The 60,948-nt window shown below is 51.9% G+C and overlaps 2 protein-coding genes across 7 annotated transcripts in view; both read right to left on the bottom strand.

Annotated features, from left to right (window-relative positions):
* C20H16orf95 (chromosome 20 C16orf95 homolog) overlaps window positions 1-4,733 on the bottom strand; it is a 20,300-nt gene extending 15,567 nt beyond the window's left edge. Inside the window, 2 exon segments of the mRNA XM_059999307.1 lie at window positions 3,788-3,928; window positions 4,683-4,733. Of these exon segments, the coding sequence (XP_059855290.1) occupies window positions 3,788-3,928 (141 nt within the window). The 5' untranslated portion in view covers window positions 4,683-4,733.
* A 7,537-nt stretch (window positions 4,734-12,270) lies between these two features.
* Window positions 12,271-57,820, bottom strand: FBXO31 (F-box protein 31). 6 transcript variants are annotated; one of them, XM_059999253.1, is made up of 10 exons: window positions 57,454-57,820; window positions 42,821-42,892; window positions 39,300-39,386; window positions 31,613-31,689; window positions 28,874-29,041; window positions 28,184-28,258; window positions 20,711-20,820; window positions 19,775-19,928; window positions 18,324-18,685; window positions 12,271-16,374 (listed from the first exon to the last, which is right to left on the bottom strand). In XM_059999253.1, the coding sequence occupies exons 1-10, from the start codon at window positions 57,800-57,802 to the stop codon at window positions 16,152-16,154; spliced, it is 1,677 nt and encodes a 558-aa protein (XP_059855236.1). In that variant the 5' UTR covers window positions 57,803-57,820; the 3' UTR covers window positions 12,271-16,151. The 6 variants fall into 6 exon arrangements, with proteins under 6 accessions (XP_059855236.1, XP_059855241.1, XP_059855238.1 ...); XM_059999258.1 differs by lacking the exon at window positions 57,454-57,820 and adding an exon at window positions 44,018-46,459; XM_059999255.1 differs by lacking the exon at window positions 57,454-57,820 and adding an exon at window positions 43,578-43,896.
* Between the last annotated feature and the right edge of the window lie 3,128 nt (window positions 57,821-60,948).

Consider the following 60,948-nt stretch of genomic DNA (forward strand, 5'->3'; position numbering starts at 1 on the left):
TGGAACAGGAGCCTGAGGAGCAAGCGGAAAGGGGACTGGATATCCAGGCAGGGGCAAGGTCAAGAAGGACCCCAAGAGTTGTGTCAGGGAGTTTGGTCCATATTCTGAGGGAAATGGGTCTCCACGGGGTAGTGACAGGACCAGATATATGGTTTTAAAAGCTCACCAGCTACAGATCAGAAAATGGACAGTCAGAGTTAGAAAGGATATAGGCAAGGAGACCAGCTGGGAGGCTGGGCAGTCACCCTGGTGAGATGTGCTGGGCACCTTGACTTCTATATTCCTTCCACCCTTACCCCTGACACCCAGCAACAAAACTCAGTGGGGAGAGTGCTGGAATCCGAGCCAGAGACCTAGATTCTAATCCCTGATCTGCTATGGACTGAGTGGGTGATCTTGGACAAGCCCCCGTCCCTCTCTGGACCTCAGTTTGCCCATCTGCTAAAGGGAGATGATAATACTTACTCTGCCCAACTTTCAAATGATACAATGACCAACAGGAGGGACTGAGGCTATCACCTCCGCCTAGAACAATATGACTTAGTCATCTTGATACACTGACCCCTTTGAGAGTCTATTAAAAAACAAGAAACGAGAGATTCCACATTCTACAATCACTACAGAGTCTACTGATATTAAAAGGGCAATAAGGAAATATTATGAACAACATTATGCCAATAAATTCAACAACACTGATATAATGGACAAAGTCCTTGAAAGGTATAAACTACTAAAGCTCACTCATGAAGAAACAGATAAACTAAATAGCTCTGTATCTACGACAGAAATTACATTTGTACTTGAAAACCTCCCCACAAGGGAAGCTATAGGCCCACGTGGCTTCACCAGCAAATTCTACCAAACACACAATGAAGAAATAATACCAATCCTACACAAAGTCTTCCTGAAAATGCAAGAATACTTCCCAACTGATTCTACGATGCCAGGATTAATACATCATAATTAAATGGGTTTGAAAGGTTGGTTTAACTTTTGAAAACCAATCAATGTAATTCATCACATTAACAAACCCTTAAAGGAAAACTATAAAACGACTTCAATAGACACAGGCAAAATCCAATGCTCATTTCTGTAAAAGCTCTCAGCAAACTAGCAATAGAAGGGACCTTCCTCAGCCTGATAAAGGGCATCCAAACCCACAGCTAACATCATACTTAATGGTGAAAACTCAAACGTATCCTCTAAGATCAGGGGAAAAAAAGGATGTCTGTCTTCCCCACTCCACTTCAATAGTTTACTAGAAGTTCTATCGTGTATCAGACAAGAAAAATAAATAAAAGGCATACAGATTGGAAAGGAAGAAATAAAACCATCTCAATCTGGAAATAACATAATCTTCCATGCAGAAAGTCTGATGGAATCTACAAAAACAGCTACCAGAATGAGTTTAACAATATTGTGGGATACAAGATCAAAATACAAAAATAAATGGTATTTCTAAATATTAGCAATGGGCAAACATAAACTGACTTTTAAGAACAATGTCATCAAAAATATGAAATACTTATAAATAAAACTGACAAAAGATGTGCAAGACCTGTACACTAAGAACTGCAGAATACTGCTGAGAAATATTAAAGAAACCTAAATAAATATAGAAATTACCATGTTCATGGATCAGAAGACTCAATATGGCTAAGAAGACAATTTCTTCAAACTGATCTACAGACAATCCCAATCAAAATCCCAGTAGGACATTTTTGTAAAAAATTGACAAACTGATTCTAAAATTCAAGTGGAAATGCCAAGAGCCTACAATAACCAACTGTGAAAAAGAAAAACAATGTTGGAGAGCTAACACTACCTGATTTCCAGACTTTTTATAATTATAAAGCCACAGTAATCAAGTTAGTGTAGTACTGGTATGAGGATAGACAATCAGATCAGCGAACAGAATACCGCAACAGAAACAGACCCACGTGTATATGGACAATTGGTTTTTGACAAAGGTGTAAAGGCAAGTCAGTGGAGAAAGGATGAGCTTTATGATACGTGGTATTAGAACAACTGGACATCCATGTACAAAAAATGAACTTCAGTCCATACCTCATGCCATATACAAAAACTGACTTAAAATGGACCACAGACCTAAATATAAACAGTAAACTATAAAAATTCGAGAAGAAGGCATAGAAGAAACCTTTCTGACCTTGGGTTGGCAAAGCTTTCTTAGAAATGCATAGAAAGCATGATCCATTGTTGTGCTGGGGACAGGCACACCTAAACAAGATCCAGGAAAGATTAAATTGATAAATTGGACTTCATCAAAATTTAAAACTTCTGCCCTTTGAAAGATAGTGATAAGAGGATTAAAAGACAAGCCAAAGACGTGGAAAAAACACTTGCAAATTAAATATCTGGTAAAGAACTTGTATTCAGATATATAAAAAACTCTCAAGGACTTCCCTGGTGGCGCAGTGGTTGAGAGTCTGCCTGCCGATGCAGGGGACACGGGTTCGTGCCCCGGTCTGGGAAGATCCCACATGCCGCGGAGCAGCTGGCCGCTGAGCCTGCACGTCCGGAGCCTGTGCTCCACAGCGGGAGAGGCCGCAACAGTGAGAGGCCCGCGTCCCGCAAAAAAAAAAAAAAACTCTCAAAACTCACTAATCTAAAAAAAGCAACCCAAGTTTTTTAAAGGGGCAAAAAAGACATATCAAGTAAGATATGCAGATGGCAAAATATATGACGAGATGCTCAACATCATGAGTCACTGTGGAAATACAAGTTAAAACCTCAGTGAGAGGGAATTCCCTGGTGGTCCAGTGGTGGGGACTCCGCGTTTTCACTGCCAAGGGTATGGGTTCAATCCCTGATCGGGGAACTGAGACCCCACAAGCTGTGCGGCCAAAAAAAAACACATACACACAATGAGATACACACCTATTAAGATGGCCAAAATTTAAGACTGACCAAACCAAGTGTTAGTGAAGATGTGAAGGAACCGGAACTTTATACATTGTTGGAGAGACTGTGAAATGGTACAACCACTTTGGAATACAGTTGACAGTTTCTTAAAAAGTTAAACAGATACCTACCATATGACGCAGCAATGCCTTTCCTAGGTACTTGCCCAAGAAAAATGAAGGCATGTTCTCACAAAGACTTGTACACAAATGTTCACAGCAGTTTTATTTGTTGGACAAAATAGAAAAAGCTGGAAATGATCCACACACCCTTCACTGGATGAATGGATAAACTGTGGTCTATCTGTATAACGATACTACTCAGCAGTAAAAAGTAATGAACTATCAATGCACACAACCACGTGGATGAATCTGAAAAATAATTATGCTGAGTAAAAGAAGCCAGACAAAAAGAGTACATACTAGATGATTCCATTTATATAGTGTGAGTTGGTGGACAGTGGTGAGCATAGCTGCCTTCCATTTATATAACATTCAAGGAAATGCAAATGAATCTCTAGTGACAGAAACAGACCCACGGTAGCCTGAGGACCGCGGGGCAGAGAGGATTGAGTGGAATTTCAAAAGGGCACAAGGAAACCTTTTAGGGTTGTGCACATGTACCTCACTACTCCATTTTATACAAGGGACTTGAGCACCCTGGATTTTGATATCCACAGGGGTCCTGGAACCAATCCCCTTTGAATGCCTAGAGATGACTGTACATCGTCACAATTGTAGTGGTGGTTTCACAGATGTGTGCATATGTCACGATTTATCAAACACTACATTTTACGTATGTGCCATTTATCATACGCCAATCATATCTCCATAAATCTGAACCCCTGATTCAAGTCACCTACCTGCTTTCGGGGTCTCAAGGACAGAGGGACCCAGTAAGGCAGCACTGCCTCAGCCCTGCGCACCGGCAGGCAGCCCCCAAATTTGGCCTGGCACTCACAGCAGATGGTCTCTCGGTGAACAGAGCTGGGGACAGGGCACATCTGAACAAGAGGCAGAAAAAAGAGAATTGAATGTGATGCTGCATTAGTGATGTGAGTCAAGGTACTCTCTGAAACAGTAAATCCATGCTCAGAGGGAGCAAGGTCAAGACAGGGCATCCAGGGGCAGGCGCAGGGACAGGAGCCTCAGCTCCCGAAGCTCACAAAGAGGCAGGCTATCTCGGCCTGCCCTGAGGCCCTCCAGAGTCACTTAGAGGGGGACCACCAGAGCCTGCAGACCAGGTATGCTGGGATGTGCGACCACTTACAGCCACATTACCATGAGCAAGTCTTGGATTTCCCCCCTAAAAATGGGGAAGTACAACCAACCCTAGCAGGGGTTGGGGGGGAATGATTGCTCTTTTTGTGGTAATCCGTGTCAATCTGCACACAGTGCTTTATGTTTGCAAAGGCTTCCACAACCATCCCATGTGACCCCACCACACCCACAGGCAGGGGCAGAGGAAAAGTCATCCTCTCCAGGGGCAGATGGAACTGATGCCCAGAGCAGATACTTTAAGGGGCAACATTGGTTCTCCCAGGCCTCCTGAATCCCTGTCATGAAGAATTGAGCGGTGGGGGAGGCAGTGGGTGACCCTACATAGAGATTTGGGGGCTTGCATGGTCCCTGAAACCACGGACTCCCTTGACATACCCTCTCGTGAGATGCTGCTTCTGGACCCACATTCTCTGCTCTCCCCACCCCACAGGGGCGTGTCAGAGTTGGGGCAAAGTAGTTGAGATTTGCTTTCCTTACCGAATGATCTATGGAACACACTTCTTCCCCAAAAGTTTGAAATGTACTTCTTTCCCTAGAAAAGAACAGGAAGGCTTAGAAAGTTCTGGGCTTTGTGTAAATTGGGAGCAGGAGTACTAGGGTGAGGGCCTGGGCCGGCTTGGCCCATACCATTAAACCCCAGGAGTGGAAGGGGTTATCATTCTGAGCCTAAGAGGGTGCAGGGGGTGACAATAGAAGCAGGTATGTGCACACTCACATGCTAAGGTCTGGGGGTTCCCAGACGTCAAGCTATTGTGGAATCCTACATCCCCAAACCTATGTGCTCCAGGCACACTAGAGCTAAACCCGTGCTAGGCCCTTTGGGAAAGACAGGAACATTCCAACCTGGTGAGAATTTTCCAGGACGTGGAGCTGCCCACCACAACACATATGATGCTTTAACAGACACCCTGAGCATACTTGGAATCCTGAAGGACAATATCGTCAAAGCTCTACATCTAAGGAAATTCCTTGCAGCATAAAAACCTGGGTGCTTTGTCTCTGGGACGACAAAGCATTTGGGGCTGCATAGACTCTGTTACTCTCCCCATTCTCCCCAAAACAAGTTGCTAGAATGTTGGCCACTGTATGGAGAGTGTCCAGTGGGCATAAAGCCAACACAAAGCAAAGACCAGCTTCCCTGAGAGCGATGTATAACATGGAAATGGTAAAAGTGAGACCATCATCGTAATCACCATTATTGCTATCTCACTACAGCAATAGCTTCAGGTCACTGAGCTCAACTGCCCCAGCTGATCCCTGACAACACAGGATGTGGGATGCTGCCCTGCACAGCACCCAAGCCCCCAAACGCTCATGACAGCATTGCTGTTTCCTTGCGGCGGGCCACAACCCCAGCCAAGAAGGTGAAGCCAGCTAGTTTCAGAGGCTGCCTCAGAATTGTATTATAACCCAAGTCAACCCAATGAAACCCATTCTGGGACTTCGTTAAAATTCCTGGGAAAGGGAATGTCCTTTTCTGTTGAGGCCGTAAGCCTCCGGACGTCTTGGTGGGCATTTTGCCTCCAGGAGGGGAAGAAAGCAAAGCCGAAGATGGAGACAAACAGTCCTTGACCACCGTCCCTGAGCATGTGGACACATCCATTCCTGACGACTTACTCCTGACAACCTCAGGTGAAACGCTGAATTGCCCTTCCGGGCTTACATGATGTAGGTATGGCGTCTGTCCTGCCTACCTGGTACAAGCTTCTATGGGACAGGGTGATTTCGGGGTGCTGGGGCTTCCCCGGGTGACTCGGGTGCCGGGTTCCCTCAGGTGACTCGGGGTCCGGGCTCCCTCAGGTGACTCGGGTGCCGGGTTCCCTCAGGTGACTCGGGGTCCGGGCTCCCTCAGGTGACTCGGGTGCCGGGTTCCCTCAGGTGACTCGGGGTCCGGCTTCCCCGGGTGACTCGGGGTCCGGCTTCCCTCAGGTGACTCGGGGTCCGGCTTCCCCGGGTGACTCGGGGTCCGGGTTCCCTCAGGTGACTCGGGGTCCGGCGTCCCCGGGTGACTCGGGGTCCGGCTTCCCCGGGTGACTCGGGGTCCGGGTTCCCTCAGGTGACTCGGGTGCCGGGTTCCCTCAGGTGACTCGGGGTCCGGCTTCCCCAGGTGACTCGGGGTCCGGCTTCCCCGGTGACTCGGGGTCCGGCTTCCCTCAGGTGACTCGGGGTCTGGTTTCCCTCAGGTGACTCGGGTGCCAGGTTCCCTCAGGTGACTCGGGGTCCGGCTTTCCCAGGTGACTCGGGGTTAGGCTTCCTCAGGTGACTCGGGGTCCGGGTTCCCTCAGGTGACTCGGGTGCCGGGCCCCCAGGTGTGGAGTGGTGGCCCAGAGTTTAGGACTGAGGGGTCACTTGCCTGTCATGACGCGCTCGGGGTGAGCGCGCGCTGACAGACCGAACGGACACCCGAGGGCTCCCGGAAGTGCCCGCCGCGACTCTAAGTCGTGGAGAGGGGGGTGACGAAGCTCATGATGACGGCGGTGACGAAAGCGGGGACTGGCCCAGGCGTGTCACTCCTCCCTCAGACCGCCCGCCTCTCTGCGCCCTGTCCCTCCCCGGGGCCTCCTCCGACCCCCAACGTCCCTCCTCTTCCGCCACCCCCGCCCCTCAGAGGCCAGGCTCTTCCGGCGACGGCCCTCTGCGCACGCCGCTGACTGGCCCTCATTCAGCCAATCAGACGCTACCTTCTAGGCACTTACTTGGCAGCTGATTGGGCCCTGGCGCCACGGGCCTCGGGGTCAGAGGGCGAGGTCGGCGGGGCGGGGCGGGGCGGGGTTCCTCTCGGGGACTGAGCGGAGGTCGGGCCGGCGCGGTTGACCGCGTGTCGGTTGTGGCCCCGGCCTGGCCTGGATGGGCGTCGGCCCCGGAAGAACCACCCCCTCACTCCCGGGAATGCCCACTCACCATTTCCGAAGGACGGGCCTGCGGGGCCGCGGGGCACACTAGCCGGGGTCTCTGTCCCCTGGAAGGAGAGAAAGAGGTGGGACCCGCCCCCCGAGGCCGCAGGGGCGCGGTGCCGGCCCAGGGCCTATTACGGATACCGGGGAGCATCTCGGTAGGAGTGTGTCCACGCAGGACCCGGGACGTACTTGTAGTTGAAGTCGTTGTTTTTCTGACACTCAGATTTAACCGGGCGCCCCGCAAGTCACTGGCTGAATCGGGCTCAAATTGTGACTTTAGAGAATGTGTGTTTCTTAAGCAACCTGGGGGTTCGAAGGCCGTGGAATTCAAAACAACTGACATCCAGAGATGCCGTGCGGTTCTGAACTCTCGGCCCGTTTCTCTACCCGTTGATCTCTCCTTCCTCCCCCTCGCACGTGTGCGCTCTGGGCAGTTTCCGAAATGAAGACACGATGCTTGTCTTCACATTTTAGTAAAATTGAATGTTTTCTGCCTCTCTGTGATCTTTATCACAAGATCAGATTTGTATTTCTTGGAAGCATGGGAGTTCCCTGCTGACCTAGTGGTTAGGATTCCGAGCTTTCAATGCCTTGGCCCGGCTATCGGGGAACTGAGATCCAGCGAGCCACACCGTGGGGCAAAAAAAAAAAAAAGTATTTCTTGGAAACAGACTTCTCAGTGTTTGTTTTGCTTTTTTTCTTTTTTTGGGGGGGGGGGGGGCACATCTCCACGTGCTGCGTTCTAGCCATGGACAAACAGGAGTTCCCGGGCACTGCTCAGGATTCTTGGCTCCTTTATTAACTGGTAAGTTCATGAAGTGTAAACAGGGCTGAGCTTCCAGCCAGTACCCCCACGCAGGCTCTCCGGGCCAACACCGATGCTGACTGGGCAGCACCCCACCATATTAGCTGCTAATTATTTCAGACACCACCACCCCCCCACCGCATGTGTGTCTATAAATAATGTCACCACTGGTCTCTTAATAGCTAATGACAAAATTATCCAGGAATCTCACCATTAGCCTAGCATTTTATTTATGGCTGTCTTGTCTCTGCCAGCCTTGGAGGGCCCTTGGCTTCCTTGCATTCTCCTCCTGAGCCCACTGGAACATCGTGGCAGCATAGAAGACAGGTTTGTGCCCCCCTAGAAAGTCTGGCCCTCACCCCTTGGACTTGCCATCTCATGTCAAGAGTGACTCATCACCGTCCCCATCCCCACCAAAAATAGTTAAAAGGACTTACGGTACCAAGTCTGTAGAGGATGTGGCAGCTGGAACCCTCATACATTACTCACAAAATGGATACAACCATATAGGCAAACTGTTGGGCAGTATTTACAAAGCCTAAACGTGTGAATACCCTATGGCCAAGCATTTCCCCGCCCCTCCCCCCCCGGGTATACACCCAAGAGAGTGAGAGCTTATGTCCACTAGAGGACACAGACAAAAACACACACACACAGTGCTGGCTCGTCCAGCAGCTGGAGGACAGCCACTTCCCACTCTCACACGTGTCTATATCTGTGTCTTCGAGAACGTTCCTTAAAAAGTATGTATTGGGGCTTCCCGGGTGGCGCAGTGGTTGAGAGTCCGCCTGCCAATGCAGAGGACACGGGTTCGTGCCCCGGTCCCGGGAGGATCCCACATGCCACGGAGCGGCTGGGCCCGTGAGCCATGGCTGCTGAGCCTGCGCGTCCGGAGCCTGTGCTCTGCAACGGGAGAGGCCACGACAGCGAGAGGCCCGCAAACCGCAAAAAAAAAAAAAGTACGTATTACTGGTAACCCAGAAAAGAACCAAAAAGTTGTGCTTTTGTTTTGAGGTTGGCTTATTTCAAGATAGCCTTGCCTAACTGACCTGTGACAGGCATAGGAGTTCCACAAACCTAAATCCTACGGATTAACTGAAATCATGATTTTCAAATAAAATCTAAATAGGAACCGTAATTCTTAAGTTCTCATGTCTCATAACTTTTTGGGTCTCTCTGACGTTGAGCGCTCAAGTGTCTTCCCAGCCCAAGCCGCACAGCGGTTTTGGTCAAGATCACACCAGGTGCCACTGTCGTCATGGCCCTGGACACAGGACTCACTTTTTACCTGGATGGGGGCCCTGCATGATGTGACAGGTTCCCACCGGTGGACAGCATGATGTCAACTCTGCTGCCCCAAACCTTACCCTTTCCTCGTAGGACCATAGGCTTCATCGTCACCCTCACTGACCGAGACACCTAGACTTCTCTCTTCGGTGGCTGTGACATCAGCGTCTCGGCTTCCCTTCCCTTCTTCCCTGCGAGCTCCTGCAATCTGCTGGGGGACACAGGACCACTGTCATCCTCCTCCTCACTGTTGTCAGAGCGCTATGAAACGGCACAGCCGAGCCAGGCCACCAGGCTAGGAGAGTCTGTTCGTTTTCAAGTGCCTCTGTCACTGTGTCACCCCCACCTCCGAGGTACCAAGAGCCCCGTCCTAGCGCCTTCCCCGAGATCACTGAAGTCCTCTAGGAGAGGCCTCGGCACCATGTTCCCTGCACCCATGGCGCCCCATGGGAGCTTGCCTTCCAATAGAACTGTGGAACGCTGGGAACAGGAGAGACATTCTATGGCAGTGGGGCCATCCACCTGGGCTCACACACGCACACAGACCCACACAAATGCATACAGTACATATAAACTGTATCTGTGGCGTTAAATTGTCATGGGGAGTATTAGGGGAAAAAAATGTCTAAAAAGGCTCCTTGGAGGGAGATGATAATGAATAAAAGGCTGAGAAACTGCTGATGAAAGAAACCAGACTAAAAAAGCTACATAATATGCAATTCAGTTTGACATTCTAAAAAGGCAAAACTAGGGATGGAGAAGGGATGAGTGGTTTCGGAGCAGGGCACTGGCTATGAAAGGGCAGCACCAGGGATTCTGAGGAAGATGGAACATTCTGGATCTCGACTGTGGTGCCTGTTCACAGCTCTATGTGTTGGTCAACTTAAAGAAATTTACTTACGCTAAAAATTGACATAATTTATAACTCAAAAAACCTAACCATGAAATTAAAAAGGACAGTCCAGTGATTCCCACTACAGTGCCAAGAACAGCTATGTGTTTAAAATCATGTTCCTTGAGGTATTTTCTCTGGAATCCTCTTCCCAAAAGATTTTGGAAAAGGAGATATTTGTGCAACATCAGAATCCTTTGGGGGGTTTGCAAAACTCGACTGCTCAACGCCTCTCCCCAGAGATCACAGTTCAGCATGCCAGGGCTGGGCAGGCATCTCCCTCCTGCTGAGGACCTGGTGGCGCTGAGCTTCACGCCTACCCACCCTTCGGGAAGCCAAGCCACCAGCTCGAGTGGCAGGCAGTGTTGCTGTTGCCACAACAGCCGTTGCCCACTCCTGCCCACCAGGAGCCGGGGAAATGTGCCGAGGACGGGGCCGGTACCAGGGAGGAGCCCACGGCTCTGGAGCTTTGCAGACACCCCGTTCCTGGGCCCCTGCTGAGGTTCTGGGAGTGACGTCCTCCTGGGTAGAGAGGGAGATAGGTGAGGACACAGCACCTCGCCCACCATCTGGGCCCTGCAGGCCAGGTACCACATGACCACCTGCACCAGCTTCCATCTCAGCCTTGACCCCTCATTGCACTGGAGACAGATCATCACCTGATACAGCACCCAAGAGTCAAGGGGAGGCTACCTGAGCCCATTTGGGGGATGTTCTGTTCTGTGACCTGTTCAGGACTGAGACCCTGCCACCCGTTCACTGCTGTGTCCCCAACACTTGGCACCCTGTTTGGGGCATGGAGGTGCAGGTACATACCCAGTGGTTCTCCACCAGGTGACAGTCCCCAGGGGACTATGGCCGCATCTGGAGACGTTTTTGGTTGTCATGATGGGGGAGGCCAGGGATGCAGCTCAGCCGCTACAGCAAGCCGGGTGGCCCAGCACAGAATCACCTGGCCCCAAACGTGGAGACCTCATGACTGGTGGAGAAGCCCCGCCCCAAGCAAGCAGCCGGGCTTGGGGACTGAGAAGCTCCAGGGGGCCTAGGCAGCAGCGGGGCTGGTTTCCCCTAAAAGATCTTGTGTCTGAGGCTCGGGCTAGGCTGAGGGTGCGTGTGCGTGCCACGAGAGCAGGACCGTCGGGTGGACCTCAGGTCTGCTTCTCAGGTCCGCCTCTAGGGCCCCTCGTGGGTGTCCTGGGTGACCGGCTGCCTCCTTCCAAGTCCGCTCCCGGAGAAGCACCTGTTCATCCCAGGGCGGGGCAGAGCTGCCAGCCCTCCCCTCCCCAAGTTTCCTGAAAGGCGGCCTTCCATCACTCATGGATTTTCAAGTCAAAGTGGGGGGAAAGGTCTGAAAACTTTACCCAAGTGGCGTATCTTCTTTCTTTGTTGTTTTCACCTTGCTGGCTGGGGTCACACAGCGTGCAGCGACTCTACGTGCCCACTAGAGGGCGGGCTACAAAGGGACCTGGTCACAGGGACGCCGAGCCGGAGGGGAGCACACTCCCCAGGGCCACCAATGCAGCCTCCTGCCGCGGGGAAGGGCGAGCACGGTGCCTGCAGGGATGGGGGTGATGCGACGCCCCGGATGGGGGAGGGGACCTAGCCCCAACCCTTCTCAGGGCTCCAGGCCCAGCTGGATGGGAACATGAGGTACTTTTACTTCCTACATAAAACATTTGAATTTTTCACAAGAATATTACTTTTGTAAACAGGTTAAAATAATACATAAATGAGCTCCTCAGCTGTATGCCCAGCCGCTGAGCACATGCCCTGCCCTATCTATCCTGCCCTTCTGTTCTCAGAAACAGCAACTTACTTAGACTTCAGACTAAGAAAACCCACTTGGGCCCTGCCCTCAGGGCTGCCTTGCTGGGGAGGGGGACACATGTCCGCTGGGTGAAAGGGAGGAATCCAGGGACCCACGGTTGTCTGGGTTCCCCGGGGGTCACTCACCACTCCGTTCCATAACTGGGAAAATCAAAATTTTGTCAAAATCAAGTGTGAAAAGCGCAGGCCCCTGGGGAGGCCCCCCCACCCATGCCCCAGTCCCCTCCCTCGACCCGCAGCCCCCTCCCACGATCGTCCCCTGTCCACATCCATAGGCCATGTTGCTTAGGGCTCCAGCCTCCATCTGAACCACATCCCGAAAGGAATAAATTACAAAGCACACAATAAGATTTCAGAAGCTGCTTTATGGAGAAACAACCCCGCATGGTTGTCGTGTCCGGGTCACAAGCCGGGGCCCAGGCTCGCGGCAGCTGCTTCCTCGGGTCCTGGCCCTGCCCCGGCCGCACCTGGCAAGCCCGAGCGGATGCCTGAGAGCGACCACAACTCTTTCCATCTCCACTCTTGTCTTTCTCACTCACGGGGTGGGGTTTCAAGATCACACAGGATGAAAGTTTTTCTTCTCCAAGCGGACTGTATGATCTCAAACAACCACCAAAAGTACTGAATTAAGCTAAAAAAGCAAAATGTTCTGATCCCTTCACGTGCTCTGGCTGGTCTCCCGGCGAGCACAGAAAGGACCCAGAAGAGGGGCTGCCTTTCTGTCCGAGCCTCCGGTGCCACTGCTGGTCACCTTGGCCCCATGGAAGGCTGGCCTGCAGGCCACCCAGCTGTAAACGACACCGCTCCGTATGGTTCCCATGCACGGCATCAGGCAAACTGACGGCATTGTGGCTTTCTTCTGTCTCTAAATTGTTCTGAGAACATACAAATTACACTTCAGATCTTCTCCCAAAAGTAAAGACAGAGAAGTTGGCCTACGTTAACACTGGGATGGACCATGAATCGGGTCATCTTATCCTCAAGGCAGGTGAGGGTTATATGAGAACATTCCCGTAGGCATTCTTGAAAGTATCCAAAAGAACATGGCTACTGAGTCACAGTCAGGTGCTCCCAGTCTACACTCGAGACACCGTGGTCACAAGGAGCTTAGGAAATTCCCCGAATGACAAAGGGCTGAGCAGGTTTCTGATCCTCTTCAGCTCAGCTCACAAGCACTGAAGTGTCCTCACAGCAGCAGCTGTGCAACCTGGGCAACCCGCACACTGCAACCAGCCCTGAAGGTGTCAGGCCGAGAGGGCAGCTGGCTAAGGGAGGGGTCTGGTCATCTGGAAACAACTCAGTTAGAAAGTCTGGCAGGACAACTGCACCCCTGCGCTTGTTCTGCAGGAAGCGGGAATGTAGCTAGTTAGACCGCTGTGCACTCTCCCGCCCTCCGCGTTGGCCAGGGACGCAGGCACCTGGCACTGAGCAGCCTGGTGTCGGGGCAGGAGGGGGCAAGGGGCGGAGCAGGGCGGCTGTGGCTGTGAGCACCAGCCAGTGAGCTGGACTGTATTGGAGGAGGGGCCAGGCCCACGGCCCACGGCCAAAAAATAAGGTCATTTCCTACAGCCTCACACCAAAAAACGCTCAGCCCCAACAGGGAAAATCGCCAGTGACCCGTGTCTGACATCTCCAATCACATCATTTCCAATCGACTAGCAGAGCGTGGAGCCCACCCAGGTACACAGAGGTGCACCTGAGCTTCCTTCCCCAACCTCACGGCAGCAAAGTGGCAGTGAAGGCGGTGCCAACCATGGGAAACATCTAAAGACCCTCCGAGGTCCACCCACCACCCCCAGATCAAGCCCCACGTGGACGCTGCCAGCCCCTAACCTGGGTCGAGTGCACCACTGGAACCTGCTTTTTCAAAAGCCCGGTTGCCTTTAGGCCTCGGACAACGACGTCAGCCTTTTTGAATCCTCGCCTACAAGTTAACTGGTTGGAAGTTCCCCTCCTGAGCTGGTTGACCATCTTCCAGGAAGGGGAGCGGCCAGTGCCGGCTTTGTGCACAGAACCGCCACTGTCCCTACACCTCACCTACTGACATCAAGAGCTGGCTGAGCACGGGTCAGACTGGGGGACCTCTGCATGACCGGCTGTGCGGATGACAAGCCCTCACCCTTCATTGCTGCTGACCTGCCTGGCGTCACCCCGGCCACTGCCAGCTAGACAGACCCCACCCACAGGCCCAGGGGCCCCGCCTGACACCAGACACAGAGGCCAATGTGAACGCGGCCAAGAGACCAGGGTTATTTTAGTCACTGTTAGTGGAAACCATGCGTAGGCCAGACACTAGAGGCAGAACAGCATTTGGTTTGAGACTGGTTTTTAATCAGAAGTGCTCGTCTTCGATCTGTGTGCGCTTTGCAACACTGGGGGCCTCAGAGGGAGACGGTCCCTTGGCTCTGGGTAAAATACGCATTTTCTTGATTTTATTTAAACAATGATGAAATCTAGAGAGGAACAGCCTAGCCCAGCTGTCCTCCGTTTTCACGGTCCTCAAGGCTTTGCGGCCAGTCGTCACCGTTGGGGACGGCCATGCTTGGCACGAGAGAAGAACAGCCACGTTGTGAGAGGGAGGGAGCGGCCTCAGGCTCTGAGGCTCAGTCCTTCGAGAGACGCGGGAGCTGGGACCACGTTCCCACCCGACCCCGGGTCCTGCTGGAAGGGTCTGGGAGGGGGGCCTACGTGCCTCGGACGAGACGGCCAACAGTGCCCGGCGTGCCCAGGGCAGCCCCACGGAGCCTCCGGGGAGGCCCAGCCTGCGCTTCAAGGCCATGCACAGAGCTGGCTGCTTCTGTGATTCTGGGAGCAAAGGAAGGCCAGGGTCGCCAAATGTGCTGCAGCGGGGGCGGTGGGGGTTGTTGTTTTAGAAAAGGGCTGGTCAGGGAGAGCGCTATCACGAGACACAGGCCACGCTTCATGGGACACCTCAGGTTGGTCTCTACATAAAGGCACCACAAAGCTGCCCCTTCCCTGGGGCCCCCGCCCCCAGTGTGAGGGCTCAGCGCAGTCCAGCCGACAAGGACGAGCAACTGGGAAGGAACAGAGTCCGTCCACCCCGGGAAGCCACACGCCCTGGTAGGCAGGTGCAGCCTGGAGGGAGGGCTGAACAGAACTCCAGCAGGTCTGTGCACAGGCACGCGGGGCTCCGCTCTTCAGGAGACAGCAAGATCAGAGCGAGCTCACAGGGGTCCCCAAATGAAGGGGTCAACGTGACACAGGGACGATGCCAGCGGGAGGGTCTGCATGCTGGAGGCTCCCTGAGGGTCCTGGTCTCCAAAGTGCGCTCCCTACGTGCAGCGTCCAGAAAGCCCCCCCACCCCCCGCAAAGGGACGTCACGCTCACCTGGCACAACCCCTTCTGCTGCTTCGCCCCTCTCAAGAGCGGCACCTGTGTAAAGCAAGCAGGAGGGACAGACGCAGGTCATCTCAGAGGGTGCCCTGTCCTGGTTCTGAGACCAGCGGCTGCAGCTCAGGGTCTGACACCGGTGAGTGCGGGGCAGGGGCAAGGCGTGAACTAAGTGAATGCCTGTCTGAACTGCCGCAGTGAAGGTCTAGGTTCTAGAGCCTGAGAGGCCGGGCAGGCACACCGCACCGCAGGGACCGGGCTCGGGCGGTGCTTGCAGGGCCTCCGAGCTGCTGGAAGGCCTGCAGTGGCGTTCCCTAGTGAACCGTATCACTGGCCCCATTCCACTGATTTGGAAACTGAGATCGGGGTGAAATGCCTTTGTCCAAAATCCAAGCAAGTCGGTAGAGAAGTGGGTCCCAAGCCCGACTCCCTGGAGCCCTTATTCCACACACAGTGCCCCACCTGCCCAGGCTGTGTCGAAGGCACCAAGGCCCTCTGGCTCACTTCCTGCAGAGGGGATGGTGGAGCCCGCACACCTCACCCATGACCCCTTCCATCGGCTGGAGGCAACAGACTCTGTTGCGTTGTGAACCTCCCTGGAGGAGGATTTTGTTTTCCCTAGAAAGTGGCCAATTTCTCCAGTTCAGTCACCTACGTGCCCTGCAGCCCGTCCTCTAAGGCGGTTTGTTCTGGTTCTGTTGTTTGTTTCGGACATGCTCAGCTTGCCCATTGCTACTGGCAGATATGTGGTCGTCCACGGAAAGCGTCTGGGGAGGCCGCGCAGAGGCTCCTACGAGGAGGTGGGTGTTCTGGTCAGAGGCCGCGTCTCCTGAGCGCACACTGCTGCCCTCCCAGCCCGGGCCGCCCGCCGCGGGGCGGTGGGCCATCAGGAGGCAAGGGACTGGATGTTCTTGAGCATTTCCTCGAAGGCCTGTGGGGACGGGGCGTCCGCATTCCGGAAGGCGGCCTGGACCCTGCTGTATAGGCTGAAGGACTTCAACTCCAGCCAGATGAACCCAAAGCGATCCTCGTCGAACAGGACGAAGACCCCGGGGGTGCGCTCGGGGCTGGTGAAGCCGTGGCCGGCGATGAGGCCCGTGCCGTAGAAACTGAACAAGGACAAGAGGGAAAGCGCGGGGAGAGGGGATGAGCGGGGCCTCGAAGGCGCGTGCTGGCCCAAGCCCATCACCCGTGGTCCTGGACGTTCTGGAACATTCTCCATTCCACCTCCAGGCCACTTCCACCATCTGCCAGCAGCTCTGCACAGAGGTGGGGCCCTGCGCCTTCGGGGAAGCCGGCGTTCACCCCACACAGTCGGGCTCACCCCGCCGACCCCTGCTCTCTCTCTACCAGCTCACCCAACGAAAGGACGAGGGTCCCAGGCAGCCCCACCTCGTATTCTCTATCCCAAAGTACATGTCTTTACGATGCAGACCCAGGTAACAGAAATCGCAATCCCCGGGACAGTTAGGTCCACGTCTGAACAACTCAAATGGAATCGATAATGATGTATTGGCATGCAACTGACATTAACCAGAAGCAGGACTTTCAAATACCCATTACAGCCAAGTTTTGAGACTCAGGCTGTAATATGTTTATTTCTTTCTTGCAAAGAACAGGTGACGAGGAGTTAGGGGCTGGCCTGAACCTCCCAATGCGTGGAATGGTGCCTGGGACGCCCACCTCTGCCCACCATGCTGAGGCTCTGCCTGGCAGGAGGGGGACAGCAGCCCTGCGCCTGAGGGCCCATGGCTCAGAGAGTTTCGGGGGGGTACACCAAGCTTAGATACACAGAGACGTGTGTTGCGCAGGCACTGTGGCAGTGCCAGAGAACGCATGCGCCCCTCCTGGCCGAGCCCCTGATGTTTAGCACCGGGTGGAGGACCATCCCATGACACAGCCGGGGGCTGGGCCAGAGCTTCCAGGCCGGCGCTGCCAGAGGGCTCTGAGCTGGCCCTGAGATGCTGCAAGTTGTCAAGTTTCCCAGGGATAACAAAGCCTTTTCCTTTATGACCTTTCAAAACTTCACACATTCACTATGTGTACATGTCCCTCCAGAAAACCCAAATTCAGCCTCTTTTATCACAACTGTATTAACATGAAGAAAATGTAATGAATTTTTTCCATCAAGTCCACGCAGAGGCCTAAATTCCCTTTGGGGAGCTCGGCGTGCGCCCGCCTACATGTGAAAAGCCTAGGAGACCACTGTGGGCACACGAGAGGCAGCAGATGGCCCAGAGGTAAAGAAAGAAACCTTCACACGTAACGTGCAAAGGCAGAGAAAAGTCGGCTGTGATAATCTGCCAGGAGACTGACAGGTTCCTCCCTCAGTGAACCCCGAGGTGACTGTCCATGAGAACTCTCTATGGCGATGGAATGTTCTAGACCTGCACTGTCCAACACACGAGTGGCTACTGAACACTTGAAATGCGGCCAGTGTGCCCGAGGGCCTGAATTTTCATTTTATTCTCTGTAGTTAAACTAAACAGCCCTGGAGTGCAGGGGACCGGGGCAGGGCGTGCATCTCTAAGACAGGACCGTGCAAACAGCACGCCAAGTGAGGAGCTAGCAGCAGCGGGCAGGCCCTGTCCCAGACCGGGGCCCACGGCCTCTGTGGGGAGGCTGTTAGAGCCGGGGAGAAACCACACGAAGAAATGAGGAGGCGGTGAGACCCCAGGACAGGCCTTCCCTGCAAGGCCGTCCAGGACGCCGCGAGCAGGCTTTCCAGGGGAGGCGCGGGGAGGGACGCCACGGCCTGCTTTCAGTGCTGCCCGACGTCTCACCTGTCTGCCTGTCTACCTTTGATCTCAGCGGCTGTGCAGTGAGAGACGTTGGGGAGGAGGCCCCCTGCCTGCCAGCTGAGGCCCCCAGAGGGGTGAGCGGACAGGAGCCTCACAGTCTGCTCGGCCCGAGCTGGGACCCGGCCCAAGTAGGCAGAGCTTCCCCACCAGTGCAGGGCCCCCAGCGCGGGGTCGGCCCCACCCCAGGCCACCTCCCTGCCGGCCGGGCAGAGTCCCCTCCGGGAAGCCCCGTCTTGCCCGCCCCGCGGCATCCTTACCACATCCTGCAGGTCCGGGGATAATCCTCGTTCCTCGAGCTCACGCCCACTGGCAGCACAAACGGCTGCCCCTGCCCCGACTGGGCGGGCGGCTCAGCCGCGGCCTCGGCCCCTCCATCCCCGGGCCCCTTGGCCTGCTCGGCGGGTGGCTCCGCGCAGGGCTGGGGGCTCTGCCGGCCGAGGCCCGCGGCGTCCTCGGGCCCACCTTCCTGCTGCTGCTCCTGGCGCACCTGCTCGCGCACCTCCAGGACGATGCGCGAGAGCTCGTTAAAGTCGCGGAGGCTCTCAATGTCGGGCAGGTGGATGCGGTGCCTGAGGTCGATCTCTACTGTCTGCTGCCCGGCAGGGATGTTGGGGTCACCCTGCGGAGCCAGCGGGCGGCGGTCAGCAGGCTCAGAGACCGCGGCCTCCAGCCCCGGTCACACCTCCGGCTGAGGGCGCTCGCTCAGCCTTCCTACTGATTTGGCGGCAACCCCTTACAAGTCAGAAGAACCTAGAAGCCCTTACAAAGCAGCACCCAGCGCAGGCAGCCTTCTGTGAAGGACCTCTGAGGACACGGAACAACAGCACCCACGAGTGACCCTGGGAGGGCCCGCAGGCACATCTGCGCCCAAAGACCTCAGGTGGGAGCCAGCCTGCGTGACAGCTGAAGAGATGCGCGGCCTAGAGAGGTCCACGGACCCTCCCCGGTCAGACGGGGGACAGGCCGGAAACACCAGCCCAGACTGTCTGCCTGGAACACGAAAGCTCCCCAGCATGAACCTGGGAGAACGCCCAGGCCCCACGGCCTGGTCCCAGCCCCTCGTCCACAATGAGCCCGGCCAACGGAGCTGCGAGCAGTGCCCTGTGAGGACCAGGAAGAGGCCTGCTCTGCGCCTCCGCAGAGACTCCCCCCCCAACACCTGTACAGCGACAGGCGAGCACGTGGATAGCAGCCCCTAGAGCGGGTGACAGAGGGCCTGTCATCCGGGACCCCCACTCAGCTCAGAAATCCTCCCACTGCGTTCCCGAGCTGCTGAGGCCAGGACGGGCCACGGGGGCCGGAGTGCTAATGCAGAGGGTGTCCACCATGGCCACACCTCAGGGTCACCCAGGGAGCTCCTGGAGCCCCTCACCCGGCCCACCCCCATTAAATCAGAATCTCTGGGATGGTGCCCCAGCATCAGTGTCTCCTCCACCTCCCCAGGGATCCAGGGTGTGGCCAGGGCTGAGAGCCGTGTGGTAAGGCTGCCTTGGAAACATTCAGAATCGCCGGGGGATCCTATGGAAGGCAGGCCCTGGATCAGCAGGTCTGGGTGGGGCCTGCGTTCCCAGCAAGCTCCCCGGGGAAGCAGTGCCACGGTCCGGGGCCCACACTGAGCAGCCAGGGTGCGGCCCGAGTCACACTACGCCACGCCGATGTGATGGAGTCCACACGGTGCTGGGCCTGCCAGGGCAGCCCCTGGACTCACCGTGATCTTCGTGCCCCTGGCGTGCTTCCCATGGAAGCTGAGCATGACGATCTCCAGGCCGTGGCTGCCGTAGGTGCCCTTGAAGAGGCCAGGCCTGATCAGGTCGTCCGGGTGGCTGGGCGGGAGGTAGATGCGGCGGTAGGTCAGGCAGTTGCTGCGGGGGGAGCGGGCAGCATGAGAGCTCGGCCACAGAGCCACACGGGAGCAGGGGCAGGAGTACAGAGCTCATGCACCTCCGGCCATGCTGCACAGGGCAGGCTGGGCAGGGTGGCCCAGGGCAGCCAGGGTTAGCTCCCCACTAGGGGCACCCCTCATTCCTGAGCTATGCTCCCCCACATGTGCACAGCACACCTCACACCTTCTCCATCACCCCAGGGCAGGGACCCCTGAGACTGCAAAGGGGCTAAACAGGGGCCATGCGACAGGGTCCGGGGGCAGAGGGCACGGCAGCAGGGAGGCTAAGAGGCCCCCCGGGTAGACATGGGAAAGCAACTATGAGGCTCTAACACACAGGCCAGGCCCGTGACAGCACACAGCTGGTGGGTGATGATAGTCCAACAGACAGAAAACAGACACCGAGGTGGGCCAGGGAGTGTGCTCACAGTACCCTGAGAAAAAGACCATGTTCACAGTACGCAGAGAGGGACTGTGCACACAGCACTCACTGGGAGACCGTGTTCACAGTACCCAGAGAGGGACTGTGCACACAGCACCCACCGGGAGACCGTGTTCACAGTACGCAGAGAGGGACTGTGCACACAGCACCCACCGGGAGACCGTGTTCACAGTACCCAGAGAGGGACTGTGCACACAGCACCCACCGGGAGACGGTGTTCACAGTACCCAGAGAGGGACTGTGCTCACAGTACCCACCGGGAGACCGTGTTCACAGTACCTGAGACAGGCCGCTCACACCCAGCGAGGGGCTGCACTTACTCGTACTGACTGGTGTAGATGAACTTCATCAGGATGAGCTCCTGCATGTGCTCGTGGAAAATATCCTCCAGCGTCCGCCCCCATTCTTCCCTCAGCCACGTGCGGAATTCCTTCGAGAGAACACAGGTCACGAAAACCGCCACAACACTAGGGCTCGGAGAGGCTGTGACGCTGAGTGCATGGGATGAAGACAGAGGCCGGGCAGGAGGGAGGGGGGCTGCTGTATGTTTGGTCTCCCAGCTCCTGGCCTTCCTTCCTGTTGAGGCGTGGCACCAGGGGCTCTGGTCCCCACTTCCCCCGCCCAACTTCAACAGGAAGGAAGCGCAGGGACCGTGGGGGTCCTTCGGGGAGGATGGGGCCGCAGCCCATGTCGAGAGCGCCTAGGAGGCAGCTGGGCAAGCCTCGCTTCTGTGCCACCCACACAGGTGGCGTCTACACTGAGCCTGGTTCTCAGGTTTCTGGGGGAGTGGGCACAGCAGACCCCCGTGCCGGCCAAGTCAGCAGCATTGCCTTCTGCAGCCACCAATGAGGAACAGGACAGGGACAGGCGGGGCAGAGAGTGTGGGTGGATTCTCCTTTTAAAAATGTGCCTTCAGGGCTTCCCTAGTGGCGCAGTGGTTGAGAGTCCGCCTGCCGATGCAGGGGACACGGGTTCGTGCCCCGGTCCGGGAGGATCCCACATGCGGCTGGGCCCGTGAGCCATGGCCGCTGAGCCTGCGCGTCCAGAGCCTGTGCTCTGCAACGGGAGAGGCCACAACAGTGAGAGGCCCACGTACCACAAAAAAAAAAAAAAAATGTGCCTTCACTGGGATTGACATATACACACTACTATATATAAAATAGATAAGTAATAAGGACCTACTTGTACAGCACAGGGAACTCTACTCAATACTCTGTAATAATCTATATGGGAAAAGAATTTTAAAAAGTGTGGATATATGCATATGTATAACTGATTCACTTTGTACAGCAGGAAATAACACCACATTGTAAATCATCTATACTTCAATAAAAAATTTTTTAATAAAGTAAAATAAAATGTGCCTTCACAGTTATGTTCAGTAAGTATATTTGTAAAAAGAAAACTTTTATGCATACCTCATCCGCAAAGCCCAATAATTCATTATGGAATCGAACAATGAAGGATATTTAGTGCTTAACAGTTTCATTCTGTACACCTAACATACCTAATCCACAGCTCTGGGATCCTAACTCAACAGAGTGTTTCTAATGAATATCTAGAATTAGCTCTACAAACAGAAGCAAAAGCAATTTACAAAAAGAAAAAAAAAGCTACAATCTGTCAATTGCTTTAATATGTTACTGCCCAAACCCTGGCAAAGAAGAGAAATTACTAGTGACTGAAATAAACAACTATTAGAACTACAAGGTCAATGTATAAAATTAACTGAATTTTTGTATACTAGCAGCACAAAACTGGAAAGTAAAAAAAAAACTTAAAAATCCTACTTACAACAGCCTCAAAAGACATAGGACTTAGGAATAAACATTACAAAACGTGTGATACCTCTACTCCGAAAACCACTAGATGCTGCTGAAAGGCGGGGGAAGAGGCCTACAGAGCAGAGGCACCTGCGAACCGGGAGACTTGGTATTGGGTCAGCAACTGTCTCCAGACTGATCTACAGACTCAACATCAGGCCAATCGTAATCCCACCATGCTTTCTGTAGAAACTGACAAGCTGATTCTGGAATTCGTTTGGAACATCCAGAGCAATCTTGCAAAAGAACAAGGTTGGAGGATGTACACTAGCGTGCACTGTGACCCACTACAAGACGACAGTAACCGAGATGGTACCTGAGCAAGAGGGCAGAACTAAAGACAGAGCCTGGAGGGAGCTCCCTGGTGGCCTAGTGGTTACGATTCCGGGCTTTTGCTGCCATGGCCTGGTTGGGGAACTGAGATGCCGCAAGCTGTGCAGCCAAAAAAAAAAAGAGAGAGAGAGAGAGAGAGCCTGGAAACACCCACGTGTGTCTCAGGAGTGGACTTTCGATCACAGCATCCAAGCCACCTCCCAGGGAAAGAAAGTCTTTTACACAAATGGTGCTTGAACAACTGCACAACCACAGGGAGCAAAGGAGCCCCGATCCCCACCTCACACCACACACAGGAACCATTCAAGATGGGTCACAGACCGAAAAGTAAAGTGAAGCTACCAAACTTCTAAAAAGAAGAGAGAGAGAGAGAGAGACACTCTCTTTGCAACTGGAGGGTAAGCAAAGTTTTTTAAGACAGAAAACAATAACCACTAAGGAAAAAACTTGACAAATTAGACTTCACCCAAATCAAAATCTTCCACTTAAGTGGCTTAACTCATGAAGGGTAGGCCCTTAAAAAAAAAATCAAATAGAGAAATAACAGATACAAATGGAAGTAAAAGAAGGTAGTGATTTCAGTGTTGCCATGGTGCATAATCAGACTTGAGCTAAATACCATGAAGCTGGCCTGTGAACAATCATAATCTTATTTACTTTGCATGAGAAGGTCAGTCATTAAGAATACCAAGCAGACCCAATTACTCAGAACAAATATGCTTACTATGAAATTATCTTACCAGATATGTATCCACAAGGAAAAACACAGGGGCCTAGAACATATCAGACAAGACTCAGTCCACTATGGACCCAGGGCTCGTCCACCACGGCCAACACCGCCCCATCACTGCTTCACTCTGCACAGCGGCCTAGGAGCTGGGTGCTAACATCTTCCCTGTTCTACAGAGGTTTGGGGCTTGGAAAAGTCAACAGACCTTTCCAGAGCCACCCAGCTAGCAGGTGGCAGAATTAAACCTAACCAAAGGGCACGTGCTAACCGGTCTCATCTCTGCCAGGGCCAATGCCAAGGCTGGCAGGAACGTGGTGAGGCAGGGGGCTCACGTGCCCTGGTGGGCTGTAAACGGGGACCAGCAAACTGACAGCACGTAAAGAGAATCTGGAATACCTTCAGGGCCTTTTACCCAATTCCATTTCTGTACAATCCAAAACCACAACGTTTTTGCAGAGTTCAGGCAGTGGGTCACAGTAATAATGCCCGGCATCTCTCCTGGGCGGCTCCGACCAGCTCTGGCACTAAGTCATTCAGCATCTTACTCAACCCTCCAGAATCACTCGGCACCGCAGGTAATCTCATGGCCCCATTTTACAGACAAGGGCTGAGGCTCCCAGAGGCTAAGTCACTGAGTCACATGGTCAGGAGGGTAACAGGGGAATATCTGACCACAAACCCCAAGTCCAACTGCAGGATGGTCACACACCTACAGTCATTACAGCGCAGCAGATGACAGATGGAACGCTGCATTAAAAATAAAGTTTGTAGGGACTTTCCTGGTGGTCCAGTGGTTAAGATTCCACACTTCCAACGCAGGGGGCATGGGTTCAATCCCTGGTCAGGGAACTAAGATCCTGCAGGCTGCGCAGCATGGCCAAAAAAAAAAAAAAAAAGGTCGTAAAGAATTCTAATGAGCCTGGGAAATGTTTCTGGAATAACGGTTAAGCTAAAAAAAAATAGAAAAACTATCCAAATTAGATAGTTAGACTGCAATGACATCACGAAGGCTGAAGGAAACTTGAAGGGATGATGGAGGATGGGCACGGAGGCCGCTCCTTGTGGGGCTGTGTCAGCACTCTTTTCCCTCCCGATTCTGAGGATTTCGGATCTGATGATGACGAGGTATCATTTTAGGAATGTGGCAAGAAAGTACATAAGACAAAGGAAAGCAAAATAGAAGCCACTTGTGTGCAACTGAGGGGAGTCCAGCGCCAGAGCCTTCTGCAGGGCCGAGCAACCGCAGGTAGGGCCAGGCCACACGCCCTTCCCAACCTCTGCTCCCCCTCACAGCGCCCCCCCACCCCGATTTCCAGAAGCCTCAGGCTGCAGGGCCTGGACGGGCGCGGGCAGGGAGGGAAGAGCCAGGAAGAAGAGCAGGCAGCGTCTGCAGCGGGAGCCAGAGAGCAGACGCACTGCTGGGGTCTGGGCGGGCGAAGGCCTGAACTGCTCTCAAAGGCCCAGGAGATGAAGCTGCAGTTTGAGCAGCACAGGGAGGGCCCCCAGGAGGGGCACGTAAGGAGCAAGCAGGACACCCCAGTCCTGAGGGGCCAGATCCCGCCGCAGGACGTGGCCTTGGAAGGTGCACAAAGCTGGCAGAAGGCCCAGGACTGGGGACTGGGATGGGGAATGGGGCGGTTGGCAGCCTCAGGATGCAGCTTATGCAGAGCTGGCCTTGGGTGGTGACGAAGGGATCACAGCCAGCACGGCCTGCAGGGGCTGGGGCGGGCATCTCCACATCTCTCCACGGTGCCAAGGACAGCCTTCTGCCTGGAGACAGTGATAAGCAAGGCCCGTTCACCTTCCTACCCTCCTAGGCCACCAGGAGTCCTCCATTCCCTTGGGAAGCACCCTTGTGGCCCAGAATTTTAAGTGACCATCAACCATCAGAGCGCAGAGCAGCCCGGAATCCGGGGCCGAGACTTTCACCTCTTCTTCAGAGCTGTCAGGACACACGGCAGTGCCCACCTCATGGCTCCTTCTCTCTCCCTGGAGCCTGAGGCCACGCTCTGGGTCTGAAAGACTCAGCTACAGAGTGAAGATGTTTCAGGCTGACACAGGAATCCATGGGAGAACCCGTCCCCCAGTCCCCCAGCTCCTCCCTTGGAGGGCAAGAGGGAGGGAGACAGGAGACGGCACAAGGAGCCAGCAAAGTGGCCCCGGGCAACTGAGATGGACAGAGTGACTGTGCCTCACACAGCAAGCCCCCCTGCCCCCATGACTCTAGGATGCATCCCTCGGCACCTCAGGCAGCCCAGCCCCTGCTCTGCCTGCAGACGTGCGGCATCTCCCCACCCCAGACCGGCAGGAGTTCCAAGTCCACTGTTAAATGATTCCCAGGCCTAGAGAGAAAAGAAAGGCTCCCCAGTTCTAGAAGCCAGCAAAAGACTGCTCCTAAAGCCAAAGACAGCACAAAAAATGTTAGACCAAGCCCGTTCATCAATGCAGAAGTCCTAAATAAAACAGGATCAAAGAGCATCCAGGAGCAGAGAGAACTGTGCCCCACGATCAAACAAGCTCTCTTTTCACGACTTCAGAGTGGTTAGAAATCTATTAACATAAGTCATCACATTACTAGATTAAGGGGGAAAAAAATCACCTGATGGTTTCCACAGATGCTAAAACAAACTGGTAAATTCAACATCATTTCTCAATTAAAACAAAGCCCTCTTAATAAAACACGAATAAACAGCTCCATCCCTAGCATAATAACGTATATCTTGACCCCAAGGCCACCTTGCTGCCTCGTGACAGGACCATGTGAACCACACCCACCACTAGACAAGGGTGTTGTCCTCACCACAAGGGGTCAAGGAAGAAGGAAATGTCATTATTTGCAGATAATCAGTATTATCCTGGAAAACTCAAGGTAATCAACTCAAAGGTGCTCATAAATGAAAGAGAAGAGGCAGTAAGATGGGTGGCGTGCAACAGCTTTTATATATAAAGTCACCAGCTGAAAGATACGAGAGCCAAGAGTCCATTTACAGCAGCAACGAAAGACCAGACGCTTTACAACAAACGTGCACGATCTACCTGAAGAAAATCAAATTCAAATGGCAGCACAGGACGAAGATGGCATTTTGAATCGTAGAGAAAACCTGCATCACTCAGCACCAGTGCTGGGGTGACTGAGGGGTACCTGCACTACAGCCAAGGCGGGCTGAAGCTCACTCTACAGAATAAACCCACAGAACCAGCGATAAATGTGGGAAACAAACACGTGAAAATGAAAACACGAGCGCGTCTGTAAGTATAATTTCAAAGCGGGGAAAGGATTTGAAGATGACATCAAACCAAGAAGCTATTCACGGGCTTCCCTGGTGGCGCAGTGGTTGAGAGTCCGCCTGCCGATGCAGGGGACACGGGTTCGAGCCCCAGTCCGGGAAGATACCACATGCCGCGGAGCGGCTGGGCCCATGAGCCATGGCTGCTGAGCCTGCGCGTCCGGAGCCTGTGCTCCGCAACGGGAGAGGCCACAACAGTGAGAGGCCCGCATAGCGCAAAAAAAAAAGAAAAAAACTAAGAAGCTATTCAGGAAGGGGAACTCCCTGGCGGTACAGTGGTTAGGAGTCTGCGCTTTCACTGCCCAGAGCCCAGGTTTGATCCCTGGTCGGGGAGCTAAGATCCCGCAAGCCACACAGTGTGGCCAAAAAAAAAGGAAAAGACATATACAACTGCAAATATAAAAATTAAAAACTAAATTCTCCAAGTGAAAACATACCTCATTTCAAACCAAAAGACAAAAGAATGAAGGAGGAAAAAATATTTGCATCTCGTATCTTGAAGGGTTCACTTCCTCACAGGATGAAAACTCCTACAAATCAATTAGAAACATAACAACACCAAACAGAACCAGGCAAAGGGTATGAACACAGATTTCACAGAAAAGGAACCACAGGACACTAATCCTAGCCTCAGACATAAGAGAAATGCAAATTAACCACCAAAGTCAGGATTCCAACAAAGCATTTTATTCTCACCGTAACTTCTAGGTGTTTTTCTAGTTTCCACAAGGAGCATGTTATTACCTTCATAATGAGAAAAAATACCATTCCGTCTCCAAATTGGTGAGGCCGCACACGGCAGTTGGCTCGCAGGAACTTTCTCTGATCCCAGAGTATTTCCAGAAGTCCATTACAAGGCCCTTTTAAGGTCTCAACAGCTGAGGAGGTTCTATTCTTGGAAAATATGCTGTTGACGTGTTTCACTTAAAAGTGGACTTGGAACAGCCACTGATGTGTATGTGGTTGTATGTGAGACTGAATGACAGTGTTATTAGGGAAGGAAGCACGTCATTACCGTCACCTTCACATACCATGCGTTCGGGAAAACAAGGGCCTCGTTTACCCTCAACAGATTCCAAGCAGCACGTACGTACTCTCCATCTGCGCTGTCTCCCTGCAGGCCCCTGGCTACCAGGGACCCAGCAGACTCAGAAACGCTAAGAGATGCACCCGACAAATAAACGCAACGAGCATCCTGCATTTAAAAGTCTGAGGTTCTCCTAAGAATGTTTTGAGATGGTGGTGTAACTAAAACTCAAAGGCGACGTGAGATTACTCGTGCAGAAAGGAAACCCGAAGACACTCACGCAGGCTCACCCACCACATGGCTGTGACCTGGGAACCTCCACCACGGGGTTCACGCCAATAAAGGCCTCTGGTCTCCCTGCAATTCACATCCAGGAAGAGACCCCACCGCCCACGGGCCTGTTGTCAAAGGGGCGACGGAGAACCAGGTAGAGAACTATTTCTACTCGGCCCGTTCATCCTGGGGGTGGTGGGGACTCAGAACCTGGGCCCAGCACACACGCCCACAGTGCCAGCATGAGCCCGGGAAGCGGCCCTCCCTTCAAACCACCCACCCTCTCAGCTGCCCCGCAGGACAGGAGGGTCCGGCCTCACCTCCTGCCTCCCACCAGACATCCTGTGGTGGTCCGTCTGGTTGCACTTGGTGGAGAACTCGTCCTTCTTCACGATCTTGAGTGTCCACAACAAGGAGAAAGGGTAACGAGTCAGCCCCTAACCCCCACCAGAGCAGGCGTGCACCAGTCCCTCCCGCACCCACGCATCCCACTCATCTACAGGACCCCAAGAGGCCACCAGATTGCGGCTGCTCTAAGAAGGAAGGCTGGAACCCCCCTGAGCACACGCTTCCCTCCCAGGGGGCCAGGCGTCGCTGTCCCCCGGGGGGTCCGAGAGCAGCACAGAGGGGCTGGCGCTCTCCTACTGAGATAGAGAACAGGCTTGCTCTCGGGCTGGCCACCTGCCAGGCCCACATCCGAGAGCAGAACGTCTGGTTCCAAGTTGATGCCCTTGCGAAGAGGAGAAAAAGGAACAGTGAGGAATCTCTCTTGGAAGGACAATTGGCTCTAACCAGAGGCAGAATCAGGGGAGGCTCCAGCAAGTGAATCTCTGAGGAGCGACAGCGGCATAGCGCACAGAAGGGCCGGGCCAGGGCCCGCTTCCCGGTCCTGCTGGCCGGCATGGGCGTGGTGCACAGCTGGGAAGACCCTGGCAAACAGCTGGCAGCAGGCCCGGGACGAAGTGAGGAGACCCAGCCCCTTACCTGCACACGCTGCCCCGCGTGCTCACCTGGACGTGGCCATTGTGGGGCCCCCTGTGGCCGTACATGCACTCCACCGTGGCCGACTTCCTCTCCATCAGGTGGATTCGGAACAAGGGCTTGAACCGCATCGGGTCGTCCACATGTGGGTCGTGGGGAGGCAGGTACATCCAGCCAATGATGAACAAGCCATCCACCTGTGCAGAGGTCCACACACGGCTGAGGGGGAGGCGGAGGCTCAGTATCCGCACCCCCCAGATCACCACGAGGACCATTCTTGTCTTCACACTCCGGTCCCGCAGGGACCCTGGGGCCCCGCCTAGCGCAGCAGGACGAGCACGGCCCCGCCCACCAGTGTGTGTTCATCGAAAAGTGGTTTATGCAACATGAAACATGGTGACTAAAGTTGATAACGCTGCTATATCACTGAAATCTACTAAGAAATAGAACTCAGTGCTCTCCCCACCCCTCAAAAAAAAATAAAAATGTGAGGTGATGGGTACGTTAATTAACTAGACGGGAGAATCCTTCCACAGTGTACTTGTACATCAAATCAGATCACCACAATGTACGTTTTATATATCTTACAGTTTTGTCAATTATACCTAAATAAAGCTGAAAAAGTAACTAAATGTTTTAATAGAAAATATAGTGGTTAGCCCCAAATCCGAGCAAACCTTTTAGAGAGAACTTCCGCTATGAAGTGGGGGTGGGAAGGTGCCAGGAGCACAAGCTAAAAGACATAAGAAAGAAGCAGGAATGATCCAGAAGTGCGACACCCAGTAGGGCAACTGACCAGAGGAAAACGGGAGTGCTGCTTTCCACAGAAGAGACTCAGGAGGCAAAACAAAGCAGGCAGCACAAGGGCCTGCTTAGATCCTCGTGAACAAGCCAGCTGTCGAAGGCGGTTCTGAGACCGTCAGGGAGCCTCGAGCGTGGACTGGGCCTCAGGTAATCCAGGAACTACTGCCACTGCTGTGAGGCGTGGTCAGGACCTCACATGTGTGGGAACGTGCGAAACACCCACATGGTTAGAGATCCACACTGAAGTACAGACATGAACTGACACGGGCCTGGGATCTGCTTTAAAGTACGGAAAAGAAAAGGCAAAGGGGCAGAGACAGACACCGTGAACCTGGCGCACTACGGCCAACCTCTGAGTCCAGGAGGTGGGCGTCTGTGGGCGTTCACCCAGCCATTCCCACTACCCTTGTACGTGTTCAAAATGGCAAATGATAAAAGTGGTGATCAGGTCAAAGGAGGGGGCAGTCTCCAGGCACGTTCTCAGTGGAGGGGAGGGGGTGGCCTCTGTAGCCCACTGGGGATGGCCCAGCAGTCGCTCCTGCCTTCCTGGCGGAGCCTGGGTCCACAGCTTCCGGCTCTAGCGACAGAGGAGGGAACTTAATCGCTAACCATCTGAGACAAGAGCCAATTGGCGGCGTTCTGTCATAGGCTCCATTTTCCCCTAATTATCCCCTGCTTTCAGAAGCCTTTTTTTTTTTTTTAACTCTATTACTCACTGCCAGTAAGACAAACAATTATCACCCTCCCCGACTAAAAGAAAGGAAAGAACCTGCCCACGCTGGGAGCTGGCTGTCTTGGCCCCTGTGAGAATGTTCTAAAAGCAAGGCTTCCCCAGTGACATTAAACAGAACAAATATAAAGCAAGTTTCTTAACAGATGTTTCCATCAAATTATAAAAAATATGAAGCAATATTTATCCCTGCCCAAACCCCACCTGGTGAGCAAAATACAGAGTGACGAAGTAACCAGTCACCCCGTGGCCTACGTGAACCAGGCTCGGAGGAGGCCACGAGGAGGCTCCCTGGGGGCCCCAAAGGCCACAGCGAGGCAGACCCGTGAGCCGTGACACGAGCTGCGGCCAGTCCCCTGGACTTGGCTTCTGGCCTGCCAAGCGCGTGTGCAGCGCCGGCCAAAGGGCACCTGGCTGTGTTTTCCCTGCACCATCAGCTGCGGCAACATCGAGGCCAGGCCCCTGCCCAGAGCTCAGCAAGTACAATGGCCCCACTCAGGTCCCGGCTTCTGTCCCAGAGGCACCACTCGTGCCTGGCAAGAGCACCGGCGAGGGCTGCATCCTGCTAGACACCGACACCAGTTAAGCCCAAGAAAAGTCAGATCTGAGTTTCTCAAATGGACCCAAAAATGAGCAGCTATTATATGCTTCTAGGCAAGTGACCTAGAAGCATATAAAAATTAAAACCAGAAGACTCTTCTCCTGGCTACGACCAAGGAGCTTGTATCAAACAGCCCCTCCTGCTGAGATCAGCTATAAAGCCTGAATAAAGTAAAGTTAAAATGCTGCTTGTAGACCTCAGGGGGCAAGCCTGAAGAGAAGGGACAGACACCTGCCATGACACCAAGCCTATGCCACTTGGTCCCTGGGTGGGGCGGGCCTGGCGTGGGCTTTCTGTCTAGGGCCAGCCTCCGAGGGCCCCACATGGCCTCCTTTTCTTTTAGCCTGCAGACCCGATTTAGGGCAACGAACCAGTGCACAAGCCAACACTGGAGTGCCCCGGGGGTGTGAAGGCCGATGGCCCCGAGTGTCCAAGAGGCAGGGACCAGGGAAGGCATCCCGTCACCACGAAGTTCGTAGGTGTGGCAGAAGCCAAGAGCTACTTAAAATGAATCTCTGCTCGCTAGGAAAATAAAACCTGGCCCAATGAGTCTTTGTGAACAACTGGCCTGCCCCTTGGAGGGAGGACGCAGTCCCGTCCGCAAGAACCCAGGCCCGACGCTCTGGGACTTACCACCACGTTCAGCAGTCCTCCATACGGCCCGATATCTGGCTGCCACAGTCCCAAAATGTGTCTGTATCGGTGAAGCACTACAGGGAGAGAGAGAGGACAGGACTTCATCAGAGCCAGCTGATCTTCACTTTACAGTCAATAATCGGAGGAAAGAGCGTGAGGAAGAGGAGGGACGTGTGAAGAAATCCCTAACGGAGGCTCGTAACAGAGCCTTCCAAACAAATGTGGATTCAAGCAAATATTACAAGTGTCTAAATCATTCTAAGAGTAAAAATGTAACAGACAACTGGGTCATTTTGAAACCCAGCCTCTGTGTATCAGCTCCAATGACAAGGAACTGCTGCCTCGAAGGACGTGCAGTGGGCGCCCTTGTGAAGCAATGAATCTCCCCTCCCATCAGTCTACACAACGGAGGAGAAGTGGGACTCTTTACCAGGGGCAGAGTCCAAAACATCATGGGGCTGTAGAGTAAGATTTAATTGGATCAGCTGTCTTTCTTTTAAACACACACACACACATTCCCCCTTATTTCAAAAGCAGCGCATGTATATTCACTGATGGCAACGGGAGAAAAGGGCACCTGATGCCGACCTGAGACCCCACTGCACGGCCATGGCCAGCACAGTAAATGCCCTGGGAAGAGTCCTTCACTTCCATTTCCTCTGCATGTGTATTTGTTGAGTGAACAGTGAACAAGTGAAACAATGAGCAAACTGCACAAAGAAGACAACCAGCTCATGCAGGGCCCTGCCTGCCCGCTTCAGGGTCTGGGGTCTCTCTGCAGCCAGTGTGTGGTGGTAAAGTTTATATGTCAACTGGACTTGGCCATGGGGGGGCCAGACATTCGTAGTCAAACATTATTCTGGTATGTCTGTGTTCCCGGATGAGATTAACATTTAAATCTGTGGACAGAGAAAGCAGATTGCCCCCCCTAGTGTGGTGGGCCTTGTCCAATCAGTTGAAGGCCCGAGCAGAAGAAGGCTGGTGCTCCCACCAGTAAGGAGACACTCCTGCTGCCTGGCTGCAGGCTGGGATATCAGCCTTTTCTAACTTCGAACTCTAACTAAATCATGGGCTCTTCCTGAAGAGGACAAAAAGGCTAACCCTCCCACAAACACAGGGGAATTTTCTCCTGCCCGACTGCGGTGAGCTGGGACATTGGTCTTTTCCAGCCTCTGGATTCGAACTGAAACATGGGCTCTTCCTGGGTCTGGAGGCTGCCGGATTTCGGACTGGAACCACACCATCAGCTCCTGTGGGTCTCCAGCCTGCTGACTGGAGATCCTGGGACTTGTCAGCCTCCATAGCTGTGCGATCTAATTCCTTATAATAATCTCTTTATACATGAAGAAATTGGTTGTGTGTCTGAAAACCCTGGCTAATACTCAGTGGGAGCCATGGACGGTCTCCAAGTGCTGGAGCTGCATCATCACAACCGACTTCAGGAAGGAAGACCAAGCAGCAGAGCCCAGAGGGACCTGAGCCCAGACAGCAGTTCTCCAGCCACCACTTGGTCTGGGGAACAGAGAAGAGGAACATGAGGCCAGAACCATCCCAAGCCTGCAGGGCATGCCGACGGCTGGTGGGAAAATACCAACCGTTCCCTAGGTTTCAGCCTAAAGACACACTTCTCTAAATGAGCCTCGGCGGTCTGCACGGCGCCTGCGACTCATGCCGCGTGCAGTCCTCTGAGTCGGTTTACAAGACACACATTAGAGTCAGTGGTTGTTTTATGGCCATACCCTGATGGGTTTTGCGTTTGTTCAACAAGCAATAATAAGCAGGGTCAGGAGCCATAAACAAATACTGAACTCAGACAGTGCAACACACACTCAGGTGTTTAGGGGTGAAATTGACTGATGGCTGCCAGTTACCTTGAAATGCATCGCAAACAGGATGGACGGAGGGGCGGGTGTGTGGGAGTGAAGTGGAGCAGGGTGCTATGGAATCGGGTAAATGGGTGTTCACTGCACAATTCTTTCTACTTTTCTGTGTGTTTTTAAAATTTCACGATAAAATAGTGGATAAAAAATTAAATGGGCCCATACAGCATGGTCTTCTCTTGTCTCCCGTCCCCTCATCTCCCAACTTGACTGCTGACAACGTCTGGTTCTTTCCAAGATCAATCAATCTGATCTCGAAGCCCCTGGAAAGACTGTTCAAAGACTGTGCCCCAGACTCAGCAATTCCCAAAGGGGAGTTCCTTGTTTTGCTTTAAAAGCAACATCTCTTTGAAATAAAAGTTCAGCCTCCCATGTGCGCTTAGAGCAGCCAACTGTCTCTGGATTTTAAGCTCTGTGCCCATTAGAAGACTCAGGTGTGCCCCTCGCCCCCGCTGACACGACGCTGGCTCGCCCAGCCTGGGCCCACCCAGGACAATCCGAGGGGAGGTCAGAGACCAACGTCGTCATGTGGACCGTGAGGCACGGGGTTTCCTCAGGCCACGTGACACCTGTGTTCTATAACGTGTTCTTTAAGAAGTCTCAGTTAGTCTGGCAGAAGTGACCTGAAAGACTCAGCAAGTCCAGGCAGCACTCAGACAGAAGGAGTCCACTTGAGTCACATGAAACTCTAGGTGTCAGGAGTGGGAGGGCAGCCTGTCCCCACAGCGACCTTGTGTGCCCGGGGCCTGCCGGGCAGGGCAGCTCTAAGGCGTCACCACCACAGGAGGTACGGAGCACGATGAGCTCAGGCACCAGCCCCTGTGCTCTCCTCTGACCCGCACCCGGACCCTGCCTAGGGCACACAAGGGGCCTGCGGGCTTAAGACAGAATCCACAGCACCTCCTGGCCCAGGCGCTGACCACACCCCAGGGCTCCTCGCCTGGAAGAAGATTCCAGCTCAACAAGTCCTCCCGACGCTGTTTCCAAACAACCACTGACCATGCAGGAGAGTAAACGGGATTAAGTCCCAATGACACCGGCTCAGGTGCAGACGGCGGGCTTGGGACCTAGGACAGCAAGTGGACTGGGTCAGACCCTTCGGGTGCTTTCCTGTCAGAGACAGGTGTGCTGAAAGGGCCCAGCTCTTAGGAGACCACAGAAGACAGGCATTCGTGGGCAAGGGGACCCAAACACCAGAGAACCACACTTAAACTCAGTCAGAATAACGACAACACTCCTGCTCTGAGCCCCACGAAGCAGGACTTGGGCCTTCCAGAACGAACACCAGCTCAGAGACTCTTCCAACCATTGATCCCCGAGGTCAGCATAGTTGTGTTCAGAAAACCATCCCTGGCTCTAACACAACCCTCCTATTCCCCAAAATAGGAACAACAGTCCAAGATGGCTAAGGGGCGGCTCAGCTCAGGAGCTAACAGGAAAAGAGTCCTAGGCAGGGTTCTCATCTGCCAACAGGAAGGGTCACTTAACAGGCCAAGTGGGAAACTCCGATACACTGGACAACACCCAACCCGAAAGATCCAGCTCTCCTTGCACAGCATGCTCTGATACTGAGCAGTCGCTTCCCCGCTGTCCTACCAGCAGCTGTCATTGCCCACCACACTCGGGACAGCGGCCCACCACCCAGCAAGGCCATAACATCATTCTTGAATCACCACATCTGTCGCTGCAGAACTGAGGTTTCTTGCCCAAAGCCAAATCATACATGCAACTAATGGTATCTCCCACCACTTGCTAGAAGCTTTTGGTAATTAGAATAAAATCAGAGGAGGGAACACTTCCAAACTCATTCTATGAGGCCGGCATTACCCTGATACTAAAACCAGACACAGACAGCACGATAAAACAAAATTACAGGCCAATATTCCTGATGAACATAGATGCAAAAACCCTCAACAGAATATCGGCAAACCAAAATGGATCATAAACCATGACCAAGTGGGATTTATCCCAGGGATGCAAGGATGTGCAACGCCCACTAATCAATCAGTGCACTACACCACATTTACAAAGTGAAGGCTAAAAAGTCACAGGACCATCTCAATCCATGCAGAAAAGGCTTCTGACAAAATTCAACATCCATTTATGATAAACGGGTATGGAGAGAATGTACCTCAACACGGTAAAGGCCATGTATGACAAACCCACAGCCAGTATCACACTCAAAATGAAAAGCTGAAATCTTTTGAAAGACAAGGATGCCCACTCTCCCCACTTTCATTCAATGTAGGATTGGAAGTCCTAGCCAGAGCAATTAGGCAAGAAAAAGAAATAAAAGGTACTCAAATTGAAAAAGAAGAAGTAAGACAGTCACTATTTGCAGATGACATGATACTATATAGAGAAAATCCTAAGGACACCACCAAAAAGCTATTAGAGCTAATAAATGAATTCAGTAACATTGCAGGATACAAAATCAATACACAGAACAAAATCAGGAGAAACATTCCATAGACACGTAAGTAGCAGAGGGTCTCTCCTCTCTCAGACGTACATACCGTTGGTGCCCCACTGCCCTTTCCAGGAGCCCCCTTCTGTTTTATTCTTACCAATGGTCTCCTTCCTTCCTCAGTAACCATCCTGCAATGTGCTCTTAGCTCCAGCTGGCAGACTGGTCCTTCCCCTCCAAAGACTCTACCCTGTGTTATCTGCACCTGAGGATTAAAAGTGGTCTGTCTGTCTCCTCACCAGTGGAGGGGGGCGGTTTCCACCAAATCCCTCATATCTACTCGAGCAATCTGAAGCACTGCTAAGATGCTGGGTGTGAACCTCAAAACCCAGAGCCCTACAGGTACACGACGTTATTTTTAAGTTCAAAGTGCACTCGGACAGTCACCGTCGATTAGCACATACAGACACGTGTTAGACCCATCGTAAAGGCAATATACCCCCTAGGACACTCCCGACGCCTTACAGACATGGATTATCAAGACCATCAGGAAGCTACATACACACACCAAGAGCAGCTGATCTGGGCCACAAGGCTGTGGGGAGATATCATCTCTTGGGTCCAAGGGAACGTGGCCCAGAGGACTTCAGAGGACGAGGGGACACGAGGCCCCACGGCTCTAGGAAGAGCACAAGTGGATGAGGAACAGCCCCAGGGCCTTGTTCCTTACAAGCCAGTCATCACAGCACACGTCTCTGGAGCTTTGGTGAGCGTCAGAGGATGAATCCCGAGCTGCCCTCGGTTAGGACACGCTAGGACGCTGGAACACAGACACCTGGGCGTACAGAGGTTTCAAATTCAGTTGGAACTGGTTTTCTGTTCACGCACGTAAGTTTTTCACTGATGTTTTAGGAGACCATCCAGGTAACAGACCAGTCCACAGAGAAAGGCAACCAATGCTGACAACTGGTTATTTTCATTATGTTTTCTAGATCTTTCAAGTTTTCTACTGTATTTTTATAACTACACTCACACCTCAATGGGACAGTAGTCCCCAATTAAAACAAGTCTGCAATACAGCTACAAGCAGCTGGGGGGCATCACGGCATGTGGCTCTCGTCGGACGTGGTCTCCGAGAAGCATGGTAGGAAGTCTGGACGCAGAACTCGTCCTCATCAGCTGCAGGAAGCTTCTGTCCGCCGCTTGGGGACAAAAAGAACACCCCCCAAAACAACTCTAGGTGCTTCCTAGGTCCTGGCCACCCCCAGAGGTGGGTCAGAATTCCACACTAGCCCCATGGTATTAAGTTCCAGATGGGCTGTTGTTCCAGAAGAAGTCTGTGACAGCGGTGTGACATAATGGACCTCTAAGTGCTTGTCTGCTTGTATCGAAAATCCCGCGGCACCCAGTTCCCGTCAGCACAGCCAGTGTCATTGATCCGCTGTTCTCATCAATACCCGCTACGTCACCGTCTCTCCTGTGGGGCTGGAGAAGGCACCAGGGCTCACTGACTGCTAAGCAGGGAGAGCAGCCCAGTCTATGACAAAATGTTCTAGAGAGCCTACTGCTGAGATGGCAGGGAAAAGAACGGAACTTGTGTCCTCATAGCCAGCCGGCCCAGCCCCACACTTGTGGTGATCGCTCCCACACCCATCCCCCCAGGGCCTGGGTGACACACAAGGTGGGTTTGTTAGCCCAGACACGCCCCCAAAGCATGCTGCCCACACCCAGGCAGCGCTGTCCAGACCCCAGGATAACCCCGAGTAAAATGGGGCCAGCCAAGCACATGGCAGCTAGGTGGCTGGAGTCTGATGGGGGTTAGGAGGAGATCCACAAACGACTCTATTCCCTCTACTCTGAGTAGGTTTTGTTAGAAACTGGGCACTTCTTCTTTTTTTTTTTTTAAAGATCATTTTTGATGTGGACCAGTTTTAAAGTCTTTATTAACTTTGTTACAATATTGCTTCCGCTTTATGTTTCGGGTTTCTTGGCCACTAGGCATGTGGGATCTTAGCTCTCTGACCAGGGATTGAACCCAAGCCCCCTGCATTGGAAGGCGAAGTCTTAACCGCTGGACTACCAGGGAAGTCCCGAAACCATGCACCTCTAAGACCTAGGAGTGGGTCTGCCCCACGGTGGCAACACCGACATGAGGAGCACTCGGAGGGGTGGAGTAAAGAGCAGAAGGGTGTCCCTGTGCTTCTTGAAACATAAAAACAGCTTTCGGGACTTCCCTGGTGGCTCAGTGGTTAAGAATCTACCTGCCAACGCAGGGGACACAGGTTTGATCCCTGGTCCGGGAAGATCCCACATGCCGTAGAGCAACTAAGCCCACGAGCCACAACAACTGAAGCCTGTGCACCCTAGAGCCTGCAGGCTGCAACTACTGAGCCCACGTGCTGCAACTACTGAAGCCGCGCACCTAGAGCCCACGCTCCACAACAAGAGAAGCCACCGCAATGAGAAGCCTGCGCACTGCAATGAAGAGTAGCCCCCGCTTGCTGCAACTAGAGAAAGCCCGCGTGCAGCAACGAAGACCCAACGCAGCCAAAAATAAGTAAATAAAATTAATAACTTAAAGAAAAAAAAACAGCTTTCAGTGCATCTCGGCTCAACCCAATAAAAGGCAGGGACAGCGGGCTTCCCTGGTGGCGCAGTGGTTGAGAGTCCGCCTGCCGATGCAGGGGACACAGGTTCGTGCCCCAGTCTGGGAAGATCCCACGTGCCATGGAGCAGCTGGGCCCGTGAGCCATGGCCGCTGAGCCTGCGCGTCCGGAGCCTGTGCTCCGCAACGGGAGAGGCCACAGCAGTGAGAGGCCCGCGTACCGCAAAAAAAAAAAAAAAAAAAAAGGCAGGGACAGCATTCATCACCTATGGAACGTGGCTTAGAAAATCTCCAGAGCTCAAGTAATGCCAATCGAAGGAGGAATCAGGACCTAAGTAATCAACTGTTTCTACACACTTTTGTCGTGTGTGTGTGTGTACACTTTGAATTGACAAATGCTGTGCAAACGTGACTGACTAACAAAGCCCAGATGTGAATGCTTACGTTCCATTTTGCAATAGGAAGGTTTTGAGGCTTCCACTCTGCCTCAAGAAGCGATAAATTTTAAAATGCACAGCAACATGGTGGTCTTGCTTGGTACAACCCAAAAACCCAAAGCTGCTGCGGACACCCAGCCCGTCTGTGCAGCTGCCCTGGAGTCGCCGCTCAAGAGTGACCCTGGTTGTGCCAAGCCACGGAGGACGCTGCAGCAAAGTGCAAACCAGCAAACGCCAAGGAGGTCAGCTCGATCTCGGGGCCGAAGCTGCCTCGTGCTGTAAGTGAGAGGCCCTATCCATGCAGCTTCTCGGTCTTGCTCACCCACAAAAGCGGAAGCCAGCAGGAGATACGTACGGCAGGTGTAAACATCTCTGTATTCCATGTGCTCGTAATCGGGAAGAATTTTCATGAAACGGCCCGACTTCACACGAGGGTTTATACCTGAACAGACACAGCAGGGAAAGGGCTGAAGATGGTTCTGCCTTCTCGACTGTAGAAACCATTTTCACAGGACTCAACGCCTGTCCCTCACCGACATCACACGCTTCCCTACATCCTCGACCCCCAGAACCAAGCGGTTGCCAAGGAGGCAGGTCTGGCCAAGAAGGAATTGTGGTGACAGGTGCTCCTGTCAGTCAGTGATCCACACCAGGAACTCATGATGGCCGGCCCGCTCGGGACCCCCTCCGGGCTCTCTCCCCATCACCCACCACAATCAGCGGGGCTCACCGAGGTGGGAGGGCAGAGGTCACAGCTCACAGATATTTGGGGTGGCTGTGTAGGGAACCCTGTGCCCCGCTGCACACCTGGCATTGTCCTTCACCTGCTGCACGTGTGTGTTTTGTTTTTGACAAAGGACCGTGTTTGCCAGCCTCCTAACTCAATCAGACCCCTTCACCCCTGGACTGAGGTAGCTGACTCTACCATCTAAGCAGGAACTAGGGACGACTGTCTTCTACCACCTATTCCAGAAGCTAAGTGATTTTCTCCTGGATAAGGCCTTCAAAGCAAATTCACAAAAACACAGTTCCTGCACTGTGAAGATGAAAACTGAAGCTCGCTTTGGCCGGGGCAGATCAAACGCTCAGGGGTGCTGATAACAGATAATATGAATCAGTCTCTGGATTTGGCAACCATGTTCAAGGGGTTAAGAACCAGCAGTCAAAGAAGTCTACAGACGTCCTCCTTTGCCTCACGGTGACCTCACCGTGGCCCTTGTCCCCTCTCCCTGGCCCACCTGGACCTCCCCCTCTCTCCTACTCACCTGCCCATCCACCTGTGCCCAGACGTCCCCTCCACAGGACAGATGCCCCCAAGGCCCGGGCAACCCCTCTGCCCACAGCTGAGATGAGCTCTGTGGGGGCCTTCATTCTCACACGTGTTCCCCTCTGGGTGCTTCAGCCCCCAACACCTAGCAGGTACGAGCACCTGCCTCCCTCCAGGAGTATTTTGAGGGCTTACAACTCTTAGACAGAACTCAAGTGGCTTTGAGATGATATCATCAAATGGCCTAACAAACTCAAAAAGCAGTGAGATGATAAGGACTTCTCATATTAGATCCTCATGGAAACAGCTGACCGTCCCCAAAGCCAGGAACCTCTCGTTTCTGTGCGCTCACAGGGACTCCTGTGGGGAGTGTGCCTCTGACTTGGACACGACGCCCATAGCGAGGGCGGCCTCCTGGATTCTCTGCTCTGGGAGACTTAAGACATGGACGCTGGGGAGCAACACTGAAGCAGAGAGTGGAGCGGGGCCCTGGGGGCACCCCCAGGATGGAGGGCGGGACGGGAGGGAAGGGGACACAACCACCTTTCCAGCCCTGGAACTCCGGGCTCTGCAGGGTTCAAAGTGGCACTGTTCTCACCACTGAGACCACAAGACAGGAAGGAGTTACATTTTCACGAGACGTGACCACCCGGGCCCCAAGACCCACTTCCCCTGGAGACACGCATTCTCTTGGGTGGGTGGGACATGAAGCAGAGGCCAGAGAAGAAACCAAAGTGCGAAGCTGCACAGGGAAGGAGGCGCGGGAGGCCTTGCGCAGACCAGCCCTGCCCTGGGCTTCAGGACCAAGGACAGCGGCACGGGGGTGGGGTGGGGCGCTAGGTTGGGATGGTGTCTGAGGGTGGCTGAGGATGCAGCCCGAGCCCCTCGGCAAGTGGGGACAAGGGGATACGGGGAGGTGGCAGAGGTGAGGCTGGGACACACAGGGCTCCCAGAGAAGGTGGGAGGGGCAACAGCCTCGAAGGCACAGCCAAGCGCCAACATCGAGAACCACACGTGCCCAGGGCGGCCGGGGAAGGTCCACGAAGAACTTAGAGCCTCCAACAGGAGATCTCCCTGCTCGTGAGCAAACTCTAACCCAGGAACACTGGCCAACCCAACAACCCAAATGGCCACGGGATCGAGGTGGAGAGAAGTCTGACGGGATGAAGAAATCAGCCCAGATTCAGGGACCAACTGCGCCCCCCCTGGGCTGTCTCCCCACAGAGCTGATGCTCCGCAGCAGTCCACACTCTACCTGTGCGGGGGATGCGGGACACAGGAGGAGAGGCGTCTCCCAGGGGGACTCTGAGAGCAGCAAATCCACTGAAAAGAGGGAACACAGCAAGCGACACCAACGAGCAAGCCCCTGACACTGGAAGGAAGCCTCCAGCACGCTGGCTCCCACCCAGCAGCCTGGCCCCCGGGAAGTCCCTCCATCCTGAATCACAGGTTTTTCCGAGCAGGAGCCCGGTCCCCAGCCTCTCGGTGTTTAAGTAAGAAGCATCATCTGGTCTAGGTGTTCAGGGCAGAACTGGTGCAGAGTTCAAAAGAATGTGTAAGCCAGGGCTTCCCTGGTGGCGCAGTGGTTGAGAGTCCGCCTGCTGATGCAGGGGACACGGGTTCTTGCCCCGGTCCGGGAAGATCTCACATGCCACGGAGCGGCTGGGCCCGTGAGCCATGGCCGCTGAGCCTGCGCGTCCGGAGCCTGTGCTCCGCAACGGGAGAGGCCGCAACAGTGAGAGGCCCGCATACCACAAAAAAAATAAAGAATGTGTAAGCCAAAATCTACCAAGCTGGTTTTAAGATGAACACGTAAGGTCCTTTTCAGAGAGGTCAACAGGTCAACCTCAGGCCAAAGAGGAGTGGGCCATCGTGACCCTTCTTTCCCCGCCCTTTACTACCCAGCCCCGAGTGTTAACACACGCCACACCCCGCCGGGCAGGGACAGGCGGGCTGCTCCCCGCGGGACGGTGTGCCCACTGCCCCTGGGTGATGTCAGTGCCAACGGACACCCTCACAGCCTCACGCAAAGGGCCCTGAGGAACGGCCAGCAGAGAGGTGCTTGGGGTCGGGGGCTCTAGGCATCACGGAGCATTGCTGGCGACTCTGGAAAGCAAAGGGGCGGGGACAAGAAATGGGGGCGCTGGGAGACTCAACGTGCCTGCAGGAAACATGCCAAGGAAGGGCCGGGGCTGGTGCGGTCAGGGTGGCGGGGAGGGGCCCTGGCAGCTGTCACGGCTGCATGTCACAGTTGCTCCTGGTGTCCACGTCTCCAACCAGGCTGCGGGCCTGGGATCTAGAGAGACGGGCACCTCCAAGCACACCAGAGTTGTTTCCAGGGCAGCCACGTTCCCCAGAGGAAAGACACCTTCATCCACCTGCGCTGCAAAATCAGGGTCATGATTCACTCAGAAAGGGAGAAGAGAGCCCCCGACCTTGTCAGTGCTGTTACTACCAGCGCTGTCTCTACAATGTCAAAACTGAACTTAAAGCGTATCTGAGAACACACCTGTGGGCTGAGGGCCATGGACTTTTATTTTCCGTGGCTGATGTCTCTGAGCACCTGCTTCTGGAACAAGTTAACAGAAGATGGTGACAGATTAACTTACACTTCGCGTAGACGTCTCGACAAGACACGCCCGTGATCTCCAGCTTCCGCAAGTTTTCACAAACGCCGTACTCTGCAACAAGAAACGTTTGCTGGAAATTACAGTCCAGAAGTCATAAAGCAGCAGAAATATTAATAGACAGACGTGCGGGTGGGGGTGGAGCAGGCATGCCTCAGCCTTGGCCTTGTCTTCTCAGCCTGACCCTTCTTTCACGGTGGAGATTTCATGGCCCTTCTCCACATTCAGTCAACACCCTCACTCACCAATGAAGCCACTACTCTATTTTTAGAGTATTCTAAACTCCACTCTGCATGAAATAGCAACCTGCCATGTCTATTCTGATAAGCTCTAGAAACCTAATCGCTCAAACTCACAACCAGACACCCTGGTTTATGACCACGGTGTGGCAGAAACTCAGAGTCTGGAGACGATGCGAGTTCCCATGGAAATGAGACCATCACTGGTGTCAGGGTTCCACGAAGGCCCCCCTAAGCCCCTCCTGATTCTGTGAAACGAAGACACAGCTGGGGCTGCCCAGGACGGCCTTGAAGCCAATCCCTGACACCCACCTCCACGGCCAGCGCTCTGCCCCACCTCCGGGAGAGAAACCCAGGCGTGGAGAGGTTGGTGACTCAGCAGTCCTTCCAGAAGGCGGGCTGCAGTCTGGCCAGCAAAAGGCTGTCCACCTCATCACATCACAGACCCCACCCCGGCCCCAAGGCCTGGTCTTTTCAGTGGAGTGGATGATGACACTAACCCAGCGCTTCTGCGAGGATTTTGACCATATCCAAGCCAAGCTCAAGATGCAGACGGTGGAGAAACCAGTCGGGGCAAGGCGGTTAGCACCTGGCAAACCTCCCTGAGATGGGCCTGCCCGATGGTGCTGCTTCCCCTGCTTCCACTGCCGATGAGCAGACCATGGCCTTGCTCGTCACCAGACAAAAACACACGTTTTATCCTCCTGCCAGGAAGAATGTGGACTCCACTCTGGAGTGTTATGCAAGTTACAAGAACGTGTCAGGAACTAGATAACAAAATGTGCTTGTTTGTGACCTTGGACGGGGTGACACCTGCATGTCACATGAGTCACCAGCAACTGAGAGGCCCTGGTTTGTCAAAATCCTTGCAGACCATGCCAGGGACCAGCTGGAAGGGCCACTCCCGCCCTTGTTGGCGACCAAGCTGCAGCTGGTCTACCTGTGCTCTTGAGAAGAGCTCTGCTCCACAATGAGCTGTCTTCATGATTCCCCGTCTGCTCTGGGATGTCCACCACAGCCAGGTGGCCCTCCTGACGACCACAGTGGCTGTCACCACCTCGTGTGCTCTCCATAAACAGTGTCCTTCCCTCGCACCAACCAGGCACTCCAAAACCGTCACCGCACAAGACTGGTGCCTCGGTTTGTTTCCTATGTGATGCTAAAGGACAGGTCCTCTCCCGGTTCCAGCAGTGACCAGCGCACGGGATAGATGAGATGCACCTCTTGCTGCCTTGTTGACGAGACAGTTTGGGAGCCGGGGTACGGGTGGGGCGCGGGGTAGTCTTCTCTGAACTGCGCGCTTTTGTGATACACGTGGACACTCTGCCGGTGAGATGCAGGGCACAGACCCAAGGCGCGTCCGAGTGTGCCCCGGCGGCCTGCAGCACACTGAAGCAGCAGTGTTGCCCCACAGCATCTGCCGACCCAGTGGGTGACTTTCGCATCTGAGCCCAGCGATCCTCCGACCTGCTAGAGACAACGCACCACGTCCCAGCACCCGCTCAGACTTCCAAGCGATTCTAAGGGTTTTAGCCAGGATGACCAAATTGTCAAGAATCTCTGCACATCGTGTCAAGAAAAGGTGCTGATAATATCACACAAGAGATGACCCTGCACGAGCAGACAAACCATCCACAGGAACGCCACTAGCAATCAGAAGAACAGCAAAAGCATGATGCAGTGCTCATAAATACAGCAATGCTTAGTGGGTTTTTCTTAATGTTCCCAGAAGATAATAAATTCACCGAAGCGGAACAATGTCATTCTGACCCAACTGCTCCTTCAAGAAATGTTCAGTATTTTTCACATGATGGAAAAATCTTTTTTTTTTAAACAGTGGCTCGGAACAATTCCACATACTCTGACTGTTCCATAAACCTTCCCATAAGTCATCAGGGAAAGTGCCCTTAAAATAGCATTAAGGCCAGTGTACATGCAGAACCACGGGTCCTTCCCCCTAGAAAAACTCACCAGTGTTAACGCCATCCTGCCCAAGACCAGCATTAACGCCGTCCTACCCAAGATGGTTAAAGTTAGCACAGCAAACCGTGCTGCCCACAGCTGCTTTCTAAGTGCCAAATTTGGGTTGCAGCCTGCCGATTCAAATACTTTCCTTGCTAATCTATGACATAAAGTAGCTTGTGAAAGTCTGTTTTCAAAGTGTCTACTCCAAAAATGGCAGCAAGTAAAAAGAAAGTTGGGAAGGGGGAGAAAAGTGGGTCAGCTGGACTTGAGGAAATTTAAATTAACCATGGAATTACCATATGATACAGCTATATCCTATTTCTGGGTACGTACCCAAAAGAGATGAAAGCAGAGACTCAGAGATGTTTGTACACCCATGTTTACAGCAGCACTACTCACGATAGCCAAGAAGGGGAAGCAACCCAAGCGCCCACCGATGGTTGATGGGCAAGCAGAACAGGGTCCATCCACACGATGGAATATTATCCAGCCTTAAAAAGGAAAGAGAGGGCTTCCCTGGCGCAGTGGTTGAGAGTCCGCCTGCCGATGCAGGGGACACGGGTTTGTGCCCCGGTCCGGGAAGATCCCACATGCTGCAGAGCGGCTGGGCCCGTGAGCCATGGCTGCTGAGCCTGCATGTCCGGAGCCTGTGCTCCGCAACGGGAGAGGCCACAACAGTGAGAGGCCCGCGTACCGCAAAAAAAAACCACCAAAAAACAAACAAACAAAAAAAAGTAAGGAGAGTCTGACACCTGCTATAGCCTGGCCGAACCTTGAGGACGTTTTGCTGAGTGAGATAAGCAGTCACAAAAGGACAACACTGTATGACTCCACTTATATGACGTCCCTATAGAATAGCCACATTTCACAGAGACAGAAAGTAGAATGGTGAGTGCAGGGGCTGAGAAAGGGAAAACGGGGAGTCAGTGTTTAATGGGGACTCAGTGTCAGCTGGATAAGACGGAAAGGTTCTGGAGATGATGGGGGTGACGGCTGCACAACAATGTGAACATACTTAATATCACTAAACTGTAGCTTAAAAATGGTTAAAGTGGTAAATTTTATTTTGTGTATATGTTACCACAATAAAAAAATTAAGTTGCCACTTCAAATACTCCAATCAGAAAATTTCCAGAAAGCTATTGAACAAATGTTTTGCCAAGACGGAAAAAGAGCCCAGGAATCTGGGCCAAGTCGACACTGAAGCTCCATCCTCTGGTGACCTGACTGCCAGGGGCGCACTTCCTGTCCAGTGAGGTCAGTACTGTGTGACGGTCGTTACCGAAAACCCCTGCACCCAGAGCATGTGTCTGAATGTGCAGGAAGTCTATTCAGTCTCTGCGGGTGGGAATGGGTGAGAAGAGTTTTCTCTCTCCCTCTTTTCCACTCTCTTGTTCCTTAGGAGTACCTAAGGAATACATGCTGCTTCCTGAGGTTCCTTCCCTCGAAGAGATTAACGGAGATTAACAGAGGCAGTACCTGTGCCAGCCGTGGCTGAGATGTGCACGCTTTCTGCATCGGAATGGAACATGACAAAGTTAACATCATAATTCTATGCACTGCACCTGCCTTGGTACCTGCAATTAGAGGGAACTTAGCCCCATGCTCCCCATAAATGCCACTTATAAGGGTCCCTGCCACGTTGGAAGGGCACAGCACTAAGACAGTGTCTGAAGCAAGCTGGTGGGCACACAAGATAAGGCTGGAAAGGGGGTGGTCTCCTGGTCCTGCCAGAGCCGGGAGTCCACAGGAAACGCAGAAGCACTGAAGAGTCTCAGGTAGAAAAGCAGCCTGGACTGGGTAACCTGTGGGTGGAGCCAGCGGAGACACACCTGGAGACGCAGGTGGGGGGTCCCGTGAGGAGGCCACTGCACCACCAGGTAAGTCAGAGGTGGCAGGAAAGGATGGGGGAACCCAGCTGGAACCCAGCTGTGGCCTCCGGCAGGCAGGAGAGAGTGGGAGAAGGAAGAGTGGAGGAGCGCTGCGGGCTTGTTTCCCACCTGCTGTAAACTCACACCGTTTTCCAAATAAAACCAAAAGGCAGTATTGATTGCAAATTTAGCGCATTTTTGTTTGCACTAAGTTAGGGAATAATTATATCCCTTAATAAAATATGGTTAAAACTTTACTTCCGAGAGACTTCCCTGGTGGTCCAGCGGCAAAGAATACGCCTTCCAATGCAGGGGACTCGGGTTTGATCCCTGGTGGGGGAACTAAGATCCCACATGTCACGGGACAACTAAGCCCACGCACCACAACAACTGAGCTCGCGCACCTCGATGAGAGAGCCCACAGGCCGCAAACTAGAGAGCCCACGCGCCCTGGAGCCTGCGCACCACAACTAGAGAGAGAAAACTTGCACGCCACAACTAGAGAGAAGCCCTCACGCCGCAAGGAAGAGCCAGCGCCAAAGTGAAAGATCCTGCGTGTCGCAACTAAGACCCAACGCAGCCGAAAAAATAAATAAATAAATAAAACCTTTACTTCTGAGGCTGATAAAGGAGGCAGAGGCAGGGGAGGGAGCTGGTGGGGAGGGGGCTCCGCCAGGCTCAGGGGTGTCAGGCAACTGGCCCCGAGGCTTCCTGACACAACTGTTCCGAGGACACCCCTGCGACAGCACAGTGCCGCTTCCAAACCCCTGTGTGTCCCCTAGCTCGCTGCTTTCCTTAGCTATTACTATAACTGCATGAAATGCCTTTTTTTTTTTTTTGATAATGTAGCAGATCTGGAAAAACACTGTGCAGCCAGCTCATCTTAGGATGGGAAGAATGTAAAAACCAAAACCTGGATACAGCCCATAGGCATCTCCTATTCAACACCTAGAATATTCGGGATGCTAACCAATAGTTCCCAAGAACAGCTGACAGCACCTACATACTCCACGTGACTTCTTGCCAACCAGCTCCACCCCTACAAAGATGAACAGTCTTGGTGCCAACAGCAGCCTCGAGAAGCCTCGCCCTGCCAGCCAGAGGACGCTGACCCTGTCCAGCTCCACGACAGGTATCCCTGGCCAAGGGAGCCCCACTCCAGTGGAAGCCCACCTGTCATGCCCGGACACTTCTTCCTAGTGCACACACACCTGCTCGGTCTCGCCAGCCACTCGTGAGACCAGGAGGTAAGCAGAGTCTGACTCTGCCATCACCTCGCCCCGGACCCCTTCTCAGATTTCAGACACTTCCCGACTCCCCACTAATACTCCTCATACAGGCCTGGCTACTCTGGGTTTCCTCCCCTGTCCATCACCACTGGGCAGACAGTGAGGGTGTCACTGGCAAAGGATGCTGACTCATGAGTTAGAACCCAGGCCGCCTCCTGACCGGTCCTGGCTTTCTCACAGGACACCTGTTCCTCCAAAGTCCCAAAGATGCCCTTGTATTTGCACACTCTTTCCAGCCAGAAAGACAAACCAAATGCATTATGTAATCACTTTGTAAACACAGCGAAACAGTGAAAATGGCCCATCAGTTCTTCCTGGAAAGGCAACCGTATCTGCCCAATTAAGCAAGGCCAAGGGGAAATCTTCACTCGGTGCTTTCTGGGGGCCAGGTCCATTTTCCAGCTCACTTTTGTAAGGTTAGCAATGTCCCTCAAGAGGCACCGTTTTCCTTTACCCTCTCCTACTTCGCTAACTGGACGGATGAGGTTTCTCTGTGAAGCAGCACATGAGATTGGACTTCGAAAAATACAGAGACTGTAGTCCTGACAAGAGCAAAGCGGAAGAAAAGGATAAATGTCCCCCTACGATTCTGAGATCCTGCTGTACGTCCAGGAGAAGAAAAGGATAAATGTCGCCCTACGATTCTGAGATCCTGCTGTACGTCCAGGAGAAGAAAAGGATAAATGTCCCCCTACGATTCTGAGATCCTGCTGTACGTCCAGGAGGGGGCCTGCTTTCCTCTTCTCACGGCTGAGGCAGGTACGCTTCTCCTACCTCAACACCGCCCACTCCAGCCCCAAAACAGGAAGGCTCAACAAGAATCATAAAATATGCCCAAAGCCGACTTCAAAGCCTACGACTTGCCCATTTCACCTCTTCCCAAGACGACCCTTCCAATTTCAGCCATGTTTAACAAAAGCCGCATTTCTCACATTTCACATCAGCACATCAAACAGAATAGAAAGCGTTTTCTTCTGCATGCAAATACAAAATTAAATATTGGTTTTTAACTTCCCATTTCTGTCATAAAGCTCATACATTTTGGGAAAAGGGTATTTCTAATTATGATGGAATTGAAGCCCACTTTAGACTCACAAGTGATCAAAATATTATACAAATATTATTCCAGGTGTCATTAAAACACTTACCATCAAGGGGAGAAATGGACAAATATATATTATAAATTCAAAACCTCACTCTATGTCTCAATATTTAAGAGTTTGGTGTAGAAGGGAAAATACACGTGGGAGCACTTCCTTTGCATTTCCTTTGCTTTTAAATGCTTCTTTTGTTATTATTTGAATGTTCTGATTTAGAACCATGGTCTGAATTTTCTAAACACCTTAGCCTCAGGTAGACCGGCCAGCATTTAAAAATTCACCAACTAAACAGTGAAATGTTAACCAAAAAAAGCCTCCTCTCGGTCAAAGACAAAGAACGAACTCGGCTGCTACGCTCTGCTCTGAGAAGTGATGGCTTACTTATAGCCCCACATGCCAGTAACTGCAGGAGGCCTGAAGCCAAAGGAGGGATGCATCAAAACATTGCTGGGCTCCTGACGCCGCGCCCACGCTGCCGGCTGGGGTTGCTCTGGTTTGGTTTCCTGTAAGAGGGGGAATAGCGCCTATTTGGTGTATCTGCCCCCAAAACAGGAACACAGATTGGGCTTCTCAGTAGCAACTTTCTTTCACCTGCCCCCAGAAATACCACCTGAAAATAGTTAATCAAATAGCTCCAACAGGCAGGAGGCTCAAAAGACCAAATTCTATAAAAACAACTGATTATTATTGTTGACTTATTATTGCTAGGACACTGAAAATTGTGAGATTCTCATCAAGCGCTATAAAGCCTTCTCATTTTAAGTTTGTAGCGTCCCTACGCCCCCCCGCCCCTGAGTCATCCTCTCATTTTATGAAGAGCCACTGACATGCTCGCCCTGCCCATGCCCTGGAAGTCCATCACAGCCCCAAACGCTCTGAAACAATAAAACACAGGTGCGTGGCACCCTCCTCCCTGTGCCCCTTTCTGTGGCTTGTCTTCTCCTCTGGGAAACCCAATTATCAAAATACAGAAAGCAAACGTGTAAACACTGAGTAGTAAACGTGCAGACTCACTAACGTCTCACTCACCTTCCCAAGACACTAACAAATGGAAGCACCATCGTGCCGTGTCAGGGTCGGACCTGGAGCTTCTGGGCCAGGAAGCCTGCTGGGCTAGGACCACCCAGCTCCTGCTCACCAAGGCTGAGGGCACTGGTTTTTGCCTCTGTGGACATGACTTTGGCCTTAACACCCACCATAACCAAATGTCTAGTTCAGGATGGAAGAAGTCTGGGGCTCAGGGAAATAAGATCAGACTTGTCTCACATGCGACTATTCTTATACATATTCCAGTCATAATTAGACTAACCCTACGAGATGCCTATGAATTACGCACGGAACTGCCAACCATCCAATGTTGGACCCAGATGAGCTGGAAATGAAAGCTACCAGAATGAACTAGTGAAACTGAAGACCTTCATAACCTCGGGACGACAATGATTACTTAAACCCAACGTTAAAAGTGCGTAGCTTTGATTAACGCTGTAGCTTTTGCAGAAGTCACTTTGACTAATGCAGTAACTTTTGCAAAAGTCACTGTAAATGAAGTTAAAAAGCAAAGGGTTATTGACGATGAGAAAATGTTTTGCGTATATTAAACAGAAATCGACCCAGGTTAAATAAATAAAACCCGCAAATCAATAAGAAAAAATAACGATAGAGAAAAAGGGCAAAGATTAAGGATACGCGAATGAGAGAAATCCAAATTGCCTATAATTTTATTTCTTAAATGTGCATCTTCATGAGTTATCAGCCGTCTGCAGATTAAAATGAGATGCTGTTTCTCACCCAGATTGACACAGATTTTTAGAAATGAATCATTCAAACTAGAAAGAATTCAGAGGACACTGGATTAAATGAGATAACTTAAAGAACCCAGACCACAAAGACAGCTACTGTGTAAACAAACACAGAGCATTCCTGTCACTTTCGGTGACTTGCCTGTGCACACCCTCGTGACAGGTGTGCAAACAGGAAAATACAACTATGTTATATTTGGAGTGAAGAATCACTCCAAAAAAATAACTGGTCAGTATCTAGTAAAACTGCAAATCTCACAGCCCACTACCCCGGCAACACCACTTCTGGATATATTCCTTAGAGAAATTTACAAATTTATCTGCGTCTGAAGACACGTAAGAGCTTCTTTGCTGTAACACTGTGTACACTGTATGAAAAAAATTAAAATGAGCAAAGAACACATGTGGCCTCTTCAAATTATGAACCACCACATAGTGTTCAAGAAGACTGAACCAGACTTAAATATATTAACATGGACAGAATTTAAAAACACAAGTTGACAGGGGGAAAAGGCAGATGCACAATACTTATGGTATGATATATTTCTTAAAATTAAAGTACCGTAAAACAATGTTACACATTGGGGATGTTACAGGAGTATGTATATACAAGTAAACTCAACCCACAATAGTGGTTGCTTCTTGGGAGTGGGAAGGACAGGGGTGATCAGGAGGGACTTAAATGCTGCCTGAGAGGTTTTCTTTCAAAAAAAGGTAGCGAATTCAAAAGCAAATATGACAGAAGACTTAACTGTTATTTACTGGGGATGACTAGGAATATGCCTGTTTTACCATGTCTGTTTTTCATTTTCTTAATTTGTCAAAGTGAAAATTCTCCTAGCTGCTAAGCCACCTGGGTGAAGAAGAGACCTTGATCCTACCATCACAGTGTCTGCTGTCCCAGAAAAGCTGAACTGAGAAGCACAGAAGGAGGCAAAGAAGGACTGAAGAGTCCTTCCCTGTCTGCCCCCCAAAGTCTTTCCACATCTTCGTGAGGACTTTTTATGCTTCCACTAGCAATTCTAAGAATTTGCCCTGAGCTGTACCTCCAGTTAATTTTACTATGTGGCATACCTTTGAGTTTTCTGATTATACAGAAGTCTTCCGTTACTCTCTCTTGCTACATACCTTACAGTTTCCCCAGAGACAACACCCGGAGACCACCACACAGGTTTGGCTGACTGATGGAGAAACTCCACAGAGCACAAAGGAACATCTGTGATGAACCTGGGTCTCACAGGTGTACAAAATACAAAACAAAGCAAATGAAAAGGTGGAACTCTCTTTGCCTCTATTTTAAAATGTCAAAAGAAACTCACTTGCCAAATAGATGACAAAAGGTTAATACTGCTAATATTCAAAGAAAAGAGAATGAAAAGAAATGAAGACAGTCTAAGAGACCTCTGGGACAACATTAAACGCACCAACATTCGCATTATTCAGTCCCAAAAGGAGTACAGACAGAGAAAAGACCTGAGAAAATATTTGAAGAGATTACAGTCAAAAACTTCCCTAACATGGGAAAGGAAACAGCCACCCAAGTGCAGGAAGCACAGACAGTTCCAGGCAGGATAAATCCAAGGAGAAACACACCAAGACACATAGTAATCAAATTGACAAAAATTAAAGACAAAGAAAAATTATTAAAAGCAACAAGGGAAAAACAACAAATAACATACAAGGGAACTCCCATAAGGTGAACAGCTGCTTTCTCAGCAGAAGCTCTACAAGCCAGAAGGGAGTGGCACGATATATTAAAAGTGATGATACAGAAGAAACTACAACCAAGATTACTCTACCCAGCAAGCTTTACAGACAAGCAAAAGCTAAAAGAATTCAGCACCACCAAACCAGCTCTACAACAAATGCTAAAGGAACTTCTCTAAGTGGGAAACAAGAGAAGAAAAGTGACTTCCCTGGTGGCGCAGTGGTTAAGAATCCACCTGCCAATGCAGGGGACACGGGTTCGAGCCCTGGTCTGGGAAGATCCCACATGCCGTGGAGCAGCTAAGCCCATGCACCACAACTACTGAGCCTGCGCTCTAGAGCCCGTGAGCCACAACTACTAAGCCCACATGCTACAATTACTGAAGCTCGTGTGCCTAGAGCCCATGCTCTGCAACAACAGAAGCCACCACATTGAGAAGCCCACACACCACAAATAGAGAAAGCCCGCACCCAGCAACAAAGACGCAATGCAGCCAAAAATAAATAAATAAATAAATAAATAAAATTTTTTTAATGTAAAAAAAAGAGAGAGAGAAGAAAAGGACCTACAAAAACAAACCCAAGGGTTTCCCTGGTGGCGCAGTGGTAGAGAGTCCGCCTGCCAAGGCAGGGGACACGGGTTCGTGCCCCGGTCTGAGCCTGTGCTGCAACAGGAGAGGTCACAACAGTGAGAGGCCCGCGTACCGCAAAAAAAAAAAAAAAATTAAGAAAATGGTAATAGTAACATACATATCGATAATTACCTTAAATGCGAATGGATTAAATGCTCCAACCAAAAGACACAGGCTCACTGAATGGATACAAAAACAAGACCCATATATATGCTACCTACAAGAGACTCACTTCAGACCTAGGGACACATACAGACTGAAAGTGAGGGGATGGAAAAAGATATTCCAAGCAAATGGAAATCAAAAGAAAACTAGAGTAGCAGTACTCATATAAAATAAAATAGACTTTAAAATAAAGAAAGTTACAAGAGACAAGGAAGGACACTACATAATGATCAAGGGATCAATCCAAGAAGAAGATATAACAATTATAAATATATATGCACCCAACAAAGGAGCACCTCAATACATAAGGCAAATGCTAACAGCTGAAAAAGAGGAAATCGACAGGAATACAATAATAGTGGGGGACTTTAACACCTCACTTACACCAATGGACAGATCATCCAGACAGAAAATTAGGGCTTCCCTGGTGGCGCAGTGGTTGAGAGTCCGCCTGCCGATGCAGGGGACACGGGTTCGTGCCCCGGTCCGGGAGGATCCCACATGCCGCGGAGCGGCTGGGCCCGTGAGCCATGGCCGCTGAGCCTGCGCGTCCGGAGCCTGTGCTCCGCAACGGGAGAGGCCACAACTGTGAGAGGCCCGCGTACCGCAAAAACAAAAACAAAAACAAAAACAGACAGAAAATTAATTAGGAATCACAAGCTTTAAATGACACAATAGGCCAGACAGATTTAATTGATATTTATAGCACATTCTATCCGAAAACAGCAGATTACACTTTCTTCTCAAGTGCACATGGAACATTCTCCAGGATAGAGCACATCTTGGGTCACAAATCAAGCCTCAGCGAATTTAAGAAATTTAAATCATATCGAGCATCTTTTCTGACCACAATGCTATGAGATTAGAAATAAATGACGGGAAAAAAATGTAAAAAACACAAACACATGGAGGCTAAACAATACATTACTAGATAACCAAGAGATCACTGAAGAAATCAAAGAGGAAATCAAAAAATACCTCGAGACAAATGACAATGAAAGCACGATGATCCAAAACCTATGGGATACAGCAAAAGCAGTTCTAATAGGGAAGTTTATAGCAATACAAACTTACCTCAAGAAACAAGAAAAATCTCAAATAAACAATCTAACCTCACACCTAAAGGAACTAGAGAAAGAAGAACAAACAAAACCCAAAGTTAGTAGAAGGAAAGAAATCATAAAGATCAGAGCAGAAATAAATGAAATAGAAACAAAGAAAGCAATAGCAAAGGTCAATAAAACTAAAAGCTGGTTCTTTAAGAAGATAAACAAAATTGACAAACCTTCAGTCAGAGTCATTAAGAAAAAGAGGGAGAGAACTCAAATCAATAAAATTAGAAATGAAAAAGGAGAAGTTACAACGGACACCACAGAAATACAAAGCATCATAAGAGACTACTACAGGCAACTCTATGCCAATAAAATGGACAACCTGGGAGAAATGGACAAATTCTTAGAAAGGTATGACCTTCCAAGACTGAACCAGGAAGAAATAGAAAATATGAAGAGACAAATCACAAGTAATGAAATTGAAACTGTGATTAAAAATCTTCCAACAAACAAAAGTCCAGGACCGGATGGCTTCACAGGTGAATTCTATCAAATATTTAGAGACGAGCTAACACCCATCCTTCTCAAACTCTTCCAAAAAATTGCAGAGGAAGGAACGTTCCCACACTCATTCTACGAAGCCACCTGATGCCAAAACCAGACAAAGGTACTACAAAAAACAAAATTACAGACCAATATACTGATGAGTACAGATGCAAAAAATCCTCAACAAAATACTAGCAAACAGAATCCAACAACACATTAAAAGGATCATACACCATGATCAAGTGGGATTTATCCCAGAGATGCAAGAATTCTTCAATATATGCAAATCAATCAATGTGATACACCACATTAACAAATTGAAAAATAAAAACCATATGATCCAGCTTCCCGGGTGGCGCAGTAGTTAAGACTCCGCCTGCCAATGCAAAGGACATAGGCTCGAGCCCTGGTCCAGGAAGATCCCACATGCCGCGGAGCAACTAAGCCCGTGCACCACAACTACTGAGCCTGTGCTCTAGAGCCCGCAAGCCACAACTACTGAGCCCGCGCGCCGTAGAGCCCGTGCTCCGCAACAAGAGAAGCCACCGCAATGAGAAGCCCACGCACCGCAATGAAGGGTAGCCCCCGCTCACCGCAACTAGAGAAAGCCCGCACACAACACCAAAGACCCAAAGCAGCCCAAAATAAATAAACAAAATAAATAAATTAAAAAACAAACAAACAAAAAACCCGTATGATCATCTCAATAGATGCAGCAAAATCTTTTGACAAAATTCAACACCCATTTATGATAAAAACTCTCCAGTAAGTGGGGATAGAGGGAACTTACCTCAACAGAAAAAAAAAAAAAAAACACTGCTAATATTCAACAAGCTCTTACTAATTTGTAAGACAAAATAAACTCCCTAAGAAAAAATGAGACCAAAAAACCCAAAACAAAACACAAACATGGAATTCACAAGAGGTGAAATTAAAATGGCCAAGAAGCATCATAACCATTTAGGGGGTGAGGGCTTCATCTGCATCATCCCATTTAACCCTCAAAGTCACCCTATGGGAGCAGCACTTGCCAATAACACTTGGGAAGGTGAAGCAGCGTCTCCAGGATCTCAGAGCAGATAAACAGATTACAAATCAGTCTTGACCACTGAGCCTTATGGCAGAAAGAAGATGACTGACTGATCCCCTGCTGGGAAGGATATCTGGAAAGCGGCCTTCTCATGCAGTCTTCCTGGGGGTGCAAATACCAACAGCTGGGCAATAAGTATCTAAGGTGTTATCAGCGTGCACACCCCACTGCCCACAACCCCACTTTGGGAAGTACACTCCAAGAAGATAATCTCAGAAGTTCTAAAAGGTACATGTAAGTCCCATGTAAGTCCCATGAACTCCTATAAAAGGCACAAAGGCACTCTTGACAGCACTGTTTACAAAAAGAAAAAACTGCAAACTTAAACGTCTATCAGTAAGGGACTAGTCTGTGGCATACATAGACAGTGGAACACTGTGAAGCTTTTTTTATACTAAATTTTTCCAAAATTTTAAGAATGGCTTATCTTTGATTGCAGGGGTCCCGGAAGATATTTTACTTTCTTCCCTTTGTTGTCCTTCGCTGTTTGATTTTTTTTTCTTACCTATTGTTTTTACCAAAACATGAGAGCTTACTGAACATCAGAGATCTATCAACGTTCAAATGAACAGAGAGACTTGAACTATGGATTAGGTAAAGCTTTCTTCCTGAGATTTGTTACAAAACTACTCACTATCCTCACTTCGGCCACCACCATCCCTGAGGGGAGGCATCAGCCCCCTGCAGCACTGCCCGGCTCCACCCACCGCTCCACAGACCAGGTCCTCGCCCTCAGGAGACACTCCAAACCCTCGGGCTCCCCTAACTATTCAAGTTCACCCTCATCGTTCCCGTCAGCTCCGCCCCCAAGGACTGGGGACCAAGGACAGACGTCAGCTTGCTCCCCGGCCTAAACTCAGCTCCAGCTCGCGTCACTGCCCTCGGCGTCCTGGCCCCCGCAGCTGGGGGACCCCTCACCCCTCTCTGATCACCCCATGCAGGCAGAACCCGGTCCGCCGCCCACCCGGAACTCCACCGCGCCCGGAACCCGCGGTCCCGGGTCTGTGGCAGGGCCCCCCGGGGTCACAGCACGCCCCGGCGGCCGGGACCCTCCTGGAGCACCGTCCCGAGGTAGGTGCCCTCCCAGAGCCCGTGGTGACCCCGCCCAGAGCTTCCCCCGGCCGAGCCCCCTCAACCAGGCCCCGCCCCGACGCACTCACCCTCGCGGCAGCGCCGCCTCCAGATGGTGTCGGTGTGCAGGATGCGCCGGAACTTGGTGCAGACCTGGGCCAGGCTGGGCAGGTCGGTGCCGGGCAGCGAAGCGAAGATCTCCACAAGCAGCTCGGGCGGCAGCTCCAGCAGCGAGCAGCGCGGGGGCGACGAGGGGCCCGCGCTCCGGCCGTCCCCCGCCCCGGCCAGCGCCGCCGCGCCCGCCTCGATGCGCTCTTCCTCGGGGTCCGTGTCCGGCTCGCTGTCGGCCGCTGCCGCCTCGGCCGGGCCCCGGCGCTGCTGGCGGCGCCGGCATCCCCGCGACGGGCCCACGCCGCAGAGGCGAGCGCACACCGCCATGCCGGCGACTGACGGCCGCCGCGCCGCCGCCGCCGCCGGTGCGCACGCGCCGCCAGAGAGCCGAGCCCCGCCCCACCCCGCAAGAGAGCCTATCCCCGCCCCGGTGAGAGTCTAGCCCCGCCCCCTGGTGAGTCGAGCCCCGCCCCCCGGAGGATCCGAGCCCCTGCCCCAGGAAAACAAGACACGCCCCTGGGATTCGAGCCACACCTCTCCCGACTGTCAAGCCACGCCCCGAATGCATAGGCGACCTCGCGGTCTAGGGCTTGGCCCCGCCCACCAGGGAGAACCTGCAAAGACCTGGGCCGAACCCGAATGCCTCCCGCCTACCCCCGCCCTCCCGTGTCATTGAGACCGTCTCCCCGCGGCCCCACGACCCCACGACCCCCGGCGGGACCGGCGCCTGGGCAGCAAATGGCGCGCTGTCGGGTGTGAGGGCTGAACTTACCACCTCCCGAGTATGTGGCTGACGCGCTCTTCCCGAGATCAGCCCCGAACACCCTACGGGGCACCTCCCCCCAACCCAGAATGCCCCAGGAAGGCCCGAAGGGCCCCCGCAAAACCCCCCAGGAAGGCCCAAAGTTGCCCCCCAAGAACCCCCCCCGAGCACCCTTCCATGAAGAATCCTCCAGGAAAGCCCAGAGGACACTGCTCCGAGGACCTCCCAGGAAGGCCTGGAGGAGCCCACCAGAACTCCCCAGGGGACCCCAAGAACCTCGCGCTAGGTGTGTAGTCAGTCTGATCTTGCTGTGCCCTAGTTACCTTATTTATTGGGTTCTGGAGGCTGACTGGGGCCTAGGGCGGGGGTGGAGAATGTGCAGACCTTCTCCTGACAGTGGCTTCACCTTAAGAAGCGCTGATAACAAGAAACTGTCCAGAGAGGAGGGCCAAGGGTATGGATGTGATTACAAGATTACAGGATTATAGGAGCCTCTGCCTGGGTGGGCCCAAATCCTTTCTGGTCAAGACTGACTTCAACGCCCTGAAGTGCTGGAGAGCCCTTCAGGAGCCCAAAAGGAAGACTAAGCAGAGCCCGAAAGGAAGTTAAGAATCCACAGCCCACCCCAGTGTTTCTGGTCAGTGTTTCTATTTCTACTCAAATAGAAAATAGTGACCGCGCCAGTTCCCTGGGCCCAGCCTCCACAAAGTCCTGGCTATTCACTACCTCCCTAAGGAGGTCTCCAAGCAGAAGAGAGGGCTGCCTACCCCAGTCCACAGAATCCCATAAACAAGAAAGTTCATCTTCTGACAGAAGTAACCATTCTGTACTTCAAACCTCGACCATCTCAACTCCAGGCAATTGAAAAACAACATGTAGGGACTTCCCTGGTGGCGCAGTGGTTAAGAATCCGCCTGCCAATGCAGGGGACACGGGTTCAATCCCTGGTCCGGGAAGACCCCACGTGCCACGGAGCAGCTAAGCCCGTGCCCCACAACTACTGAACCTGCGCTCTAGAGCCCGCGAGCCACAACCACTGAGCCCACGTGCCACAACTACTGAAGCCCGCACGCCTAGAGCCCGTGCTCCACAACAAGAGAAGCCATCCAATGAGAAGCCCGCGCACTGCAACGAAGAGTAGCCCCAGCTCGCCGCAACTAGAGAAAAGTCCGCGCGCAGCAATGAAGACCCAACACAGCCAAAAATAAAAATAAATAAATTTTTCAAAAAAAAAAGACTCCGCACTCAAAAAAAAAAAGAAAAACATGTACCTGCCCTCCCTGTATCTCAACGGTTTTTCAAACTGTCCTCCACCCTGTTATCAGAACTCTCTTCCTGCAAATAGCAACACATAAACAAAAGCATACTCATCACTTCACTCACCTATTTAGAAATATTTGACTTCTTATGACATCACACAAAGTACCTCACAATCCTGTCCTAACTTCCCAGTCTGGCGTCATCTCCTGTGTCTCTACTGAAACTCACCGTGTCTGCCCCTTGTTCAAGCTGTCTCCTCTGCCAGGAGAACCCTCTCCCCAGTCTATGCCAGTAAACAGCCACCCCTTCTCAGAATGTCCCTTTATTACAGCACCATCATTTGTTTTGTTACAAACATTTGCTTCCTTTAGTAGCAGCCTTACTAGATGTATCTCCTGTCACATGATAGACCTGCTAACACACATCATGTAATCAGCAAATGTGTACTGACTAAATGTTCAATGAAAAAGGAACAAATGATAAACTGGCTAGAAGGCTAAAAAGTGAGGAACGTGAACCAGATTTAGAGAAGACTAGTGGATTTATCACCTGAACCATCCAAGCTAGCAAGTCTCCCAGCAAACAGAAATGCATTAACTAATGTAATAAATATTTATAGAATGCCTGACTAACCTACATGCTATGTTCTCTGTGGACCCATAGATTGTAAAGCATGAACTTTGCTGTTGTATATTTCAATCAGTTTGTTTTCTTAAATCTATCTACTCCCTACTAGGTCCTATTAATAAAATACAGTATTCACCAATTAATAAAATACAGTATTCTCCTATTAATAAAATAGAGTATTCTCAGGTCCTATTAATAAAATACAGTATTAATAAAATACAGTTTAGAGTACATTAAAATGTACAAAAATTTCCATCTTTAGAAGAATGGTTAACGTATGTTCATAATTTGAATAATGCATAATTCAGTGAAAAGATACCTCTAAATCTATATATTCTTGACAGCAGGAACGACAGAGCGCTGTGTACAATAACCCACAAAGGTGTGAAAGGATGGAATTTGTGCTGACCATCAGAACAGAAAGAAAAGGATGGCCGTGAGAGCTTGGGTAATCCATATCGGTGGAGAGGAACCAGAGGCGAAGAGTTAGGCTGTAGCAGAGAACTATTACACATTGAACCCTGAAAGCTTTGTGTCCTTTGAACTTTTACAATCCCTTATATAGAACTGTATCCCTTACAAAGAACGCTAAGGAGGATACATTCATAAATGAGAAAAACCTAGATAGAAGAGGCCCTTTTTATGGAAAATTTTAAAAATTCTATACAATTTTAAGGCTTACTTTTTATTTCCAGTTATTACAAAATTTTGGCTCTATTCCCCATGTTGTACAATACATCCTTGAGCCTGTCTGACACCCAAAAATTTGTGCCTCCCTTTCTCCCACTCCTATATTGCCCCCCCCAGCGGTAACCACTAGTTT

The sequence above is a fragment of the Delphinus delphis genome, chromosome 20 (genome assembly GCF_949987515.2).
Source record: "Delphinus delphis chromosome 20, mDelDel1.2, whole genome shotgun sequence".
Classification (NCBI taxonomy): domain Eukaryota; kingdom Metazoa; phylum Chordata; class Mammalia; order Artiodactyla; family Delphinidae; genus Delphinus; species Delphinus delphis.

What these genes read in the sequence shown, in the direction of transcription:
- FBXO31 (XM_059999258.1), bottom strand. Translation starts at nt 44,522, where the DNA reads ATGCGAAAGTCACCCACTGGGTCGGCAGATGCTGTGGGGCAACACTGC. An exon ending in AGCTCTTCTCAAGAGCACAG is followed by an intron (nt 42,893 to 44,017) that starts GTAGACCAGCTG and finishes TTCTTGTTGCAG; the next exon opens with AGTACGGCGTTTGTGAAAAC. An exon ending in CCCACAATGGCCACGTCCAG is followed by an intron (nt 28,259 to 28,873) that starts GTGAGCACGCGG and finishes TGGACACTCAAG; the next exon opens with ATCGTGAAGAAGGACGAGTT.